At 46.4% G+C, this 65,732-nt stretch overlaps 10 protein-coding genes across 10 annotated transcripts; 4 read left to right on the top strand and 6 right to left on the bottom strand.

Moving 5' to 3' along the window:
- Window positions 1-113: 113 nt before the first annotated feature.
- Window positions 114-1,393, bottom strand: PtA15_7A394 (uncharacterized protein; the record flags this gene model as incomplete). Its single annotated transcript, XM_053170995.1, has 5 exons — window positions 114-204; window positions 295-400; window positions 468-630; window positions 708-927; window positions 1,026-1,393. 5 exons carry the CDS (start codon window positions 1,391-1,393, stop codon window positions 114-116), a joined length of 948 nt encoding a protein of 315 aa, XP_053022221.1.
- A 114-nt stretch (window positions 1,394-1,507) lies between these two features.
- PtA15_7A395 (uncharacterized protein) lies at window positions 1,508-2,761 on the top strand (the record flags this gene model as incomplete). Its single annotated transcript, XM_053170996.1, has 7 exons — window positions 1,508-1,522; window positions 1,594-1,659; window positions 1,738-1,748; window positions 1,871-1,975; window positions 2,075-2,148; window positions 2,299-2,398; window positions 2,482-2,761. The coding sequence occupies 7 exons, from the start codon at window positions 1,508-1,510 to the stop codon at window positions 2,759-2,761; spliced, it is 651 nt and encodes a 216-aa protein (XP_053022222.1).
- Window positions 2,762-3,476: 715 nt separating this feature from the next.
- Window positions 3,477-4,113, bottom strand: PtA15_7A396 (uncharacterized protein; the record flags this gene model as incomplete). The annotated part of the gene is made up of 3 exons (XM_053170997.1): window positions 3,477-3,781; window positions 3,860-3,949; window positions 4,020-4,113. 3 exons carry the CDS (start codon window positions 4,111-4,113, stop codon window positions 3,477-3,479), a joined length of 489 nt encoding a protein of 162 aa, XP_053022223.1.
- Window positions 4,114-6,320: 2,207 nt separating this feature from the next.
- On the bottom strand, window positions 6,321-8,768 carry PtA15_7A397 (uncharacterized protein; the record flags this gene model as incomplete). Its single annotated transcript, XM_053170998.1, has 9 exons — window positions 6,321-6,551; window positions 6,619-7,152; window positions 7,219-7,531; window positions 7,600-7,700; window positions 7,769-8,049; window positions 8,126-8,276; window positions 8,359-8,468; window positions 8,549-8,612; window positions 8,691-8,768. The coding sequence occupies 9 exons, from the start codon at window positions 8,766-8,768 to the stop codon at window positions 6,321-6,323; spliced, it is 1,863 nt and encodes a 620-aa protein (XP_053022224.1).
- Window positions 8,769-15,694: 6,926 nt separating this feature from the next.
- Window positions 15,695-17,162, bottom strand: PtA15_7A398 (uncharacterized protein; the record flags this gene model as incomplete). The annotated part of the gene is made up of 3 exons (XM_053170999.1): window positions 15,695-16,285; window positions 16,365-16,774; window positions 16,874-17,162. 3 exons carry the CDS (start codon window positions 17,160-17,162, stop codon window positions 15,695-15,697), a joined length of 1,290 nt encoding a protein of 429 aa, XP_053022225.1.
- Window positions 17,163-20,064: 2,902 nt separating this feature from the next.
- On the top strand, window positions 20,065-22,276 carry PtA15_7A399 (uncharacterized protein; the record flags this gene model as incomplete). The annotated part of the gene is made up of 2 exons (XM_053171000.1): window positions 20,065-21,289; window positions 21,378-22,276. The coding sequence occupies 2 exons, from the start codon at window positions 20,065-20,067 to the stop codon at window positions 22,274-22,276; spliced, it is 2,124 nt and encodes a 707-aa protein (XP_053022226.1).
- A 9,044-nt stretch (window positions 22,277-31,320) lies between these two features.
- PtA15_7A400 (uncharacterized protein) lies at window positions 31,321-32,769 on the top strand (the record flags this gene model as incomplete). The annotated part of the gene is made up of 3 exons (XM_053171003.1): window positions 31,321-31,609; window positions 31,698-32,095; window positions 32,179-32,769. The coding sequence occupies 3 exons, from the start codon at window positions 31,321-31,323 to the stop codon at window positions 32,767-32,769; spliced, it is 1,278 nt and encodes a 425-aa protein (XP_053022227.1).
- A 3,663-nt stretch (window positions 32,770-36,432) lies between these two features.
- Window positions 36,433-36,897, top strand: PtA15_7A401 (uncharacterized protein; the record flags this gene model as incomplete). The annotated part of the gene is made up of 2 exons (XM_053171004.1): window positions 36,433-36,465; window positions 36,580-36,897. 2 exons carry the CDS (start codon window positions 36,433-36,435, stop codon window positions 36,895-36,897), a joined length of 351 nt encoding a protein of 116 aa, XP_053022228.1.
- Window positions 36,898-37,820: 923 nt separating this feature from the next.
- On the bottom strand, window positions 37,821-39,344 carry PtA15_7A402 (uncharacterized protein; the record flags this gene model as incomplete). Its single annotated transcript, XM_053171005.1, has 6 exons — window positions 37,821-37,938; window positions 38,052-38,285; window positions 38,360-38,853; window positions 38,920-38,939; window positions 39,104-39,139; window positions 39,221-39,344. The coding sequence occupies 6 exons, from the start codon at window positions 39,342-39,344 to the stop codon at window positions 37,821-37,823; spliced, it is 1,026 nt and encodes a 341-aa protein (XP_053022229.1).
- Window positions 39,345-40,025: 681 nt separating this feature from the next.
- PtA15_7A403 (uncharacterized protein) lies at window positions 40,026-41,387 on the bottom strand (the record flags this gene model as incomplete). Its single annotated transcript, XM_053171006.1, has 6 exons — window positions 40,026-40,107; window positions 40,183-40,375; window positions 40,437-40,609; window positions 40,684-40,742; window positions 40,852-40,964; window positions 41,042-41,387. 6 exons carry the CDS (start codon window positions 41,385-41,387, stop codon window positions 40,026-40,028), a joined length of 966 nt encoding a protein of 321 aa, XP_053022230.1.
- Window positions 41,388-65,732: the final 24,345 nt, after the last annotated feature.

The raw sequence follows: 65,732 nt of genomic DNA on the forward strand, positions 1-65,732 counted from the left end.
AATTTACCATACTGCTTGGTATGTGTCAAAAAATGAAGACAGTATTACAAAAGACTGAGAATGACAAATATTTTATTTATTTATTTATTTCCGTTAGGATACATGCAAGATGATCAATTGATACCAGTGTATCTTGATTTGCCCGACATGGGTTTGCGCAACAGGATGATAGCCATGACGCTAGTGATCGCAGATAGCCCATACCTACAACCCAACCAGAATCAAAACACGATCAATACACCCCCTCCCCCCGATTGCAATAATAACAGACAGAAAAGGATGACCGAGTCTTACCAGGTGGCAATGTATGTGGCATGCATGTTGCGGAGAGAGATCTGAGGGGATCTTCCGATCGGAAGACCTTTAGAAGCCATCTCCTTCAACTTGCCACTATTGGCATCTATTCATAAAACCAAAAACCAAAGTGAGTGAGAAATGTTCTGGAAAGAAGAAGACAATATGCGTACAAGTAATGGCGTCGACGAGGATTGGCGAGGTACCCAGATGGTCTGCAATCTCTTGGATATCGACAAAGTACCATTGGTTGGAGCCTTTCGAATTGCTCGGTTGAAAGAAGGACTTGTTCTCCTGTTTGCGGAGCATGCCGACAACCTCGATATCTGCTGACTCCTAAGAAGTCAAGACATATTTACTAAGTAAAGGTCGACTCGGGGGGTTTGCATGAAGTTTTTAGGAAAAAAGCCCACACGACTGAGGGGACGAGATTGGGGATTTTTGAATTCGCGCTTGATGAATCCACGGTTGATGAGGATCGGCTCGCCGCCGTTGTCAGGATAGAAAGGAGTGATGAGGTGATATCCCAGCTCTGCTTCGCGGGTTCTAGACTCGATGAAGATCTCCTTGGCGTGATCGAACCTGCCTCTCAGTTTGACTTTTCGATACTCAAACTCAGGGATGACTTTCGGACTAGAGAGGGTCGGAAGGCCGGAGATGGAGAATCAGCAACAAGGACGAGAGGGAGTTGGGGATTATTTCTTCAGGGATAAATATACTAAATACTCAACTTGATATGTTTGGGCAAGCCAATCGGCTCGAGAGCCATCTTGTTCTCCAAGTCTTTGATCAAGTCTTTCTTCCAGCTCAAGCGTTGGACCTGCCAAGTACCGAGGGCAAAGGTGAGGATGGGGACGGAGACGAGGACGAGGGTCATGGGTGTCCATCGCCGGTTGACGCGAGGCTTCCAGGAGGATGTGTCCAGAGGCTCTCGGAATCCGCTCGACTGGCTCCCGGCCCGACTGGTCCGGTTCGGCGAACAAGAGAAGCGGCCAAGTCGACAGCTTGCGAGTCTTGAGGTCCTCGTCGGATGTGTGGTTATCTGTAGCTTGTGAAGCAAGGATCCAGGCAGGAGGAAACTCCTGGAAGCGTTCGCCATCGGGGTGAGTGAGAGGTGGTTTTCGGTCTGGGCGAGGTGGTGTTCCCTGGAAATGGCCACTTCAACCCTCCGCATACACCCACCAGCAACCACCCAACACAGCCGCACCCGGCCATGGCATCGGTCAAAGTGAGTAAGCAACCATCAACTTTATTCTCAGCAAGCATCGATACTGACCACCATCCTTCCACATCCTCCAGGTTGTCTCGCTGTTGATCAAGACCTTGAGCAAACCAATTGCCAACCGGCTCAAGATCAGTGCACAGGTTGAGTTGCTTCTTTCCACTCTTTATTCCTCAAGAAAATATCAATTGACACTAGCATGTGGTTCGTCTGCCGTCCAGGAACATCCTAAGTTCAGCCAAGCGTCTCTCTCTCTCGCTGGCATACATTAGTCACCTCCGATCCGACCGACCAAAACATTTTACCCATCTAGAAAGTACTGATCCCGAATCTGCTGTCACTGTAAAAACAAAGATTTCGTACAGTGTGTGTAGGCCTTGCTCAATCCCTTCATCGATACGAAACTCGCCTGGCCGCCGGAATTTTCGCCAAAGTACATCCTGTTATTCGGCCCCTCAGGTCCGTCTTGACCCAACCCACCCTTTCCCATCTGTTGAAACTCTTGTTCGCTTGAGAGATAATAATCATTAACCATTTTTTTTTTTTTTCGGAAAACAGTGATACCAAGGCTATTCAAAATGGTGCCAACTTCTTATCCGAAGCTTTCTTATTCTCAGTGGCAGTAGCCCTAAGTCCGTCCCCAAATCCAATGGTTTTTTCTTTTTTTTGATTCACTGAAAAAAGTCTACAAAAAATTAACAAAAAGCAGAGAAGCAGGAATGAGTAACATTAACCGACTGCGCCCCAATTATCTCCCCTCTATCTCAACACACAACACTCAGTCGTAGCCGAGAACTTACGAGGAAGGATGCAGACAGCTCATCGACGAGACGTTGTCAACGAACGACTCACCGAGCTGGAAACTCTATGCGCGAATATCCGGTCAGTCTGAACCCCCCCTCTAATCGGTCAGGAGAGAGTCAATTTTTTACTGACCAAGTACCGGTTGGAAAAAATGTATATAGAACAAATCAAGAAACACTACAGCGACAGATCCAGCCGCTCTTGCTTCTGCATACCGACCAACAAGAAGGAGAAGACTTTTTGCAGACTTCGAGCCGGCCGGCGACGGGCGGACAGTCGGAGTCTTCGGGACCGGGCTCCAGCGGCTCGGCCGACGACCGGCCTGTTTGTTTACCCACCGATAATGATGAGCGGCCGTCAGAACTTACTCGGCCTCAACCTCTTGCTGATGACCAGACCGTGCGCCGGGCCGAACTCGCCCTGGGATGGATAAAAGCTTGATTGGCTGTCTCCTCGTTCCTTTCCTTCACTCCTGACCTCATCACCACATCCCCGTTCCCTACCTAATCCAATCCTCGTTCTATTTTTCAAACTGTCCCGGGAAACCCCTGTTGACCTTCCAAGCTATCATTCATCCTTATTTTCTTGTACAACTATGACTGCTTTGTTTCCACTCTCTTGGGGATACACCGCGGGGCAATCGGGGCGCCATCGTGGCGGCGTCCCCGGCCCCCACGGACCCTCCATGGGTAAAAGTCTATCGAAGCATAAAGCTGAGGCAAAGATGTGCATCGGAGTGGATTCTCTGAGTGGTGAGGGAAATGTGCGGAGAAGACCTGCCAGTTACAGTGGCGGGCTAATCCAGGAGGAAACAGGTGTTTTCACGATGCGGACGGAGGCCCAACTGGGAAGAAGGTCCCTTTTGGGATGAGGCACCTGAGGGGGTTGTGCGGCTAACATTTGCAGGCTTTACGGAACTTGCAATTTCCCGTTGCACATCAGTAATCAACAAGGGGACAGACTCTGGGTGGCAATGGCAGCTTGTTGGAGATACCGCCGGCCCAATCCCACCTCCTGTTGTGCCTCATGATGGTACTCCATGAACTTTCAACTGGGGTAAGTGCGTGGCTAGAACTTGGCAGGCATCAAATTTCAAGAAACAGATATATATGACGGTAAAGACAGTGAGGGTTGAGGATTAGAAGTGAGTAAAATATCAAGCTCTGCGGCCTCGGCGACGACCACCAGGTCCCCGCAATCGTCGTTGGGTCCGAGTGTTGATCTCAATGGTCTCTTGAAGGTGGCTGTTTGCAGCATCCTTCAGAGATGCAACTTCTGCACTCAGGGTAGCAAGCAGGAGTTCAGAATTGACCACTCGGCGGTTGATATCGGCCACTTGGCCATCAAGATCATCCAGCCGGGTGTTGATGAGGCGGCGGGTTTCTTCATGTTGAGCCTGCAAATTTTGTTGAAAGGCCTGGATGACAACCTGGATGGCAGGTGGCAGGGCTGCAAGAGCATCTGATTAAAGAAAAGAAAATGTAAGTAAATATCAGACCCAATGCAACTGTGATCAATTCACATTTCAAGTTCACTCACCTTCAAACCCAATCATCTGAATGACAGTTCTAGCCAAGGTTGTTGCCGCAACTCCCAGTCGAGTGGTGTCGATCCTGACTTGTGAGCTTACTAGAGAAAAGGAAACATGAATATTAGTTTTTTTTTGTAATGTTAGTGGCAGTGCAAGAGCAAAAACCACCCACAATCCCAGCAGCAAATGTTGCGCAGGTGGCTGAGCTGACTGGCGATATCGAGATTTGTTGGCCGCGGGAGGAGGGAGTGCTGGCAAACATTGTTGTCTCGGTAAAAAGCCTTGATGTGAGACTAGGGGTATTTCGAGCCTTGATGTAAAACTAGGGGTATGAAGTTTGTATTGATGTAACACCAACAGTGGGTCAGCTACGCTAACATAGCTGTTAGCGTAGGGTAGCGCAGCGCAAATGCGCTATTTTTTAGCGTAGCGTTGTGGTGGCTGTTTGGTGCGGGGCGCCAAAGTGTTGGGTAAGGTTTGGGTGCGCAGCTGCGGCGGGGCATGAGGGCTCCGCAGGCGGTTTGGGCGGCGCAGGATCTTCAAGCGGCGGAGGCGAAGCGCATAGGCTGGGCGCGGAGCGTGCGGTCAGAGGCGGCGGAGCTGCGGCGTGCGGAGCGGAGCGGACTTGCTGAGTCCAGGCATTCCAGCGCGGACTATCTAGAACGACGCGGCGATTGGGGGAAGCCGTGGCAGCTGAAGCGAGTTACGTCAGCGGACGTAGCTGGGGCGGAGGCGGCGTGTGGGATCCCAACACCGGAGGCTAGACAGGGGCGTGGATGATGGATGATCGGAGGTTGGGCGGCTGTCTACGGCGAGCAGTGGAGGCGCAAATGACGACGTGGGAGCGGAGGCATGCGGCGTGCGTGAGATGGGAGGAGGATTTCTATTTGTTATTTCCTTTTCTATTGGTTTATGACATGTGGCGGAGTTTTCTCATGGTTTATTTTTCTATGGTGGAGCGATGGAGAGTTGTTGATATGGGAGGGGGAGGGGGAATCTTTCCCTCACGGACCTGAGAGAGAGGATTATTTTATTATTATTATTATTGCGGACTTTACTTTACTTTGGCGGATTTTTGATTGCGGAGGAGTTTTTTTTATTACAGTTATCTTATTCTTTACGGAACGTTGAGCGGAGTTGTTTAGGAGCGTTACTTTACTGTTTTAGATGGACCTTTATTATTATGATTACTTTATGGTTACTTTAAGCCTGCGGAGCTATCTTGATGCTTTTATTACGCGGAGTTTGGAGTTTCCCTTGACTACTCGGGATTATCTTGCGTAGAAGAAGGCTCCACCGGACATTTCGTCACGGTAGGACCAGTTCTGACTACCACAGTGTTAGCGCAATTGCGCGCATCTGCGCTAACGCTACGCGCAAAGGATGCAAAGCTGTTTTAGCTTTTAGCGTAGCGTTAGCGCAGATGCGCGCAATTGCGCTAACGCTAAGCACGCAAGGCGCAAAAGAGCGCGCGCTATGCTGCGCTAAAGCGTTTTTTGCGGCAAAAAAGTGCCTTTTTTCCGCTAAAAGCGCCTTAGCGCAACGTAGCATAGCGTAGCGGCTGTAGCGCAGCGCTAACGCTGAACAAAAATTGGTATGCTGTTATGTAGCGCCACTGAAAATTAGCGAAGCGTAGCGGCGCTAACAGCGCCCTAACGCTATTCAAAAAAGGTTGGCGCTTTTTACCGCTACGCTAAACTTTAGGGCTAAAATAGCGTAGTTTAGCGTAGCGGCCCACTGTTGGTAACACGAAGTAATTTATTTTTTCGGCCAAATGGGACAAGGACTCTTCCAGGAATCCTTGGACCCAATCATAGCACAGGAGGTTGGCTGCTGGACCGGCAAGCCAGGACTCCAAGGCTCATTTGTTTGCTGTCTTCCAGTTCCTCTAGCAGCCATCCGAGCCCGCGGGTCGAGCAACGCTTGGGCTGCCCTCATCCCCTGACTCCTCCGACGGCTCATGCCCTCCTGAGCCTGATCAGCCTGAGCCTCAAATTGCTCCGGCACCGTCGTGGTGAAAACACAAGTCTCCTCCCGCGAGTGGCCTCCGAAGGAGAGCCTTAGTTAAGCTCGCCTCATGACCTGCTCAGCATCCCGCATTATACATAGCCTGCTTGGCATCCCCTGTCAAGGCCTTCTTGCAGTCTAAGAACCAGCGCACATTTGTAGGGCTTGTAAATTTCATACTCCACATGACCGAAGATTTGTCCCCGACAATTTTTCAAGAACAATCTTTCCACTAAAAAAAGGTGATGATGCTGATACAGGATAGCACATCTGTGTTTGTGAAAGAGAGACATTGAAAGCGGTAAGCAGGGAAGACAGATGACTGCCGATACTTGGACGCGAGAGACAGTGAGATTCAAGTTTGTAGATTTCTATAGGAATGTTACTAAGAGTTTGATAGCTAAACCAACGTTGAGCAGTGGGAGAAGAAGAAAAATAAAAATGGATAGATGCCTAAGCATGCTAGGCTTTTGTTGCTGCGGCTTTGATGTTGGGAACCCAGGCAGGAGGTTTGTCTTGAGCTCCACTTCCGGGGGCAGCAGCAGCCGCTGCTTGAGCAGAGGCGGGTTTGGGTGGGATCGGGAGTGGCTGGGCCATCAATTGGTCGTACATCGTTCGGGCTTTCTCCGTGTGTCTGATGAAGTACTCGTTAAAGCGTCGACCCGGCTTGGTTTCTGTCACTTTGACGATATCCTAATGTGTGAAGCACAATAGATTAGTTTGTCGACATTTCCTATTCAATTTGGACAGACGTTCTTACCCCATCAATCGCAAAGTCCATATCACCAAGGGCGACTTCTTTGCCTTCGATCAAGCCGTAATCCCCGTCGGAGCGTCTGACACTACGCATCGAAGCTTTCAGGAGCATTAAACTTTCGAGTACTTCTTCTTCGTCTACGCCCAAGAATCCGGCTAGTTTGTTGATACTGAGCGTAGTGTAGAGCTTCAAGAAACTTCGGAGACTCGGGGTCGGGAGCTGAGTTTGGATGTCCGAAAGAAAAAGCTTCAAATGGTGTGCACTCGGGTTCTCACTAGGACTACTGCTGGCAACGTATTGAGGTAATAGCTCGGGGCGGTCGTACGGCGGTGAAGACAATGAAAGAAATTTGGGAGACGCGAAGCTGAAGAGCTCTTGGAAGCTGGCAAGTGAGGCTTCGCCACCAGAGAGCATTTTGCTAAACTGCTCGCCGTATTTCTCCTTCATGGTGCTCGATATACTCTCATCAATCTTGCTAGGGGAAAGAGCCTGGCAAATCGCTAGAAGGGCATACATCCGATCACCTTGTTTGTTGATCTGGTTGGCGGGAAAAGAGATGATTAGTGGAGCGCCGGATAACATGGGGAAGGTTGGAAAACTTACCGCATCATATTGATAACCTCGGGTGTGGTAACCTTTCAGGCGTTGGAGGAAGTAAAGGATGTGAGTGAGGGATCGTGTGGCATCGGGATAACGGCGAAGCATGATGTAGCTAAAAGCGACGTAGTAATGGACTGTCACATGGGCTGCGTTTACCCGGGTAAACAAGGCTTTCTTGGTCAATTCGACGTCGTCCATCATCTGAAGGGCGAGAGTGTAGTCTCCGAGGAGAACGTGGACTCGGAGCAGGCCAATGATCGAGAAATAACCGAGCATGCGGTATAGAGGTCGAGCACCCCATTCGCCACCCACCTCGCTACGTCACCACAAAAAAAAATGTTAAGACATCTAAGGTAAACAAATGGATCTGGGTAACCAACTCACTCAGGATCTTCACCTTTTCGTGTAGCAGCTAATTGCTCTTGAATTTTTGATTTAGTAATGAGTGAGTAGAGAACGTTCAAAACACTGTAGCAGGACCAAACCTGTCAAAACAGCCAACAACTTCAGTATGCAAAGAGATATCGGATGTTAAATGAGCGTGCTGCCTTACTTGTGGGTTCTCGGCGATCAGTTGGATTTCTTCCGCAGTTTTCCGGCCCATCCGGCCTTTCCAAGTGGTGAACGAGGAAAACTGATAGATGAATTCATCGATAATATCCCAAAGCCATTGGACCGGTAAATCTAATGGCACAGGTCCTTCGGAGTTAAGGATGTAGTTGAATATCGAGCAGTAGTTCTCGTATGAATGAAACCGATCATCAATGTCTGGCTGCAAGCGAGAGTAGACGTGTCGGTAGTACAACTCCCTGTAAAACAACAAGAACACTTCGTCTGGAAACAGAAAGAAACCGATTGAGGTGAATTCAGTTGCGGATAAATGAACAGATAAGAATGATTATTTATTCACCATTGTTCACCAAGGGGGCAATAATGTCGGCTTCGGGCCACTCGGTCTTTTGGTAAAATTTCTCTGTCAATCGGTTCCATCCTCCCTCATAAGCTGCAAAGATTTCTTGAGGGTTCGCGGAGAGCAAGGTGGTGTGTAGATAAATAATGTACTGATTATCCAGATTAGATATTGAAGCAGATCAATCGGTAAGTTTGTCGATCATGCAAGGCAAATCACGAGCAGCAACTGACCTTCCGGACGGGTTCGGGCACGGCGGACAGGGCTACTGCAGCTTCTTGTGCTTGCTGTTGGGCAACGGCAGCCTGAGCGAGCAACAATTGCTGCTGCTGGATATATTGATCTGCAAAGCAAGAGGTGGGCAAAGGTTAACTACAGATTTGGAAGAATAATTTTTTGACTAATGATGGGAGCACAGCTTACCATTGAAGTTCCCTTCACCATAGCCCTCCTGTCTCATACCCAGGGGGATTTGCGCATCGGTGACCTGGGGAGATAAAAACGGAGGGTTAGTTAAGTTGATCGATCGCCGATCTTGGCCTTCCAGAAAGCGATGGTGCTCAACTCCTTGCTCATAAAAGTCATCTTCTTCATCGGAGTAATATTGACGTTGCAGGGCCGCGGGCGTCTGGTGATGGGACATGGTAGGCTGTGGTTGCTGTGTGGAAAGACAAGTCGAGTGTTTCCTGGCGGGAGCGGTCGCCGGGCGGTGCCAGGTGGAGCTCGAACCCGAAGAGGTTGCGGGGCGCAGCTCGCATCTTGCGCGGGGTTGTGCCGGCGCGCGCTCAACTCATCATCCAGCAGGATCACTTGTTCACAGGAGATTCAACATCAGTTTCCTGATGCTGAGAATAAAATTTTCCCACTTCTTTATGAGTTTTTTCCACACCACTGCGCTTAGCTTTGCTTCTGTAAAAACCCCGGGGAAGGAAGAAAAGGTACCACCCGACTACACGATTGTAGCGGGCATCAACTCTCCCCCGGAGAGGTATACACCAGGCCATAACACTCCCCCGCAAGCCAATATCACTGATAACAGAGGTGATATTGGATTGGACACCAAATGGACTGGTGTGTGTTAGAGGGCCGGGACAGCCAAGATGGTAAACTTAACTCATCCCGAGTTTATCCATCAGTATATGCATGTATCAAACCTTTGTACATACTTGCATACTGCGGCTGCGCCTTGTACCTAGTCTAACTCAGCCCGCCGGTACCGGTTCCAACCTTTCCTCACCGAGGTTGGACACGATACCGAGCGAGGCTGACCAATCTGCGACGCATTTCTTGTCGTCAGGTATGTGCAATTATCTCACTGAGGTTGGACACGATACCGAGCGAGGCTGACCGATCTGCGACGCATTTCTTGTCGTCAGATTTGCATTCGCTCCGTCGAGCGTCTTATAGGTTAAAAGCCGGTTCTGCTATTCGGTATCTGAGTCCACAGTTCGGGAGACCAACATTGAATGGTCGGTTGAGGAGGTAAACTAAAAGAGATTCGAGAGAAAGCGATACAAGATACGCTAGAGAAACAACGAAGAGAAAGAGAGATCGAAGAAAAAGAGAGACTCGAAGCGATCAAAGAATTTGAAGAAAAAACTCGAACGTACTACGAAAATAACCATCAACCAGTACCCTCATCCTCGACTTCAGTAGCAATGGCGGCAACCCCATCCGCCGAAGACTACTTTCATCTAAAAGGCAAACTGCAGCGCCTCGAAGGACTGCTCAACAACGCCACTCTCCTCCGCCCAACTCCGCCAGCCGAAGGAGTCAACAGCGTGCTCCAAAGCTTCCATAAAAAGCCGCTGGACCTACACTACATGCATAATCCCAAGAAAACCCGACTCGCGAAAGGAAAAGCGAACTTCAAAGTCTGGGACCGCAAAATCAACCGGACTTTGAAATATGTCTTCGAAAACCAAGGGACTTTTACCAAGCTCGAGGTGAACTTCGTGTCCAGGTCAGCCAAAGATCAAGCAGCCATCGCTTGTCTATTGCGGTCAACAATTGAAACGACTCTGTTGGACATCGTGGACGGGGTTAACTCTGATAACCCATGGACCATCTTCACTCAACTCAAGAATCAATGCGACAGGTCGGACAGGCAGCATAAACTAGACGTGATCAACCAGTTTGCCGAGCTCATCGGCGACAGATCGCCTGGGACAGATGTAAACCTAGCAAATTGGAGCAAGGTGTGGACCGAGATGACTCAGCTGAAGATATCGTGGGAAGAAGCTGGAGGCCTCCTCCTCCAAAGCAGCTTTGCGGCTCCGGTCGGCATAGATGCGAAGACTTTCGAGTTTATGGTTAGCCAGAAGCTGGAAGCCACTAAGGATGCGACATTCAACAACGTCATGACAGTGATTCAGGCTGCGTCTGGCAAGTCCCAAAGCAAGGCATCCCAAAATCTAGACGACTCATACGCCCCGATGGACTTAGACGCGGTGAATGCAGTCAGGTCAATGCCGGGAAGGTACGCGCCACCTCACAAGCGCAATCCCCCGCAATTTGGACAACAGCAGAAGGCCGTACAAAACCAACAGAGCCCACCGAATGTCAGCCAACCCAAACCGAACCTGTCGGTTGAGAAAGCACTAGCCTACCGTGGATATCCTCTCACCAACCACCTCGCTGGGAAGTGGGGCATCCACTGCCACTACTGCAAGCAGGACGGCCACTGGCACAACAATTGCCGGCTATTCTGGGAGGACGTCGGGTCAGGAGCTATAGGACCGCCCCCAGACGGACACGATACACCTGGTTCGAACTACCTTCCACCTGAACAACTGCTCAGAAAGAGCAATTGACTTTGTCAACTAGATCTACCGGAGGTCGGCAACGGGAAAATCTTGCTTGATTTGGGGGTGTCTACTCATGTGAGTGGTTCCCTGTCACTCTACACCTCGACTGAAGAACTCGAACGACCTAGAAAAATATTGCTAGCAGTAGCTGACTGCTCCGTTGATGTCAGACTCAAGGGGACGATCATGATCCCAACGAAGCAAGGCAAGGTGAAGATTGAAGACGTATATTATTGCCCTGGCGTAGACGGAATAATTCTCTCGGTTGGAAGACTAACAAGTGTAGGATGGCAGCTGAAATTTCGCAGGCAAGAAGCAACTTTGACTAGCCCCACAAATTTAGTCTTTAATACGTTGTACCGAAATTTTTGTTGGTTTTTGAGTAATTTAAACCAGTCTCTCCATCTGAATAAAGTCACCCAACGGCCATCATTTGACACATTCCTATGGCATAGACGCCTCGGCCACGTATCGGAAGAAGTAGTGAGGAAATATCTACGACAGCATTATCCGGATGAAATTGATGGAAAAACATGGGACTCGTTTTTCTGCACTCAATGCGCAAAATCCAAGAGCGTTGATAAGAAGTCTCCTGGCGGGAATTCTCTGATCCCACGTGATGAGCCACTAGACTTGCTCGTATCGGACGTCGCAGGACCTTTCTCGTACGACCTATCCGGAAAGCGCTACATTCTGACAATGAGGGACCACGCTACAACATACATATTTTGCGACGCACTAGTAGAGCGTAGCGAAGTCCCGGCGAAGATCATGGAATGGCTGCATCATCTGAACGTCGTCATTGGTCGGTACCCCAAGAACATCCGGTGCGACAACGCTCCGGAGTACACATCATCTCTGAAGAAACTCCTCAAGCCCATCGGTGTTTCCCTAGCTCCGGTACCTCCTTACAGCCCAGAGCAGAACGGCGAGGCGGAAAGGGTAAACCGGACACTTGGTGACATGGCCAGGACAATGTTGCACGAATCTGGTATGCCCCGCCCGTACTGGAGCTACGCTTACAGGATGGCAGCTCACATTCACAACCGGATCCCAAACAAGAAGATCGACAGCTGCCCCCTGCAGGTGTTGTACAACATCGAAGTGGATCCAAATGTACTATATCTGTTTGGGGCAGATGCGATTGTACACGTCCCAAAAGAGAAGCGCGACAAACTGTCGGAGCGGGCCATAGCGGGAAAACTCATTGGTTATCCGGCAGCTGGAGCAGGATGGTTAGTGCACTCGAATCAAAACGGCCGCATCTTACACTTGACTTCTGTAATATTTCCGGAGTTTCAAAACTTACCAGTTAAGAAGAAAGAAGCCAAGCGAGGAGATCTGGACTTCATCATCAACCAGATAGTTTTGAAATTAGGGGAAGAGACCACTGACAAGCATGCTAAAGCGGAAGAGAAAGCCATAACAAATTTGCCCATCAATGAAGATCGAAGAATTCCCCTCAACATCAGATCAGCACTTCAAGCAAGAGATTCGACTGCGTGGCGAGCTGCGGTGAACTACGAAATCGACAAATTCTTCGAGTTAGACGTCTGGGTGCCTGTAGATCCATTTCCTGGAGCAAAAAGCTTTAGGATGCAGGTGGGTATTTGCTATCAAGGAGGGCATGGGATGTGACGACCCGGAAATTTTTCGCGCCAGATACGTCGCGAAAGGGTTCAATCAAGTTATGGGCCGTGACTGCAACAAAACATACGCTCCTACGGCATTGTTGGTCACACTCCGACTGTTGATTTCTCTGGCTATCAAATATTATTACCCGATTGCAACTTTTGACGTTAGTTCGGCGTACCTATACAGCCCCATTGAAGAAGAAGTATATGTACAACCGCCAATAGAAATTTGACCGGAATTGAAAGGAAAGATCATGAAGCTCAAGAAAGCAATGTACGGCACGAAACAGGCCGCACGATGCTGGTGGAAATTTTCCAAATCAAAAATGGAAAGCCTGGGATTCATTGCTTCAGAGTTAGAACAATCTTTATACATATATCGGCGCAGAAATGGTTTCATTATCATTTGGTTACATGTGGACGACGGATTTGCGGTGGCATCGAATGAGGGACTGATGGGCGAACTTCGGAAGGCAATGGAGAAGGAGATGAAAATAAAATGGTCGGATGAAGTTACAAAGCTAGTGGGTATAAACATCAAGTTGAAAGCTGATGTAGTGGAGCTTGACCAGGAAAAGCTTGCCAGCCAAATCGTGGCGGATTAATCAAGGCCGGTCTTCACACAGCGGAGCACACTGCCGGATGAAGCGCTAGAAATACACTCAGGCGAGCCTCTAGATCAGACGGAATATCAATCAACACTCGGATCGCTGATGTACCTCGCAGCTGGGACGCGGCCAGACCTGTCTTATGCCGTGAATCTACTAGCAAGGTACAGTGAAAATCCATCGCCAAAGCACTGGAAAGCGCTGGACTTTCTGATTGGTTATCTGAAGCGGTTGAAATCGGTAAAGCTAAATCTGAAGGGAGGTGGAAATTCTCTGGATCTGTGGTTGGATGCGAACTGGGGCGGCGAGCATGAGCGGTCGACGTCTGGATTTGTTATCAAGCATTTGGGGGATTTGATTGCGTGGGGAGCGAAGCGGCAAACGGTTGTGGCATTATCAACTTGCGCGGCGGAGTATGTGGCTTTATCGGATGGGGCGCAACACTTGGCAGGACTCTCAATCCTTTTGGAAGATATTCATCATTCGATCAAGATGAACATTTTTTGCGACAATGAAGCGGCGATATTAATAGCAGGCAACAATGCATCAAAGAAAAGGACAAAATATTTGATGCGGGCTTTCTATTTCATCAACGATTTTGTCAGGGAAAACAACATCAAGATCTTCTGGACGAATACACATCTTCAGCAAGCGGACATTTTCACCAAGAAACTAGGACCAAACAAGATGGAAGGAGCGATGGCGAATCTTGGACTGAGGGCGTGAAGTTTACCAGCTTGGGGGGGGATGTTAGAGGGCCGGGACAGCCAAGATGGTAAACTTAACTCATCCCGAGTTTATCCATCAGTATATGCATGTATCAAACCTTTGTACATACTTGCATACTGCGGCTGCGCCTTGTACCTAGTCTAACTCAGCCCGCCGGTACCGGTTCCAACCTTTCCTCACCGAGGTTGGACACGATACCAAGCGAGGCTGACCAATCTGCGACGCATTTCTTGTCGTCAGGTATGTGCAATTATCTCACCGAGGTTGGACACGATACCGAGCAAGGCTGACCGATCTGCGACGCATTTCTTGTCGTCAGATTTGCATTCGCTCCGTCGAGCATCTTATAGTGTGAAACTACATACAAATCTAAGTGTTACTCCCCGACAGACTTGTTAACTGTCAACTTTCACGCATACTGGCTACTATACTAATGCTATTTTTTAAAGACTATACTATGATTTATCTTAAAATGGGACTTTTGGCACCCATGAACCGTGGAACTATTTTAAGGCAACCACACTCCTAAATCAATAATCAATAATATGCTTATATATAAGACTAGGAGTAGCTAACACAGTTATGGTTACAAGCTGGGGAGATGTGACATGTGCGAGATGCAGGCAATGGGAATTGAACACGCGACAGAGGTAACGCTGGGCTCATAACCTGTAAAAACCCCGGGGAAGGAAGAAAAGGTACCACCCGACTACACGATCGTAGCGGGCATCAACTCTCCCCCGGAGAGGTATACACCAGGCCATAACAGCTTCCTCTGGCAGTTAACTGCATTTTGCGCTTCACAAGCTGTCCATCTCGACCGGTGGCTTCCACCAATAACCTATTATAAATGATCCTGTGACCAAGATGCGAAACAATTTGTGTTTTGATTCCAGGCTATCCTGTATTGTTGCTTGATCCATTTCTTTCTAGTGCGTTTTTTAAAGTCCAATGGCGTCATCTATGGAATTGTTCGTCGAGGTTCTCTCGTTATAACCAACCTTTCATTTGTGTTATCTTGTTGTGACTAACTCCTCTTTATTTTTCCACTTTCTCTTACGCTTCATTGACCCAAGTGAGCTATTCTTCAAAATTATGTATCTGGCGGCGTGAATTAAGTGCTTGGATCACTCCTTCCCCTGGCATGTTCAATCAAGAAAGTAACCTAATGTAACATCATGCATAATCATGTGTACAAATAGTAAGCATTAAAAAAGCATCTCGGCAGGATAATCACGCAGTCTAGCGCAGGCTCCTCGCACGGAAAGTGGCCTCCCTGGCAGTTGCGCCACTGCTTCGCGGCAAGCGGGGGACTGGGTGTGAACTCGTCGTGGTATTGGTGACTGCTTCTTCTTCTATCATAAGCTCCGCATTGCTCACCACGTGTACACAAGGAACTCTTGTCCGCGTTCGCTCAAGTACATAGGTAATTTAGGCCCACAATAGCGAGAATGGATGGATTGATTCAAAAGTGCATAGAACTTGGAAGAACAATTAATAAGACGAATGACCCAAAATAAGTAGAATGTCGGAAAATATCTGCCTGCGTGAACGAGCAATAGTTAAGACGGAAAGGTTAAGGGTAGAAGTGGAACGCTGTAAAGGATAGATAGAGCAGGCAGTTAAATACAATCCAAATACAACGCTGGAATGGTCGCGTACAGGAAGACAATAAGCTAAAGAATATGTCCAGAAATTACTGATTTTTAATCTAACGAATGTGGTGAACAAAAAGTCGCAGCACTCTGTGTAGTATATACAGGTTAACTACTGAGGACTAGGCACAGGGTCCTAGAGATCTACATTCAAATGCCGTATCATGGATCGATCGACGCTCAAACTTGAACGAGATGTTGAGGTCTTGATGGTTGTCCATAAGGACTTCATCTCGGGGCGAGAAGGGTATTTGCGGGGTAGGCTCATTGGGTTAAATGCTTCCTCCTGGGGCAAAGTACTCGATCTCGAGGGAACACGTAGCTTGGAAGGGAAGTGTTTCACGGGGGTAATGTCCTCGTTTGCTTCCAATGGTGGAGATAGTGATCCCGCAGACAGCAATCGTGCTCCTGGTGGACGGGGAGGGCGTGCGGGGACGGAAAAAGTACCAGAGGATGAGGCTGAATGCGAAGTGTCGATTGGCATCGGGCCGGAGATGCGAAGTCCATGGTTGGTTGGTGTAACTTTGCGCTGTTTGGCAAACGAAATCATTGAAAAGGTTTGTTTGCGACCGGTGCTCTTCGGTTCTGGGACGCTCGGCTCAACTGCCGCACTGTATAAGCTGCGGCGTGCAAGTGATTGGGCGATACTTCCCTGGGCGCGCACGTCAGCCGCCGACTCTCTAGCTATCTCAAAGGACTTTCCCACTGAGCTGATTGAACTCTGTGCCTAAAAGGAGGAAGAAGTCGCTCGCGCAAAATCAGTACTTCATCGAGTCAATCAGACAGATCGACTGAAGGTTACTTACGGAGGTTTGTATTTGCTCTTGAGATAAGTATGAATGAGTGTCCTTTTCTAGAAACTGTTCGCTAGATTGCCTGCGGAATGGAGTTGGATTTACTTCATGGGCAGTGTAGCTTGAGTGTGGAGTAAGCCTGAGAGAGTGAAACAAAGGATAGCAGGCAAACGGGTCATCCATGTCGTCGGCGTCACTATTTTCATGTTCAGAAACAGTGGGAGGTGTAGACCAGCTGCACTGAGTCAGATGTGTTGGATGGGGCAAGTAATTATGCTGAGTCAAATAATTTTGGCCAGAAGCAAAGCCAAACGGTCTGTTCAGGTCCGCTGCGTCGTATAGGTCACACGCTTGTGGTTCATCAAAGACTATCGATAACGGGCGGTACTCGTCTTCGCAATTTAAAACTCCTGAAGGTGTAACTGATGGGGGTGAAAGCGGTAGAACATGAGCTTCGGAGACCTAAATGTGTATGCAAAAAAGGGCTTGGACTTTGAACAGCAGTGTGGCAAAACGCTCACATGGTAGGCGATCCTGCTCTGATTGATAGCCTGACTTGAAAGTTTGGGTAGGTGTAGTGGCTGGCGACAGCAGACTACAATAAAGTTCCAGCGCTTGGCGCATAACAACATCCTCTGGTCGTTGGTCGTCAGATTGGCTGAGCTGGTTATAACACGCTTCCACATCGAGCTTGATAGGTGGACAAGAGGGCACGGTTACGTGAGCAGAAATTCCGGTGGCTTTCAGTAAGACATCCATGCGCTCTAGGTTAGCTGACGAGCGCATGGCTGCAGGCGATTGGCGGTGCATTGGAAAGAAGTTCGTTAATGATGTTGCTAATCCAATCTTAGAAGTGGGTAAGGATAGACCCAGTCAAAATTTGAGCTGAGATTAGGGCGCCTCGGAGTATTTGGTGTGACGCGTATTGGTCCTCGAATCGGAAATTGACAAATGAGGAGCAGCCAGGGTTGGGGACCTTAGTATATGAATGTGTATAATTTGTAGGAAGAAATTAGGTGATGTTGCTTGAAAACGTAGGCTGTTGAACGACTGGCAGGCGCCAAAAACAAATTGATAAGCCACGGCCGATGGCTGGAAATGCTGGAATAAGAGCCCGAATGGCCGGGGGAAAGAGAGGCAAGCACAACTGGAGAATGGATACGTTGTCTGGTTGATGTTGGATATTATTATGTCGGCAGAAGTAACTTTGGCCTGAATCAACCACCCAGGGGCAAGCACATGCAGTCCGAATGATGCGGGCGACATGAAGGATAGAAATATAAAAGTCTTGTTGGCTGAGGTTAGGCCTGAGTTGAGCTGGTTCAAGATGAGAACGGACAACGATTGGCGTGTTTTCCACGCTGAGTCGAAAAGTGATCGCTCTTGATTATCACCTCGGCCATGCCCTCCCCGTGGTTTCATCTGGGATTGGCTGAGAATGGTCACGAATCGCCCAAGAGATTCCTCCATCCATGTATTCGGGGAAATAGTGGATACTGTGGGCAGATTGCCCTGAAACCCACTGTGGCACAATTCCCCGAGCTCAACTCAAGGCCTCTCTGAGGTCGCGAAGCGTCCCGTTGAGTCCGGCAGTTCACTTGACTCCCACCCATAGGAGAGCCCTGGTAGAGCCTGGGCTGGCGGATCGGAGGGCCCAGCTGGGCTGGGCGCGACCGCCGAAGGAATGACTCGAAGGATATTGTTCCCCTTAGGCTTGAACATTTCGATATTTTCAGTATGAGCTAGATTTAAACCATATGGCTTGGAAGCGTACAGCACCCGTAAAGTTTGGGTTTTTGGCCACACTGCTCCAAGCTTAATGCCAATGCCTTCCCCCTGGCACTGGGCTCTAACCTATATCCAATGCTTGGCGGGTCGGACTGCTTTGTGGCCTGGCTTGGCAAAGAGCTTAACAAAGCCCCCCTGGAGTGTCAAGGGTAGAGCAAAGCCAGGATTTCCAATTTAAACTTTCTTGCAGCTGTTATTCAGCTTGACTTGGCCTGATTCTTAGGACAGTACATAGAGCTTGAATGAGGTTGGTTACCAATGATCGACTGGGGCCAACTGAAATTGCGATTAAACTTGAATGGTTTACTTGAGCATGTTGTGAGCGATCCCCTTCAAGCCTTGTCATTTCTCTTTATGGATGTCGAAGAAGCCAATATCCACACTGAGCCAAGAAATTTCCCTTGCCAATTGTTGTGAGAAAACTTTCTTTCATGGGTTTTCTATCCCTTTTTTATGGGTTGGCTTATTTACAAGTATTCTTGCTTGGTGTGTTTGAAAAAGACTGGGAATTGAGCGCGCCATCGAAGCCGGATATCCCGGGCGCAGATCATCCGAGCCGGCAGTCTCGGATCGCAACCTCCTGCTTCTTCCGGCCGATTGTGAGCTGCTGCCAGCCAAATCAAACGGGGCTCTCCCCCAATGTGCCTCAAGAGCTGTCCGGAGTCAGGCAAAGGAAAAAAAGCCATCGAAAACTCAGAACGACCAAGCGTGATGGGCACGTGACGCGCGGGTCAAACTCAAAGTCCTGCCCATTTTTCTTCGCGAACTCGACTCACCAGTCCCCTGCAGTGCTGGGCGCGACGCGCAAGGCCTTTCCAAGACGACCTTTGACAAATCCACCTGAGCCTCAACATACCCGCGCCGTTGTCCAGGACGACGTTCGAGTTTGTTTATGCGACATAGACGAATCGTGCCGCGGAACCACCACTGTTAGCCCCATTCACATGCCCTCATCCGATTCTTGATCGCCTTACATATTTACATTTTCAGTCGATGATAAGGGTTTTACAACATATTTGTCACCAATAGACATCATGCGTTCATCGGCTGTGATCAGTATTTTCAAGCATGGCCTGGCATGACCAACCCTGTAAATGTAACTGTTTGAGACGCTATGTTCAGGCATTTTGAGCCTTTAATCGGTTTAGGAGTTCTAAATATCTGAATTTTCTTCATTTATTTACATAAACAGTACCTTTATTATGCAACATATTCATAAACACTGCTAGCCAGCTAAAATAGCCCTGTGCATGGAGGCATAGAAGAGGGTGCGAGGTTCCCTTCATGCTAGCAAGGTCTCGGTGACTTCGTGCTTCTATGCGCTCGAAGCCAACAACTCTCCTTATAAAGACCCGCGTTCTTTCCCCAGCTAATACAACCAAACATTAGATGCATACATAAATAAATATAAATAGATTTTTTCAGCCTTGTGAATTCGCGAACGCACCCGAAGGACCAGAGAGGACCAGAGCCATCAACAAACGTCACATTCCTTGCCTGGGAATCGCCCCCACCTCACTAGAATCTACCAATATAGCTCGAGAAGCTTGCGGCTCGCCAGTTGCGTGCTCTCTCCTCCCGGCTAACCATCAGCATTTATACATATCCAGCCGGATTTTTCTTGGCGATTTACCCTTCGACGAACCAAGTCCACCTTCTCAAGCGGACTCTTCTGCCGTGTGTGTACCCAGGCGATACTCACAGTACCCCTTTTGATCTTGACCCAAGCTCTCGACCAGCCAAAAATCACTCGGAATCTCACGGCCACCGAGCAACTCTTGAAAACTCGGTACCAGCCAGCCACTTTCGCGTCCGCACCTTGATCATACATAGATCCCTTCTACCACCGACAGATACTTCTGCTATCTTGTCTCCGCCGTCCAAGCCCTGACACTCTCGTCTCTGACAGCCGAAAATTCTTCAAATGTCAAACAACGCCCGAGTGCGGCCAGCAATCCCATCAAACCAGCTGTTGTCTGGTGCGTTGCCCACCAATGGCGCTGGCAACGCAATCCCAATACCATTGGACTGTCAATACCTCAATTTCAGTCAGTCCGATCACTCAAACCAAACAGAGTCTCTCGGCTCACGCTTCCTGGAAGAATCAGCCGCCGTGTACGCCCAAACGAATCTCGTTAGTGCACATGCTCCGCGCGACGGATCCTCGCCACTCGATGCCGAATTTCGAGTTCACCAAGTGCATCAAGAACTCTTCAAGGCCTTACCGATCACCTCATCACCGACATCCTCACCCGCGCGCTCAACCACATCATCCACTGATACCTTAAGCCGGTTTTCCCCGGGTGATGAGATTGATGAGTCGCCAGACTCCGACCGGTTGTTTGATCACGAGAAAGCGTCCATCAAGGATAGCTTGTTCGATAAATCCTCGCTCATCGAATTCGAACTTGGTGATCTTTTTGACGATGGTGCTTGTGATGATGATGTTTTAGGCCGATTGTTTCAGGATGAAGAAGATGGCGTTTATGATGATTCTTCGGTCTTCGAATTCGCACTCGGTGAACTTGATGATATTCCTGTTCCGCCGCCAGGGATAGATCGATCCCGACCCATTGAATTTTTCAATCTTACCTACGACGACATGGTTTTCATTCAGAACAAACTCGCGTCTGTTGCTTTTCCGCCATCCTCCCGAGGCAGCGCGACTCAAGCTCAATATTCAGCTCAGCCCACGGACACCTGGCCACCTCAACGCCCACAAAGTCATGGACCTATGCACTCATCCCACCAACCATTCCAGCCCAATCTTTCGATATCACCTTCCTTCAGTAGTACCTTGAACTCGCACAGCTCACTGAGCAGCCAAGATCCTTCGCCTTCCATCTTGTCGCCTCGTTCGAGTGCGTTACAGCAGCGTCTCAATCAGGCTAAGGCCGCCGCCAGAATCCGATCCTCTCACACTAGTGGGACTGCGTCCCCTCAGCCCTCAAATGAAATTCTGTCACCTACACGAATTTCACTTCGTGAAAATCTGATTGCCCACAACCAACTGCTTTCACCCTCTTCATCCGATGGTCCCGATGTCTTGTGTTTTCCGTTGACACCCCCCATCCACCACCTTGTCCGATCACCTGAAGCAGAGCAGTCTTGCATTCCCTCCAGTGCTGGTATGTCTGCAATTTACTCGTGTCAGTCAAATTTAACTAAGACTTCCCTAACAAATTGTGGACTTTCCGTTCTGACGACGACCGTTGATACATTTATTCTTTTTCACAGACAACGATACCTTTGGGGCAGACTCCGTCATCGGCCATTCTAATCAAGCTCCCAATCTACGCGGACGTCGGCCTGTCCTCACATCGATACTTTTTCAAGATGTGGAAGCCCAAGCATTTGCAGCCAACGCAGCCTTACGTAAGACATACACGGTCGACCCTGAAGCGCTATCCAACGGTAAAAAGGCACCTCCGAGAAAGAGGACGATTTGTACGACTCACATTGGCGCGCCTAAACTAGTGTCAGCATCTGCGTTTCTGCCCGGACTTCGATTGGAAGGACAAGAGCCGGAGAGTAGGCCCGCCGTACCCCAGCAGTCCAAAGGTATATTGAAAGGCGGGTTCAGGCTGAGAATCAACAAAAAAAAGCCATCCGACTTGGCGCTCAATCGGCAGAATATCGACACCTCGATCGAAGAACCATCCGGCCAAGTCAAGTCGTTTATCAGCGATCCCAACTTACGTCAAAACGTTTGCCGTCCGCACTTCAACTCTACATCACTGTACGCCGGGCACGCGCCCACGGTACCTTCAAGTCAGCCCGACCGACGGGGCTCCCTCGACCAACCCGAATCGCCCGTTTCTCCAAAACACGCGCCGGCCTTCACTTCGTTTCGCAAATTGGTGAACACCGTAGCAGCCTTCAAACTCCATCACGCTGGAGGCCACCCGACAAATCCAGCTGTTGCTGTCAGCGAAGCAGCTCCTCCAGATGATCGAGTGCCCCAATCCATCCTGGGTGAAAACGCGGTGGAAACGATGGATACGGCCTATGAACCAGACTCATCCCCACTAGACGCAACTGAGCAGGATCCATTCGGCAGATCGGCCGGATTAGTAAGCCGTCTTGACAGCCATTATTCCGCCGCTCCCGGGCCAGAAACGAAGCTGGCCGTCTGAGGAAGTGAAGACTGTGACAGGCAAAGCGATTGTACCTCAATCCTCGATCTCTATGGCCGTAACTCGCACTTACCACCGCCTAGGCAGGTTTCACTCCAGTAGATGCAGCCGCTCTTCCATCCGACCCATGTCCCGTTGCAGACAGTCAAATAAAATAATCTGCACAATTTGGCAACCCTATGTTGAATTGTACATATTCTTAGTTTTCTTTATTTTTATCGCTGGGATTGTATTTCTTTCCTTCCTTTTTAGTGAAAATAGCTTCATGTCGTCATTGTGATCCTCACTCTTGTTGTACTTGCTATTTCTTTCCATTCTTTCATTTGCATATCTTTTTGACGCAAAAATAATTGTACTCATTTTAGCTTCCTTGATCATGGCAGTATTTGTAAACTAGAAATTACATCCCTAATTGTTTTCATGTGGTTTCATAAATTCTCATCGGCAAATAATAAGGTCATACTTATTACTAGTCTTTTTGTACTTATCTGAAATTGCTTGTTCAGATATAATAGCTGTTTGGTCTCTATTTGTATCTTATTTTGAACATCTTCAATTGATACAACATTGTTCCAAATCCCATGTGGTATAAATAACAATTAATGTGCCTTCTTGTGTGTATATGTATTGTTAATTAGAGTTAAACTCTTATTATGATAACCAGATAGTTGACCGAGCTTGACAAAGCCTCTCCGAGGAGGCGCGGAGCGTCTCCAAAGGAGAGGCTTACCTCTAAAGTCACACCATTGGCCCTACAGACTCAAGAATTTCTGGCAAAAAACCACATATTTTATTTTCAAAATGTTTTTAAAAATGTAGTTTTTATTTAAAAAAAAATCTGAGTAGACAGACTTGTAGCCTGCAATCTCAGCTTCCATTTTACGGTTTTTTACCTAGCTGACACACATAATTACTAGCCCACTCCACCTACTGTGAAGTGGTTCTGGAGAGGTGATCCAGCAGTTTTTGAGCTCAAAATTCGAAATTCCCTGAGCCCGCGCGGGCTCAAAGGGGGGGATTGGGTACAGAAATCCACCATGTAACAACATTTACAGGACGTTTCTTTCAAGGGGGGATGGATACGGGGGAGTTTGAAGTGGGGGAAAATAAGCTAAGAAGCTTGCCATTCCAATGGTGCAAAGGGCGCGGGATGAATCAAGAGGAAACAGGGAGATATTGGGGAAAATGGGGGAGCGTAGGGTCCTCCCTGCCATTTGTCTTGATCCTGTAGGGCAAGACATGCGACTTTAGAGGCAAGTCCCTCCTTTGGAGGTTGCTACGCTCCCCCGAGGAGGGTACACTTGTGTTAAGTTTGATATTTGACATGCTGCCAGAGTAATTGATCCTCCTTCATGTATTCTGAATTTCTGTTTGACTTTTGATTCACTGAAAATCAGTTAGCTAAGGAAGTATATCAGAGGCTTCTCACTCTTTTCCAAGTGGCATAAACAACCAGAAGTGATAAGCAGTACTTTATTGGAGGTTCCTGTTGATCTGCAGTCCCCTGCAGAATCAGATCTGAAATCTGCAACCAGAAAACCTTAATTTTTGCGGGTAAATGCTGTCTGGTTCTGCAGGGTCTGCAGATCTTCATGGGAAAACCTCCATTTCCTGGTAACACCATTGTGGTATAATCTGGCACGGGTGTCAATGTGTAATCAGGTGTGGGGTATACTACAGAGAAATCAGATGCACAATACTACAGAGCAATCAGGTGCAGGGTGTCAGAATTCTGACTTTATCTTCCACTCACATTATCTGTCTGGCCAAGTGGCCCCTGTTTCCTGTCCAACCAAGTGGTCAAATCCTGTCCTGTCCTGTAGTCACCTGTTCAGTTAACTGTTCAGTACCCTGTTCATGTTCCCTGTTTCCTGTCCCCTGTTCCTGTCCCCTGTTCCTGTCACCTGTCACCTGTCCTGATTTGTATGGCCGAGTGGCCATGACTTACTCCTGTTCTCTGTCACCTGTCCTGTCCCCTGTTATTGCTTATAGGCCCCCCTTTGGATCTTGCTGGGGGGCTCTCTAGTTGTTTGGTTAAATTCAGCTCCTCGGACATGAAATGAAAAGCATCAAGTCAGAGCTTCTTCCATTCTTGCAACCCTTGGAAGCTCCTTGGTCCTATCCTTAGTCTCTCCAGGATAGCCCCCCCTTTTTGCCTTCTTTTCTCCGAGCTAAATCTTAACAAAGGGTACTACTACAGAGCAATCAGGTGTACAGTACTACGGAGCACACAGCTTGCAGATGTAATCTGGAGGCACAGAGACTCACAATGATGCAGACTCCAGAGCTCAAACAGCGCAAAGCGCGGACTGTTTCACTGCCAGCATGATTGGCTGGGCTGAGGTTATCCTGATTTAAACCTGGTTGATCTCAACTGATGCAATTTAAATCCAAGGGACCCCCTTTAATTTCATGTCAAGAAAAATATTGAGGGAAAGGACAAGCATGCTTTGGCCCGCACTGGGGCCCCCAAAATTTGAGACCAGCCAGCAAGCCTTTTCCGTTGGGTCAACCATCCCCTCCACTTTGTGTGGTCTGCCATGGAACCACAATCAAATCTGCCAATAGGATACTGTTGGCTTGCAATGGTAGTCTTGTTGGCCTTGCCCAGGCCAACCTGGTGCCCTGAGGACTGTCTGCCCTGTAATTCATAGTGCTAACAGCACAATGCAACCAATGGGCCAGACCTGCCCAACTGGGCTGGCTGAAATGAGTTGGACCTGGCAATGCCATGGTGAGAAAAGCGCAACAGATAACACCACATCTGCCTACAAGTGTCAAGTGCTGGCTTTTTGTTGAAGGAAATTCTTGGCTAGGAAGCAGGTGGAGGCAGAAAAGCAAGGAGTGGTTGGCATGTCAACAGGCCATGGCTGTGGCAATGATTAGCAAGGTGTGGAGAAAAATCTATCAATGAACAGTATTTAAAGTGGGGTTGGACTTTTTGAGCCCCCAGGGGATTTGGTTTTTTACGCACCCACCCTGGAAACCCCCTAATTGCTTGATTAGGCCCCTCCTTTCCATCTCTATTGCAGAGACTTTCACAGCCGGCCCTTTTTTGCTTGTTGCTTTTGCACAGCTGGAGGGTCATCCATGGAGCCTTTGGGTCTTTGGGGATATTTTCAACAGCTGTGTGTATTGTCCAAAATGTGTGCTCTCTTTTTGTGGTCTTTTTTAATTAAAAATATGCAAAAACTTAGACCTAGGTTTCCATGTTTGTGTGGATTTAATTAAATTGGATTTGTGCCCTGAAGTTTTATGCAATGAGGTGGCATCACAAAATCAGATATAAGGGGTGTACACAAGTATTTATTAATAAGAACAATCACCAGGGGGGAATGTGTTGCACTCTCTAGAGAGTGCCAGACCATAATTTTGTCTGTCAAATTGTCAGCCTTAGAGTCAACACAGCTGACCTAAAAGCTGCCTTTTCTATCTTTTTACAGATGAATTAATTCATATCTTTTACATCTTAAGAGATACACTTTTTTAGACTTCATATTCTGTCTTCTCATGCAATTTTCACCCTAGATACCACTTATCATTTCTTTGTAACTCTACTCTTTCCCTAAGTTCTTGTGTCAGCCTTAGAGTCAGTTCCTCCAATTGGGTCCCACGACTCAATAAATTACAATTGAGTCCCGCGACTCAATGAGAGTTATGGCGCACATGCGCAGTTGTGATGTGGCTGCACTACCAGGCAATTTAGTCCCGCAACTCAATGAATTTTGATTGAGTCCTGCGACTCAATGAGAGTTATGGCGCGCATGCGCAGTTGGGACGTGGCAGCGCTACCAGGCGCACCAACCACTTGTACATGTGTAATTATGTAAGCAAACTGTGAAAATTTTCGAAGTCAGGATCTCCCTTGCCTGAGCAGGATCTACAGAAATCAGACACCCAGAACCACACCCGTAGATAGCCCAGGATCACCACCAAAGAGGATACCACGCTCCCAGTATACCTACCGTCACAGGCACCTAGGATATTGACAGAAAGTATCACTCTTTTACTGAACCTTGACTATCTCAGAGGTAGAACTCTGTGTCTCTTGATTGCTCTCTCTTTCTGCTTGCTTTTGCCCAATCTATGATCACAGGTCTGCACCTATCTTGACATCATCAACCAAAGGATTCTGCTGCATCATATCCCTCTTTTTCTGTGGTTTTTCTAAGAAACAAACCACATAGGTTTCCCCTTAAAGAACCTTGACTATCCAGAAGGAAGCTAAACAATTGTGGCTGCATTAAACTTGTCTAATCCAGAAGCCCTCCACGTTTCTTTGGTGAGAGGAGGCTGTTGCACTCTCTAGCACAGTTTGGTAGCACTCTTCTGAAGAGGTAGCATTGCCAGTGGACGTGCATTCCCACCAGAAAAACCTTGAATATCTGCTTATCTTGATCCTGCTCAGTCTCTTTCTCTCCTTTTCTCTCTCTCTCTTATATTTGTATTTTCTTTATCCCAAGAAATCCAAATATTGCCCCCCATATCCTTGGGTCCTGCTGTCACTATAGAGACTCAGGCTCACACAAATGGTATGATGTGATTGCAATGTCAGAAGTAAATTTGTTCAAATTTCTCCCCAAATACAGGGGTAAATGCAGGTGAATTTGTTGTGAAATGATCTGTCACTCAATGTCAACACATCAACATCTCTCTGTTGAAGTTTTGTGTTTGGTTCATCATGATCACAATTTTGGACACAAGTGTCAATGCACGAAATTGTTTCCAAGAATGTACCTATCCTTATTCTGGAATATATCTTTAACCAAGTGACAAGAAATATTTTGCATTGTTGAATTGTTTTAATTCAAAAAACAAACAACACCACATTATGCAAAATACTAAGTATAACAACTTCAGAGGATTGGCCAACTGCTGGATGAATCCTAGTGAGTGAAATATTTCCGTCATGATATTAATTGGGGGGGGGGGGGGGGGACTGTTTTGGCATCAAATTTCTATTCTTCAAGTATCAAGCAGTGTCAAAGCTAGGAAAACCTGTTTAACATGCAATTTGACTCCCAGAAATATGAAATGTGAATATACTGGATTCAGTTTTCCCTACCTCTTTTACTAAGTTATGGAAAATTGAAGAATTTTAAATTCTGAAGTGGGAATAGCTTATCATTCGGGAATATACACCTTGTGTATTACAGGACTACTCATTGTACAATTTTCATACTTTTACCTACAACTCACTGAAGAATGCAGGTTCTAGAGGCACAAAGACAAATTGCCAAGGCAAAGGATTAGATCCGTGGATAGTTACTGGTGCATCAATATCATCTTGTTTCTGAAACCAGATGGAGAAAGAATCCAATAGCTTGTCTAAGAACTACAAGGTGAACAGTCAATTCTTACATTCTCAGGCAAATCTCAGCTTGGGTTATGTACACCTTTTTCTTTTAGATTGATTGTATTTGCGTGTTTTTCAATACTTATTTCCCATGAACTTTCTCCTCTACGTAGTATGACTTCACCACAGGTACCTTTGTTTCCATGTGCATGGTAAAACAATGTGGTGTTGATTACTCTTATCACATGTCACTGAAGTAGCACATGCTGTTATATAAGCCTTTGGTACTGCAGACCTGCTGTATCCATACTACTCAAAATTTTTGGCCTTGGAACAGCAGGAGTGGCACACACATGTCAAACTTAGCACAAGTTCCTTGCCTGCCGGGGGCACCCACCCCGGCCCAACTAATGGGGCAGGTCTGTTGGGCTGGGCCAACATTAGAAAATTCCCCAAAATGCCAGCCCAAGCCCAGGCCAAACCCAGCCGGGCTTGGGCGGCCCATTGGTGGAGCAGCCCAATTATCATCCCTAGCTTTTCTAAGTTCTTCCTGCGGTTGCCACCATGGGAGTTTCCTCAGCACTTGCGTGCAAGTGCCATCTCTTAACTCAGTAGTAGATTTGGTTGGATATCACTTAGATGCTGGTTTGAAGGCAAGGTTCATGTCTGCCAAAAAATATCCTGAAATGACCTGGAACAATACTTGATGTATTGTGCAATGTATGTGTAAAATGTATGCTACACCTGTGCCAAAAACAAGGCCATTTTAATGATAAGTTTTACTTGATCCTCAAGCTTGACCAAAGTTCCTCATATTTCAATTATCATGATTTTTGACCTCTTTGGAAACACATACCCAGTAGGTTTCTCTGAAACGGTTTTTGTATTTATTTTCAGGGCAAACACCAAAAAGCTGCCAGTTCTTTTTACGTTGTTTCTATCACACATGGTGAAAACTTTGGATGGAGTGTAGTGATACTGTGGGAGGTAGAGCTAGTCCCTAGTACCTGCTGGTGGGTACCCGTGGAAGTGCGCAGGTATCTGCCAGGTGCAGGTGCGGGTGCGGGTGCAGGTGTCCAGTCTGGGTCCAAATTCAGGCAGGTACTTGGTGCTTTCTGGGTGTCCTAGAAGCTTCAGAGGCTGACAAAAGTGCTATTTGGGAGCCCATGAGTGTTCCCACTCACACTGGGAGCTTGGATTGTTCATTTCTGCAAAACTCCGGTAAAATCCGGCCGGATACCGGATTCTACCAGGGTCAGGGTGCGGGATAGGTCAAATCCGGCTCCGGAGCATTGGATTGGAACCTTACCCCCAGCTGTCAACCCTTACTTGGCAAAATCCCACACGACTGACTACCAAGTGCAAGCAACTGCCCATTCTGGGCCAAATCACTCCAAGGAGACATGAAAAGTTGCCTGAGAAGGAAGGCTACAATTTCTCCTCCTCGGAATTTGGTGCAAGGCAGTTTGTTTTGTTCAAACAGCTGCCAATTGAAAAAAGTTGACAAATCTCAACAATTTCTCCAAGTGCTCAAGCCACTCGGGCGACTCACATACAACATCTAACTTAACTAAGTCACCCCCCTACAGATGGAGCGGTAAAACACTGGTTGCATTGCGCCGACCAGAGGGAGGGACTTATGCGCTAAACAGACTTACAGGCTGACAGCATTTGGTTTTTTGGTGGGGACTTTTCTAAAACTGCTCTCACCCATCCATTTCCTGTCCAATTTCATCATTGTTTGGATTTCCATGATGCCCAAAGTCTTCTTTATCCATGTACTATACCCACCTATCCCCAACCTGTCTTCTTGATGCGCAATGTCCTTTGTAACATCATGAGTTTTGGATTCTGTACAGTGTGAACTTTGTAATATAGGATGAAGCAGACCACAGATAGTCACAAGAAATAGATCTGAGGGATTCTGAAGGCCTCAAAAAATTCAGAAAAATTTGGAGAGATTCTCCTTGATCTTGGGAATCTTTTGTTCCCCCAAACCTTTGCTGCCCAATGGGAAAGGGTGAAGTGTGAAGTCCAGCCTATTACTTAATTCGCTATGTGGCTATGAAACTTATCCAAGAGGATAGTTCGCCGTATGCTTAAGTAATAGATAAGATTTCAGAGTCAATAGTTATGATTTGATTTGATAAAGTTATGATTGATATGCTTTCCAAGAACAAACTCGGAAGATTGGGATAAGTAAAGTTATAAAAGTGGTGACAAATAATATCGCGATGGGAAAGAAGAGAAAGGAAAGAATGGTAAACGGAAAAGAAGAAAAGTAACAACGAAGATCGAGAAACACCAATGACGTCACAAAAGATGAAATACGTCATTTAATGATGAACAACAATAACAATGAAAACCGGAGAGTTGGAATCCCGATGTTCAATTGTCCTGCAGAACAACTTTAATGAAATAGACCATAATCAGCAATAGTTTAAGCCATAGAAGCCATAGAAACTAATCGGGGTTGTTACATGAAGCCAGAAATGTTTGAAAAACAACATAATTCTGATTCTGTCAGCCCAAACTTGGACATTGGGTGTAAGTCCCTCCTTCGGAGGGTCCCTGCGGGACAGCGTCCCCCCTCAAATAGGGGGGTTCACGATTGAAATTTACAAAACTTTGGGACCCATTTTAAGGTGTTTATGAACATTTTTTAAGAAAATTGATAAATTGCACTGATTGATCAGTATCACCTGCTGCTGTGTAATTTCCCAAAATTTTCAAAATTTGTTCACAAAGGCCTTAAATTTGGCTCCAAAGTTTAGTAAAATTCAATTGTGAACCCCCCTAGTAGAGGGACTTTGTTAATTTAGATACAACGTAAGCCTCTCCTACGGAGAGTCTTTGGGCTTAACACAATCCCCTCGTTTCAGGGGCCGGGGGACTGGCGCGCGGGGCGCCTCGCGGCCTCTGAAGAGGCCGCGAGAGGCGCCCAGCGGTGTTTCACCCGCCGCCCTCTGAAACGAGGGGCTTGTGTTAAGCTTCGGGAGAGAGGCTTTGAAGCTCGGTGCCTTCACATGCAGCTTTGCCAGATCGTTCGGACGCTCTCGCGCCAATAATCGCTATGTTCGGCCTTGGATCGAAGCAGGCTAGCAGCGTGAGCACCAACACCAAACCAGAAGTGGCCTGAGATGTATGTAGGTAACTTGAGTTGACAGGCATGTTCTTCTGGACCGCTCTCGCCCGTTCTCATCTTGAACCAGCGCAAGTTAGGCCAACCTCAGCCAGCCAGGCTTTCAATTTTTACCCTTCACATGCCCGCATGGCTTGGACTTATGTACTTGCCCATAGATGATTGATTCAGTCCAAATCGAGTATTAACATCATATCTAACATCAACCAGACAACGTATCCTTTCTGCAGCTGTACTTTCCTATATTCTCTTGCTTCTTTATCATCCTTGCATTTCCAACCATCCGAGCAGCTCATTTGTTTGTTTTTGACGCCTGTCAGTCGCTTCTAACCAACCTGCACCCTCCAGCAACATCCCCTAATTTCTTCGTATAACAAATAAAGGCCCCCAATCTCAGCTGCTGCTCTGTCAGCCCACGACTCGAATATTACTCGTACCAAAAACTCCGGAGCGCCCTCTCAGATACTGGGCTTGTTACTAGCCACATTTATCATATCATTATAACATATTTGATTCAGCATCAAATCCACAAAAATACACTACAGGATCAGTCATTCCGTCCTCAACTTTTCCACTTCTTGCACATCATCAAGAAACCTCTTCTCAATGCACGTACAATCGCCGGCAGCGATGCGCTCTTCAGCCGACCTGGAACGCATGGATGCCTTACTAAAAGCCACCGGAATTTCTACACCCATAACCGTGTCCTCTTTCCCACCCGTCCAGCTGGATGTGGAAGCATGTTATAACCAGCTGAGCCGTTCTCAAAACCAACGACCGGAGGATATAGTTATGCGCCAAGCGCTGGAACTTTACTGTAGTCTGATATCACCCCCCACCACACCTACGGAAGTCTCCAAGTCGGGCTATCAATCAGAGCAGGATCATCTACCAAGTGAGTATTTTTACATTTCACCGCCGAGCCCAAGCTTTTTTACATGAATAATTCCACGAAGCTCATGTCATCGCTTTCACCTTATCAGTTACACCGTCAGGAATTTTTCATTGCGATGACGAGTACCGCCCATCATCATTAGTTTTTGATGCAGCCAAAGCGTGCGACTACGACCCCGCCACGGACCCAAATCGGCCCTTCGGATTTGCCTCTGGCCAAAATTATTTGCCTCAGCATAATTACAAGCCCCATCAAACGCATCTGACTCAGTACAGCTGGTCTACGCCCTCCACCGTTTCTGACCACAGCGACACCGACGACATGGATGATCCATTTGCCTGCTACCCTTCGTCTCACCCTCTGAGACTTACTCAGCACTCTGGATACACTCCCCAAGTGAATCCTGCTCCACGGAGGCAATCTTGCGAACCGACTCTGCAAAAAGGGTCTCATTCCTACGCATCCCGAGATAGAATTCAAATTTCCGTAAGTAGACTTTACGTCAGTTCGCCTGGTTGAGTTGATCAAAGATTAACCTGTTGCGAGCGGCTTCTCTTTCCCCCTTTCAGGCACAACATCCCATGAACTCGCTGGGAGGGTCTCTTGGAATGGCCAAAGCATCATCTGCTGATGTGCGCTCTCCGGGTACTATCGCCCAATCACTTGCCCGTCGCAGCTTTTTCAGCTCGACAGTTGAGCCAAGCGCTCCTGAGCCCAAACGACCCGCGGGTCGCAAACGATCCTTTTCGGTGGTTTCATTGGTCAAACAGCGCAAAGGAACGTCAACCAATGCGGGGTCTCTACGCATCTCCGGCCCGATGCCAATCAACACGTCGCATTCCGCCTCCTCATCTGGTACATTCTCTATTCCCGTACGCCCATCCCGTTCATCGGGTGCACGATTGTCAACCGCCGGATCATTATCTCCAGCACTCGAAGTCAACGAGGACATAACTCCCGTGAAACCAAACCCCCACAAGCCGCGTACTCGCACGAGATCTGGTACTCTGCCTCAAGAGGAAGAATTAAACCCAATGAACATATCCCGCAAATACTCTACTCGCCCTGAAACCAAGTCCTTATGGAAAACTCTCAAGACCTCAACATCCCGTGCAAGTTTAAGCGTCGACCGACCTGTGATTCACCACGTGAACCACTAGATCTCCCCTGAGATCCTGTTCATAGTCCTTAGTAGTCAACCTGTTAATATTCAATAAAGTGCTGCGCCCTATTTATTTATGTTTCGTGTATTCATTCAACTAAAAATCGACAATCCGGTGGACAGAGATATTTTTCGTAATTTTGTTTTCTTGTACACAACCATTCCAGCACTCGGCTTGGCATGTATATAACCGCGTGCTCTATCAAGTTGCTAAGGCCTTTCACTCCTATCCTTCGACTTCTCATCTGGCGAATTGCTGATGTACCAATGCAGGACTTGACGATATTCTATTTATTTTGGGTTATTTGCCTTATTAATTGTTCTTTCTAACTGTATGAACTTATACATCAATACATTCCCACTTTCATTATCGTGGACCTCAATTAGCTTCCATTGCGAACACGAACGGGTCACGTTCCCCATATGTTTATGGCTAGCAATCCGTAGTCTATGATGGCAGTAGATAGCACGTCAATACTCTGACCGCTTGCTCGTGACGCGCCGGGGAGCTGTGTTTGGCGTGAGGACCCTGTGACGCAGAGGGGCTCTCTTGCCGAGATGGTTTGTTAAACCTCCTGCGACATCAAACTTCACACAACTCTGCTGCTGCAGGGGGCGTCAGCCAGCGAGCTCCGAAAGGCTTCGAAGTGTGGCCGGTCGAACTTAGAGCATCTCCACCGCGGGTGCTAAACCGGGTTGCTAAACCCGATATAGCACCCCAAACCCGCTTTAGCAAAGCCACCGCGGGTGGTCAAATCTGCCAACTCGCCTCTCGGGAGCTATCCTGTTCGCAAATTTGGAAACAGGATAGCACCCCAACCTCGCGCCACCCTTGCGAGTATCACACATCTCTCATGTGATACTCTCACCTTCTCCCCCAACAGCAACACAAAACCACACATTTCACAACCGCAAGCTGCCAATCATGGCAACTCGCGGTGCAAAGCTGCCTCGCTGCAGGTTGCTAAAACTGCGCCCCAGTTGCCGAACTCAAACATTTGGCAACGCAGTTTAGCACCCGCGGTGGAGATGCTCTTAGTCAGTCCTTCTTCTGAGGGGCGGGCAGGGGCCCCTTGCGCAAAGTGCGAGCCTCCAAATGCGGGGCCCTCCTCCAGAGAGGCTTTGTTAAGCTCGGTGGCTGGTTGGTTCAGAAAGCGAACTCCCCCCGAACTTAACACGAGTCCCTCCCTGTGCTTGCGGGGCGCAAGCACCCTCCCGCTTGCAGGAGGGACTTGTGCATAATGTCCAACATTTGGCCTGAGGCTGCCCAGCCAAATGGCCAAAAAATCCTTCTAATCCACATATCACCGCATACCCCTCAGATTTCTTCACAGCCTCCAGTACCATTAGAATCAGCTCCTTGTTGTACATGTTACCATGTATCCCATCAAAGTTGTATCCTCATCCCTTGGAAGTAATTGTGATGTAAAAAAACTGCCTTGGGAGGTCTGGTGAGCCAAAATCGTGAGAACCTGTCCAATCTTGACCAGTGAGTGGCCCAATGGGTCCATCACATTTCTCAGAAACAGCCCTGGCAAGAATGGCTGCTGAGCAGCCAATTTTTGTTGAGAATACTTGAAAAAATATGTACAAGATAGCTGAGATCAAGGAATACAACATGGTCAGCTGGGATTTGGAGTAAAACTGTAGAGCTAATCATAAAATGAATGTAAATACAAAATTGCTCATTTTCTTCAAAAAACCTTGTCAGCCTCAGGCCAAGAATCCGACTTTAGTCCTAAGCCTCTCCTTTGGAGATGCTTTGCGCCTCCTTGGAGAGGCTTAGTTAGGCTTGACTACTCCCAAACTCAACACAAGTCCCTCCCTCAGGCCTACGCTCAGGGGGGCCCAAAGGGCCCGCCTCCCGAAGGGAGGGACTTGCACCTAAGGTTGGCTTATAAGGGGGAGAGCTACCAGCCAAATGGCTGTGAGGTGATCTCATCCCCATATATTCTGCAAAAGCTCTTGGTTGAACATCTGGCCCTTGGCACCATTAGAAGCGCAAGGCTTTGTGCATACTACACACCACTTGAAAACTCTGAATAGCTCCATCCCCTCACAAGAATCATCCTGTAAAGAAAATAGCATTGTGAACAATCCAACCTTTTCAGGACCAGATATCCCCTGGTGCAAGTACATACATACCTTGCACCTGAGTAACAATTCAGACATACATACCTTGCAGCTGAGTAACAATTCAGAAACCAGATACTATCATTTTAACAATGACCTATCTGGCTCCATGATTCACTGAACCGTGAGAGGGTGTGTGAACCAATGATCCAAACGGTTTGCCAGCTGTCAATCTCTACCGGGCAAAATGCTGGGACATGGCTGACTAGCAATCACAAGCAACTGTTTATTTCAAGCCAAACCACCCCCAAAAAAATATGAAACAATGCCTGAGAAGCAAGGCTACAAGTCATTCTCCTCAGAACTTGATGAGAGGCAGTTGTTTTTGTTCAACAAGCTATTTATTCCAAAAAAGAAGTAATTCATGTAAATTTCTCAAAGTGCTCAGGCCACGCGGCTAACTTGGGGCGTAAGCCTCTCCTATGGAGAGTCCCTTTAGGACCTCCATTTGAGAGGCTTTGTTAAGCTTGACTCCCCCTAGCTTAACTAGGCCTCTCAAACGGAGGGTCCGGGGGACCCTGCCCGGAGGGCTCTTTGCAGGAGAGGCTTACACCTAATGTCTCAATTCTGGCTGGGAAAGGAAGGATATTCAACCCCAAAATCTCTAATAATTATTTTAAAATCAGCAAAATATGTACAAAAAAAACTGAATAGACAGTTTCATTGGCAGTGCTGATGCGCACCCTCACCCAAAATTTTGAGCAAAAAAGCTCCAAAACTGATTGAAGGAATCCGTTTTGAAGGTCAAAGGAATCCTGAAGGATATTACATTGCTCTGAAGATCCATTTTTGGATTTTCTGACAATAAATATGCACAATTGGGTATCCTATCTGAAACAAAATGCAACACTACATGTGTAGGATCTGCGGGTTTGCAGATCCAGGATTCACCAGGCATGATGGTTGCGCATCCTTAGTTTACATTTCTTCATGTTTTTTTTATAAAAAACATTAGTACAGTGCAAATGGTTTTGATTGAGGAGATGAGACCGGTGCCAAATGAAAGCTGAGGTCCAGAAGTATATTTTGGCTCTGGGGCAGGTCCACAGGACCTGAGGGGGAGGCTGGCTGAGACTTAATATTTTCCCTCCAGCCATTTGTGATTTCTTTCCCAGCCAAAATTTCGACATTACGCGCAAGTCCCTCCCTGCGGGAGGGCCCGCTTTGCGGCCAGCCACAGCAAGCCTCTCACCAGGGGGGACTTGTGTTAAGTTAGGAACTCCCCGCAGTGGAGACTTGTGCCTTAGCACGTCAAACTGGGGTGATGTTATTCGTAGATCTGCTTGCCTCTGGGCTGGGCAGCATTTTGCGTGATAGTGGCCCGGCCCGGCCTGTCCGCTAAGCTCACGGGTTTCTACGGGGGGGCAAGACTGCCATCCTAGGCTGAATGAGCCAGTGCACCCTCAACCGGTAAAATACCTCCCGAAAAGAAAACGACACGATCGCCGATTGCACTTGAATCCCGGACTACATAGACAACGAAAATCGAGGGACGCAGTACGGAAAACAGATCTCCCGAGATCCGAATATGAGTGCAATCACCCAAACTGCCAAAGGAGCGGTAAGTCGGGCTTCACAGTTCGCTAAACAACATAAAAGCTCATAAAAGCAGAAGGATTAAACTGAACTGGAATATACTTCTCCTCTCTGCGGAATTCGATTGATGTGTATTTAGTTGATTGCGGGAGGTTCGTACTACATAATCCATGCACACATCGCCAATCGGACGGATTTGATCGCGAGATCCTTGCAAGACTTGAGCCAACAATTCCGCACGATATCAGACTGCTCGGCCGGCCCAAACCATCATCTGCTTCTGCCCTCCAGTCCATTTGAGCCAAAACCGCTGTCTGAACGGATTAAACTGAATTGGAACCGCTCGATCCTGGCTTTCAGTCAGAAAGCTCATCAGTTCAATCTCTCAGAGTCTACCGACCGATTCATCGTATTCTTGAAATCTAAACTTGAGACTGATTCGAATCATAGCACATGAACTACCGTTGTCTTGCAATCGCCATCATCACCACCAATTTAATTATTGCCGATATGATGAACAGTGTCCTCTCGACTCAGTGAACACAACTAAGGGACATTGCCGTGATTGTCAGCTCAAATTGTGGTTTTGAGCTATATTTGAAGATGTCGTTCTACTGTTTAGAGTGTATTAGAAGATGTTATTCTACTGTTTAGAGTGTATTAGAAGATGTTATTCTACTGTTTAGAGTCAATAAACATCTGCACAACCTATCAGAGCCAATCGATTTTTCCTCCGACTGTTTGGTTGCCCAAACCTTCATGAGCTTTTCTAAAGTACATGTCTCTTGGCGTGCCATCACATTATTGATATCATGGTCTGAAACAACGATTGGGAAGACCGAATGAGTCCTGTCCCCGAATTTGACATATTACATGTTAAAAGGGAGAGGGATTGTAGAATGTTGAGGGTTTTTTTTTGAAGTAAGCAAAGAGGTAACAACATGGTCATAGTTAAGGATTCATAAAATGGTATTGATGTCTATGACCTCTTAGGCCCCGGGGCTAATTGCGCTACTATTGGTCTCCTTGCAGCTCAAGTTTAAAACAAACCTATCCTCTTGATAAGTATTGGGCAGTCCATTGCGTACCTATTTTATGATGGCAACCGACAGACTTTGAACCAAGGGTCCAGTCAGGCAAGATTTACCATTATGAGAAGGTTTCTCAAACTGATTTAGTATGCTTTCTTGACATTCCACGTGGTTCCTCCCAAGTTATATGATATATCCTTCAACACTCTACGTTGACTTCCTCATGGTTTCTTTATTGTGGCAAGCCTCCTTGCAAACTGGCACAATTACAATCCTCCCAAAACAGAAACAATTCAATGGTGGTGATAAGTTTGCAACATTCATTCATTTATTTTTTAAAAAGTATGTATTATTGAAGGGCATAAAAATTGACTCTATAAAGATCAGGATCAAATCCTCTTTGAATTTCTTGTTTGATCAATCGTAAGCCAGCCAGCTTGAAGATCCTCAAAAAACTTTGATGAGATCTGGGGCGTGGACATTTAATTGACCAAATTAACGAAAAAGGAGGGGAATAAAAAAAGAGAAGTCAGTGGAGAGAGAATTGGAAGATAGACACGGGGTTTGAAAGGCAACTGACCTAGTTAATGAAGAGTCCTGTTTATCGAATAAGAAGTTGTCTCCATCTGGATCCGTTTTGCTGATGTAAATATTCTCTTTAATGATGATCAATCCGCCATCTTTTTCGAAAGTCGGGGGTTCAAGAGCTCGGTCGGATTGGTCAGTCGAGTGAGGAGACGCTGCCGGTCGTAATGAATCCTTGCATTTCTTCAAAAACTCGACCAGTTCTTCATCTGATAAATGCCCCAAAGTCCTTCACAACAACAGCCATAAACAGAGGTGAGAAGAAACCCTCGGAAGCGTAAGAGAACAAGCGGCCAGACTAACCATTGGGCCCAGATAACATCGTAGCCACAGCCGTCATTCCATCCATCTTTAGAGCCGACGATGGCGCAAGAATCGGCGATCATGATAGGAGCCGAGGGAGAAGATAGATGTGCGACAGCTTCGGAGGGGACGAAGTCCTGAATAGATTTTTTCCAGAACCTGACAGCTTTTTCGGATGACTCGCTGTCCGAGATCTTCAATTGGGACCATTTTCCGCTCAGGGCGTTCCGTTTGCCCGTCTCGATGAATCCGGCTATGGGCTCGACTAGGTCAATTCGGTCGAATAGATACAGAAGTACGTCTCCCGTCACTCGCCCAATACCTGCTCCTACATCCAACGCTCGATACAATCGTCTTCCTCCGCCATTTTTTTTCTGCTCCGCTCCTCCTGATGGATTGTGGCTGGTTTGGTACGGCGGCTTTATTTTCGATAGCTCCGGTCGGATCGTCAGTAAAAACATCCGACTACCCATCGCATCAACTCTCGGTAAACTCTGTTCCCAACCATATCATACCATAGCGATCGTCATTTTTTCATGAGTCTTGTTATTCCCTCACACATGAAGAATCGGTTCAGTCACTGTAAGAACGTATAAATAGTGTTGAATAATTGGTCAATTGAATCCTATCTCTTTGGAGGCAGACTTCTATATTTTAGCAGAAGGAAACCAACTTCAATAACCAAAAAAAAAAAAAATGGAACAAAGGAGCGATGGATGAGAGAGATGAATGATAGAAACTTACGATTAGACAAACGGGCGCTTACACCAAGACCGAAACCTGAGAAAGAGAGAGGAAGAAGAGGGGGACGAGACGATGAGAAACGGTCACAGAAGGCGAAGGATGGGATTGTAAGCTGACCACCAAGAACGGCATTGTTTGTGAGATCCTGTTGGGCGACCGAGTTCCAGTAGGCTAGTCCGGCATGGATGTCTGGTCGAGGAGGCTCTTCGACCGGCGCCGGCGTCCCGTTCGCGCTGGTCATCTTTTGCTTTCGTCCGGTGTTGTCGAGCCGTCCCGACTCCCGCGCAAGTCTTGAACAGCCAGAGTTCGACACTTGCCAACCAGAAAAATAAATAATAATCCTACCATCCACTGAATGGAATTTACTCTTTAATTAGTTGAAAAGCCACTTCACAATCCTTTCTAGTTCATCATGATCACAAATTTTGGATCAGACATAGGCAGGACTACATATAGATTACAAACAAAGAGATCGGGGCTCTCAAGCACAAAAAAAAACATTGGATTTTGTGTGGCAAGACATGCTGTTGATCAAGGATGCTGAAAAAGCGGATCACTCCTTCCACTGTGACGCAAAGCTGAAGCCGGATAGCGAGATCGCCGCAGACGAGGTACAAGACAAATTGCCACAATGAAATGAATACAGTTGAGCCAGCACTTGAGAAGCTGTGTGCCTTTGGGTGTGGTTTACTGATCTTTACTGATAAATTGGGGTTTGATTGTTTAAACGCTTTTTGCCCTTGACCATCCAACTCTTATAGCCTGCTATGAGTTTATTGCTCATCAACAAAAGTTTGTATTTATAGAACCATGTATATAATATCCCGTCTCTTTGGATTATATCCTTGGGGGAGTTTTCTTCATCTCAGCAAAGCATTAGGAGTTGTAGTTTAACACCCATGGGCTTTTGTAATCAATCGGCTCAAGCCTTGATGAACTTGCTCATTTTATCGAGCCAGTTGACATATTCCTTTTGCTCCTTATGGTCAGCCAAGTCGAGAACACTGAAAGTCACAACAAGCCACGATTGTGATGAGCACCGCAGTCAGTTGATCAAATGCGAAGGAAAATGGGCTTACACCGCTGCTAGTTCACTTCCAATGGCACGTTCCTCGAGGAACTCGGCAAAGGATCGCTGGAGCTCTTCGTCAAGGTCAACGAACGTTGGGCCAAAGTAGAGACCCCTTCGTTTCCAGTCGCTTTCATGAGTTTCATCAAGGGCCAACTTCTCATCGTCGTAAAATGACACGTTATCTATGTCAAAGCTAGCACCTGTCCAACTTGCGAGAAATCAGCCAGTGCTCACAGAATAATCCCGATCGACAAGGCTCACCGTCTGTTGAGGAGTCGATAACCATACCGCCCTTTCCAGGCTTCATGATGCTGATGGCTGTGCGGATTCGACAGTTTCCAATCGCTTCTTTATCATCGTCCTCTGACTCCTCCTCAAGTTCATCGTTAATCTCATCTGTCTCAGAGTCCGAACAAGAGAAGACAATTCGAATGCTATCCAATGACAAATGAAAACCTCAGCATTCGGTTGCCATCCATTTAAGGGACCTCAGAAATTTTTAACTCACTGCTCGTTTCCAAATTTGCGGGTTAAGGTGACTTCGTCAGACCCGGGTTTATCGGTAATCTGCGAGCGATTTGCAGCAGATCAGCTTCACTGAACAACCATTTACCCCTTGAACTTGTTGTAATTACAATTATACACGTAGTGATTGCGTCATGACTACCGAGCTTACTTGGAATGTACCATCTGCCTTGAATTCCTTAAGCCACTGTGGGTCCTCTGTCGATTCTGCATCCTTCTCGTAGCTGATTTCTGCCTCAAGTTTATCGACTAGTTGGGAATCGGCTGGTCAAATAAAGCCATCCGGTCAAGGATCAGTATGTGATATGATATAGTCTGGAAGTTGAACAATCTTGACTTACTTTCTCCAGCCGAGCGGCTGACTGGTCCAACGGAAAAGTGTCTCTGGGCTGAGAGTATCTGAGAGCAAGCTTGAGGGCTTGATCGAAGGAAAGGTGACGCCCGGGCTGGAAGAGTCGCCGAAAGCGGGATTCGAGAGCGAACGGCAAGTCGTGAGAGTGACCAGATAGGTTTAGAAATCATCTTGGATAGTCGTTCTTGAGTTTGTTGTTTGAATGGGGAGAGGCTGCTCTGTATATCGTCGAGATGGGAAGATGTCGGTCTTCGCGAGCTCTTGCATTCCGGCGGCTGACTTGGGTTGTGGGCAGCCGGCGGTGCTTTCCACTTTGCATAAATATGTATATGCATTTAAGCCCTGCTCCTTCCCGGCTGGCCTGTCACCTCTGCTTCCCGCGTCTCAAGATTTCCACCCACGAGTCCTTCACGTTCCTCGCCAGAAATCGCTCATCGGCACAATCCCCGGCAACCCTCAAGTTCATCGAAAGAGTATACATCGATGGTGAACAACCAATATCAAACCCAAGAATCGATATTCGAATAATGCTGATCGGCTATCCTGTCTGTTGCGGACGCCAACAATGTCGGTTTCTCTAGATCATTCCAATCAGATGCTTCTCGTGCGGTAAGGTTGTCGGACACGTCTGGGAGCTGTTTTTACTCATCGTTCAAAGCGGAATTAGTGAAGGGTTCGGCTATTCTCATTTACGATCAAATAATTTATACAGCACAGATTGCTTATGGAGCTTACCCTGTTCCCTTGATTAGAGACGCGATGGATGCTCTTGGATTGAAGCGATATTGCTGCAGGCGGATGGTCCTGACACATGTTGATTTGATTGAGAAATTGCTTCAATACAACCGTACGTCCAAGTTTCCTTTACACCTTGCATTAGGTCATTTCGTGGTTGTGTACGCATGCGCTGATCTAAAACGGTCACACTTTTCAGCTTACGAGAGGCGGGCAGAGCGGCCATGAAGGTACACTCCTCTAATTTGGAAATCGAATTTCTTGTCGAACGTTCAGCAACAAACTAGCGCCAACCACCAACAGAACCCCTGGCAGGGACTTACCGCAAGACCACCGCGTGAGAGACCATTAGAGTGCCCTAGCCTCTTCTCTATAACCCCGCGCCCGCAAAATGTCTTGTGAACTTTGACCGCTGACATGGTGGGCTCAATGTGACTCAATGCATGTGTACTGTACATTTTTAGTCTCAACAGAATTGGTCAAACCAAAAGATATAATCCGCAAGTTGGTAGGCCCAATAACCAAAAAATTAAGGGGCTGGCTTTATGCACTCCAAAGAATTGCTGCATGCACTCCAAAAAAGGAGTGAACTTCTGTTCACCCCAATATTTGTTGGAGTGGACATCAGTTCACTCCAAAAAGTAGGGGGTTTCAAAGTTGCCAGAACCCGCGTCCAGAACTGGATCCAGGAAAACTAAATCAGAAAAAAAAAACTCCTGAGTGGCCTTGTTCTGGTGATCCTGAGTTGTCTGGAGGTGTGGTTCTGGTTGAGCTTAACAAGCCTCACTGTGAGAGCCCCAAAGGGGCAGCCCCGCCAAACTTAACTAAGTCCCTCTCTCACCTGAGGCTTTGCCGGAGGGACTTATGACTTATCAGGAATTCTCGCGTGAGAGAACCGGATATTTCAGCCCTCATTTTGTTACATCCGCTGTATCTCATGTAATTCTCAACCATTATTCACAAGACCAACTTTTTATACATTGCATGCTTTTTCTTATATTTTACACATTTTTTAGACTGTCTATTTCTTAACTCAAAGTTTTTAAACACTTGATTGAGAAAATAATAATTTAATAAAAGCACAGTGCTTTGGCTGAGCGCGCTCGGACCTTTTCTGTGTGATCTGGTCAATTTCTTCAAAAATGAGACTTTTCAAAAAATAAAAGAGGGATGAAGATTGAGGCAAGGGAGTCTGAAATTATATGAGAAGGAAGGGCAGATGCAGGTGTACCATCCACCAAAATTTTAGAAGGTTTACAATGGTCAGAATTGAGTTCTGGTGGTTCAAAGGAAATTACCACCAAAATGAAAATTTCTCTCATGTGAGAATCCCTGATTAGTCATAAGTCCCTCCGGCAAAGCCTCAGGCAAGAGAGGGACTTAGTTAAGTTTGCAGCCCCGCAGGGTCTCTGTCTCACAGAGAGGCTTACTTGCAAAAACCTGTATCTGGCCTGAGAGCCCCAGGAATATCAGCCTGTATCAGGCTTTTTTCACTCTTTTCATTTTTAAACATCAACCATTGGCCCGTTGAGGTCGCCCTTCTGGACTTAAGAAGTGCATGGGAGTGCGCTTCTTCTGATGCAATTTGGGCCTTGTAGCTGCTGATATAATGCCTGATCCTCCCGGTTGAAATTTCCAATCATGGAGGAAAAGTGGCCGTGTAGGGAGTGAGATTTACTGTACAGAACTGTACAGCTCTATTAGTCATCTCAAAGGATTCTCAGAAAGTGAGCTCCTTTGAGCCAATCTCCAGCTCATGGGAGGAGGGAAATGGTGGCATGCCTACCACCAATTTGAAGAGGAGATGCAGGTCTTTCACCGGTTCAAGAGGCGGGCAACATGCCCTCTGGGAAGTGGGGGATTTGGGGGCACAAAGTTGGCCACCTGCAAAAAACACCAACTGCACGCGGGGCTCTCACGCCAGGAATTGTGGATTGCACACAAGTCCCTCCCTGACAGGAGGTTGCACTTTGTGCGAGGCGCTTCACGCCCCTGCCCCCCGGCAGGCGAGGGACTTGTGCTAAGTTTGGGTTCTGGTCTGCTGAAGTCTGTTGATCCTCCAGCTGCATGGGGGATCCCAACTTTGAAAATTTTCAAAGTTGGATGACATAATCACACATGTACATGTGGTTTGGAGCGCTCAGGCGCGACTACACGGTGCCGCTGTACATGCATGTCACAAACCACAAACTCTATGAAAGAGTATAGATATTGGAAAGTGATCAGTGAACAGGGTCAAAATTGCATGAGAAATCAGAATCTGAAGTCAAAATAACCTTAAGTCTTAGGGTTATAAAGATATAAACACATTTAGGTATAAAATGGAGATAAAAGGCAGTTTTAGGTCAACTGTGCTGACTCTAAGGCTGACAAATTTGGACACTTTATAGAGGAATTTTATGCAATCCTGGTAAAATGCCACTTTGATGTTGAGCTTTTTTGTATTATGCTATTTTTATCTTAATGCACAGATCATTGGAGGAGGAGTAAATACAGGTGGTGGAGCAACTGAACATTGGATTTGCAGCAGCAAAGCCGCCTTGGCCTCTAGTTGATATTCAAATGTTTTAATCTCAATATGCTGAAGCATCCATATTTATGGAGTGATTCTTTTGTAATACTCAACCCATGTGTGGTTGTTCTAAACATTTGGGTTCAAGTAAGAATATATTAAACCTTTCAATCTAATCCTGTTAGGTTTGGTACTGATATTGTTCAAATTCAGAAGTGATGCTTTCAAAACCATACACTTTTTTCCGCTCAAACTGTGCACAATTATCTGAAACAAGCTTATATCCAGAAATAGTATCACAAAACACACAACATGGAATATCAAGTCAAAAAATAACACTTCAATTGAGTTAAGAGAAAAAAAGGTCATAATCCCTTATAAGAAAAAATGAGAAAAGAAGAATATAGCCGCTAATAAAGTCCCTCCACCAAAACTACAAAACATGTAATAAAATTGATCACCAAAATAATATGAAGGATTAGTGTAATGAACTTCCCCTTCTTTTTTACAAGTTTGAGAAAGAGAATAATTAATCTGAAGAGAAATTCCAAGCCAATCAAAAATAAAAATAATACTAGGGGGGAGCTTACAATGCTTGTATTTATTGGCTTGCCAAACCATCTTAACTATTTGGTGTGTTTTATCAAAGTTAATACCAATCTTGTAGTCAGCAAAAACAAAAGGACCTCAAGAAACATCATAACCGGAATAGGAGGGGCTAAGGCACCAGTACAAGAGTAAATAGGAAGAAATAATACTAATGCAAATTTGGAAACGTCTTCCTTATCTTTGTGGGGTGGATTGAAAAAACGTTTGGTGGTAAAAGTGAGATGAGCAAGAGCAACAGTGGGTAACTACGTTACGTTGTGTTATCCACGCTTTTTGTGTAACGTAACTACCTGCGTTATCCACTACACCCTGTTTTGTTACAATCAACGGGCCGTTTAAGTGGCAAATGGTTAGCGTAACGGGTCTTTTTCCGACACCGCTACACTACGTTATTGCTTGGATAACACAATAACGAGCCCTCAGAGGCTGTTTTGGCGCTGAAATTGGCTCGGCATCTGGCGCGCCGCAGGCCCCAATAACGTAACAAGCAGAAAAAACTGATTCAAGCAGTGGTGCAATAACGTAGCGCACCACCGTTACGGGTAACTGTAATGATAATGGCTTAAAAACCGTTATGTTACCGTTATTGGTAACGTAACTACCCACTGTTGGAAGGAGAGAGGACCAGGCTTATCGCCATAAAAAAGAGATTCAAAAGATGGGATATTGTACTTCTTCATGGTATCTTGATTGTGGCCAAAGGGAACTGACACCATTTCTTGTAATATTTTTCCAATGATTTTGCCAGCGTGGGATGACTTTGAGAAATGAGTATTGTACTTTTCCATATCTTCCGGGAGAAATGCTATAATATATCATCCAAAAATTTGCATGAAGTCCTGTGACTTTTGCCACACAATTGCCCAGAGTTTTCCACCCCAGGACCGGGTTGAAGAAGCAATAGGACAAATGAAGGCTTGAGAATTGTGAAGAAAAGTTGAAAATAAGTTTAACTCTTCCTTATCCTCATCAGTTAATTTGTCCCAGGAATTAAACTCAATAATAAAAATGATCTCATTTGGATTATCAGGATCCTCAATCACACATTGGCCGCTGTTAAAGAGGAAGAAGTTCTTGTCAACAGTCTTGCAAGCAGCAGAAACTTCCTCTGGAGTTGGTTTTAAAGTAGGGTCTTCCTCATCATCAAGTGGAATGTTGGGATAAAGATTGGGTTCTTCATATTTTATGTGCTGCCATCAAATGGAGGTTTCAGTGGTATTTGTTGTGTTATTCAGACCAATCACATTTTTCTGTAGACTGGCATGTGCTTCTGCTTTCTTCCTTTGTTTATACTCCTCCTTTGCTAACCTTCTTCTTGTATTACAATGACTGATACGGCAATGGGTCACCAATACAATATTCAAGGTCCCAGTGTCACAACAAATCCCGCAGTCACCATAATCCAAGAATTTTTTTTAAAAAAGAGGTGAATAAAAAAGATTGGAAAGAAAAAGCATGGTTAAATCAGTATGCTATCAATCAAGTGAAAGAACTTTGAAACTCCTACCGGTGGTTCTTTCCGATTATACCAAATCTTTAAGGTAACAACTCTTGCCCAATATGTGAAGGGAAGCTTGAATGGAGTTGTGGTATTTCTGGCAAAGGAAAGAAACAGTCCTCCAATCAATCAGTGGAGTGAACAATCAGTTGAGAAAAAAAATCAGAGATCCAATCACATTTGCAGAAAGGAGAACTGGCAGGGAGGTTGTGTGCGGAGTCTTGAATCAAGCGGCAGAGCAATCAGACAATCATTCAGGCTGGGTGACTGGCGGAGGGAAAAAAAAAGAGAAACAGTCCTCCAATCATGAACAACCAGTCAAGAAAAAAAAAAAACAGAGATATACTCACATTTGTAGAAAGTGGCATGGGCTTGGAGGTTGTGTGCAGAGTCTTGAATAGAGATGGCAATTGGTACCCGGGCACCACCTGCTATTTTGGCCAAAAACAGATACCCGTACCCGTACTTGGCACCTGTGGCGGCGATACCTGGGGGTCCAAGTTGTTTTTTGTAGATGTGTGCCTGCTTGCTGAGAGGGATCCCTCTTGGGCCTAGGAGAACTAATATCAGTATCCCTGCCGCCAAGAGAGGATTTCTCTTGGTGAGCAAGTATACATATACCAGCTTGCCAAGAGATATTCCTCTTGGCAAGAACTGGTATACACACACCAGCTCGCCAAGAGGGATTCCTCTTGGCGAGCTGGTGGGTGTATACCTGCTCGCCGAGAGGAATCCCTCTTGTGTGAGGACCCCCTTGACGCGGGGACTTCACACAAGGGGTCACGGCATCACATAGACCAGACCCCCCAAGAAAGGATCATTTAGTCCCGGGTCACGCGCTTCCCTGGTTGGCCAGAGATCTAATCTCTCCTGACCAGGTAAGCACCTTTTCCTTTTTCCTCTTTTCTCAATTCAATTGTTGTAGATACAGGAGAGATCTAATCTCTCCCAACCAGTCTTCCTTTGAAATCTAGCCTGTAGCCTTGTCCTAGTGTTGTCTTGATATCGCCAATAGCGAGGGTTCATATAACCCTTACATCTTGGCGAGCTGGTGTGTGTATACCAGTGCTCGCCAAGAGGAATCCCTCTTGGCGAGCTGGTGTGTGTACACCAGCTCTCCGACCTCTTGGCAAGCTGGTGTATGTACACCAGCTCTCCGACCTCTCAGCGAGCTGGTGTGTGTATACCTGCTTGCCAAGAGGAATGTAAAAATGATAGAAGATACTTTATTGAAACAGTTATTTACAAAGAACTCAATAAAATTAAAATACACTTGAGCAACATGATAAGATAAATAGATCAGACTTATGGATCACTAGCCACAATACTATATGGATAAATACCTAAAAGAGTTGAACCAAAGCAAGGAAATCTCAACACAACAGATAACAACGACAATGAACAAGTACCAGGAATAATCACAACGTAACAGCCTGAAAAGAGACCAAAAATAGCTCCTCCTGAGAGCTTGAGATAGACAAGAGTTGAATTTGAGCCTTCAATTTGATTGAATTGATACAAAGAAGAAGGGGGTGGAGAAATTGACTCCCAAAAATTAAAAAATCGACTCCCAAATCAAGTTTACGCCGCGCAGACCGCCACGCGACGTCTGTCCCGGGTCCCCATGACCCAATTTTGACCCGGGGGCATTTTGGGAGTCAATTTTGTAATTCCGCAATCCCAAACAGGAGTCGGAATTTTAATTTTGCAAAAAATGCCGGAAAATAAAGAAAAATTTATACCTCCACACTGGGGCACCCAAAGCCCTCCAAAATTTTACAGCACTCTAAATACACTCTCTAGAGCATATGTTAAGCTTCACAGCCTTAGCACACCTCAGGGAGACCCTGTGTAGCCGGGGGCGGATTTGGCGGATTTCCTACTAACGCAATGCGCCATGTCCTGAGATACGGTGATCCAAATTCCCCCAAAGTTTTTCTGCCACATAAATAAACTCTCTAGAGCATATTTTAAGCTTCACGGCATTTGAAAAACTCAGGGAGACCCTGTGTAGCCGGGGGGGTGGATTTGGCAGATTTCCTACTACTTATCCTCACTTGAACCCTCTATATCTTCTGATCAAGAAGAGATAAAAAAAAAACGGAGGGCGCTCAAAGGATTCCCCGCCCTCCTATCTACAATTAACGATACCAACCGCAAAAATATTATCCCAGGACATGGCGCATTGCGTTAGTAGGAAATCCGCCAAATCCGCCCCCGGCTACACAGGGTCTCCCTGAGGTGTTCTAATGCTGTGAAGCTTATAATATGCTCTAGAGAGTTTATTTAGAGTGCTGTAGAATTTTGGGGGCATTGGGATCACCGTATCTCAGGACATGGCACATTGCGTTAGTAGGAAATCCGCCAAATCCGCCCCCGGCTACACAGGGTCTCCCTGAGGTGTGCTAATGCCCTGAAGCATAAAATATGCTCTAGAGAGTGTATTTAGAGTGCTGTAAAATTTTGGGGGGCTTTGGGTGCCCCAGTGCGGAGGTATAAATTTTTCTTTATTTTCCGGCATTTTTTGCAAAATTAAAATTCCAACTCCTGTTTGGGATTGCGGAATTACAAAATCGACTCCCAAAATGCCCCCGGGTCAAAATTGGGTCATGGGGACCCGGGACAGACGTTGCGCGGCGGTCCGCGCGACGTAAACTTGATTTTTTAATTTTTGGGAGTCAATTTCTCAACCCCCAAGAAGAAAGTCTTTGAGTATTTTTGGATTCAAAGATGATCAGCAATGTTGATGAGTGGTGATGAAAGAAAAGAAAGGGAATGGGGAAAGTTTGAGTTGTTGGCAAGTGGAGTGTGGAGTACAGATGATCGAAGTTTTTTCTGCGGGGTTGAGATCAAGCGTTGTGGTAGACGGAAAAGTGGAATAATAAAAAGTTTTTTCTATACCACATAAGTACTTGTAACAGGCCTCAAGATACCACCAAATGGACCCCATAAAAGGATTCTACAGCCAATCTCACCCCTGGTCACCACTGGAAGCACCCCTGGGCCCCCTCTAGTGTGGAAGTTACACCTCATGAACACCTATCACGCGGCCAGCCCCAGTAACTCGGCTGTCACCTGCCTCAACACAAGTTTCACAGTAGTACACTTATACATATCACAGGATACAAACATATATCTCCCGGTCAGGCTACACTGATTACATATTAGCTAAATACACTCCTTTATATACATAATATGACATCATTTACACTTTTTCTACAGCCTCAGACTTTGTGTATACACTAATTACCCCTGTGTGAAAGCTCATGCAGTCTACTGTCACCTTTTGCATGTGTTAGAATTTTCTGTTGTATATTCTGACATCATGTATGCACCCCTGGCAGGTTTAGAATGTTTGGCTGTATATTCTGACACCATTCATGTGCCCCTGGGGGGTCATGACATCATTTGTATCTAATCCCACCAGCTAAAATCCCTCACCCTGTTGTCTAGATTAGCTGAAACCCTAACCCACAAGCCCCTCTGCTCCCCTTTTGTCTATAAAATGAGCTCTCTCCACCGGTGTCTACCGGCCGTCAAGTGGAGATACACTCCACTTAATTATAGGTCACTGGGCCGGGAAAAGCCCAACTTAGCCTTGATGACCAGTGTATGTGTTATTTGTTGAGCAGGACTTTTCCCAGCTTGAAGGATTGGTGTGAATTTTATGTAGCTTGGGCTGGCAAAGTTGCGGCTTGATGAACAGTACATACTGTCCAGCCAGCTGCACTTCGCCAAGCTGAGTGGACAGTATATAATGACCACCGAGCTCGGAAAGGTCGGCGCGATGACCAGTATGTCCTGGTCATTGTTCTAGGGATTGCCTGGTCTGGTACTGGTCATTAAATTTGAGTCAAGCTTGGAACAGATTGGTCAGAAGAGCAGGATTGTGCATAAGAATTACAAAAATTCTCAGGTTCATTTGTCAGTTGAAACAGGGGTTTGAAACATGCTTGTAAATAATATGTACAAGCAGGGGGTTTGATCCAAAGCCAATAAATGTGAAACCCACAAAGCAAAACAAGGGGTGAGGCAACTATCTGGAATTTGACTGATGCCTCTTTCAGAGAATCAGTACTAGCTGAGTGTTAAGTGTACCTGTTAGTCAAATGGTTGTGATGTGTGATGTGTTTGATTCTCATGTGTGTTGCGGCACAGGCCAAAATTTTTGCTGTCCGGAAGTTTTCTCATAGTGTAGCGTGGAAAATTTTAGCTACAAGTTAACTTCCAGCGTAGCATAAATCATGGAATGGCAAAACCCGCTACTGGCTTAGAAAAATTGAGATAGCTGAAAAACAACAACACTAACTGTCTAACTGTGAGTGTAGCTCTGATTATTTGTAAGTAATGCTAAGAAATTTTTGGGTTGAAAATGTTGCGCTACACTCATTGTTGATTCAGCTGAGTATAGCTTTAGCTAACACTACAGAATTTCCAAAAAAAGGCCGCTACCCTAACAGTTGATGCTCAAGTAGTTTAGTGTAGCGGCCCACTCCTAGAACCAAGTGTGCTTGGGCACACTCTGAGAACCAAGTGTGCTTGGGAACACTCCACTTTAGCAGTGTGATTTGGCACACTCCTAGGAACAGAGTGTGTTTGGCACACTCCTAGGAACAGAGTGTGTTTGGCACACTCCTAGGCACGGAGTGTGATTTGGCACACTCCTAAGCACCGAGTGTGCTTTGACACAAATTTTGGTCCCAACACAGTCAACTATTGATCCCAATCCCCTGGAGACCCATCTCATTTCCCAAAGAAAATAACATATAGAGGTCCATGAAGTTATAACCTTTTTGGATGATGTCCATTTAGCAAGAAGATTATCAACACCAAGTATGATTGGAGCTCCATCTCATAAACATCGTCCTTTACTTGTTTGTTTTTGCTGCACTTTGCATCAACTAGCAATCAGCGTTAAGTTTTGCCAATATTCCTGCTTGGATCTCTGATCTTCTTTTTGTTGCTGGATTCATAGATTAGGAGAACCACCAAGATCATTTCATACCCCTGCTTGATGATGAATGTAAACCCTTTTTTGTGGGAAGAGGACAGCCCCAATTGTGCACTGCCTGAGTCAAATGCTTGTAACTTGGAACGCAAACACTCTTGAACTGTCATTACAGTGTGCTCCTAGAACAGAGTGTGCTTTGGCACACTCCTAGAACAGTGTGCTTTGGCACACTCCTAGAACAGTGTGCTTTGGCACACTCCTAGAACAGTGTGCTTTGGCACACTTGCACACCACCGGGTCACTCAAGCGTTTTCATAACGTTTGTCGGCAACATTTTTGCGACAAATGCATTTGGCTGGGTGGCAAACGTTGAGTCCTTGTTTTCATGTTGTCCTCAAACAGGAACGATCATTGGTTTGGTTGGTCAAACGATTCCACAACAACCTTCCAACCACACTCACACTCGTATCACCGCTTGCTGCTGCTTTCACTGAGTGTGTAGAACAGATTATATCCGCTCCAAGGGTTGACTGAACAAGTTGGATTCGCCTTCATTTTTCCCCGGCTCCTGCTCTTGTTGGTTCACCGGAGCCTATCCGCCCAAAACCTACGACCTCACTTCTGCGGATCATAAATGAACAAAATCTATTTATTTATTTATTCTATTGTTGAGCGCAAGGGGCAGGTCTTCTAATAATGGGCTTAGAGAGTACATATGGATGAGAATACAGACAATAAATTTGAGGGAGAGGAAGATACAATCAATAATGCAAAAGAAAAGGGCAAGTGAAAGCAAAAAGTGAGGGAAATATGAAACCAAAAAGGAGCATGGGCGCGCAGAAGCTCAAAGCTTGTTAGGCTGTGTAGGAATGGCAAGTCTGCTGTTATCTACCTTGAATGGCTTGGTCCTGCATGTATGCTTGAGCCCAATGGTTGGCTGCGGTGCCTTTGTTTATGGACAATCTGGGCTTGAATCTCCTCCTCAGTTGGCAAAATAGGAATATTTGGCTCAAATGTATTGTGCATTGTCTTCCTGCCGCCAAAGAAGTGTGCATCCCAACTTATAATCAGGGAGGACCGCCTGTTAGTGTGCATAGCACACCACATTCAGCAATTGGTAAAAATTGATGTAGATAGAGTGCGGGCAAATACTGACGCTAGAAAATAATCAGGTGATTCTTTAGCCAGGGCCTGCAATCACTGGTCAATTGGAACCCACTGAGCTTGATGTGTGGATTTGCCTTGAATGTACTTGATTGTTTCCAATCGCATGTAGGCAAATCACACCAACACATGTGAGGAAAGTGCTGGAATAGTTTTCAATCGATTCACAAATTTCAATTGCTTTTGAATCTTGAAACAAACCAGCATTGGTATCATGAAACTGCTGCAAGATATACCTGTAAGTGATTGACTTACATGAGCATATACACCAGGAAAAAACAATAGTCCCTTGGAGACAAGTGACATTTGACAACTTTGGTTGCAGCTCCATAGTGGCTCTGATCCTGTGCCACCTGTGTCCTTGGTGCTCAGTGTGTTTAAGTGGTTTATGTACAAACATATCCTCATGGCTCAGTGCTCACTGGCCCAGCTCAATGATCCCCAGTGCCACCCAGCATTGTTCATTCTGGCACAGTTCTGCACTAACAGTGAGCCACTGAGCTATGAGCCTATGACTGTTGGGTGCAAGTTCAACAAGCCTGCCTAGGCCTGCCTTTTGCTATGTAGATTACATACAGAAAAGGCAGGGAAGTTTGTGCTGTTATGTACACACATATGAATACTTCCCCTGATCTGCAAAAAGGGAGTTGATAAACGCATGCCCATCCCCCGGGGGCAAGCCCACGCCCACGCCCTTCGAAAAGGGTGTGTGGGGCTGCATGCCCATGCCCTTCGAAAAGGGTGTGTGGGGCTGCATGCCCTGTATTTGCCAAGGGCGTGCACCATGCCTGCTTGTCGAGAGGTATCCCTCATGGCAAGCAGGCATACCATTCCCTGCTCGCCGAGAGCCCCTCGGCGGGCAGGAGCCAGTATACCTGCTCACCAAGAGCCTTTCGGCGGGCAGGAGCCAGTATACCTGCTCGCCGAGGGGCTTACCTCTTGGCGAGCAGCTCAGCAAGCAGGTATACATACACCTGCCCGCCGAGCCTGCTCCACGAGACCCTCTCGACGAGCAGGTATACACACACCTGCCTGCCAAGCCTGCTCCACGAGAGCACCTCGGCGAGCAGATGTACGTGGCAAGCAGTTATACTTGCACCTGCCCGCCGAGGGGCTCTCGTGGAGCAGGCTTGGCGGGCAGGTGTATGTATACCTGCTTGCCAAGAGGTAAGCCCCTCGGCGAGCAGGTATACTTGCTCGGCGAGTAAAAGTTTTCACAATACTAAGAGAGGTTTATTGCTCATAAGATATAGGTCTATCTGTCACTCACAGAGACAAGAGAAATAAAGGAAAACAATGGTTTACCTAAGAGCGAAATGCGGGCCGACTCTGGTAGAGCAATAAGAAAATAAGGAATGAAAATGTTTGACTGCTAAGCAGCTGGAGTTGCGCAGAGGCGACGAGGACAATAACGTCTAGGAGAGGCAACTGCGCATGTCGTCAGTGCTAGGGCTTCCGGAGACAAAGCTACCAGGAAAGAGAAAGTTCTCTTACTTGGATTCAGTAGGTGGGGCGCTTAACACTTGCCTATCCGAGCTGCGAGGCTTTGCGCGCTTCTGGTATCTGCGGAATAAAGATTCCTGCAGTTAGCATCTTTTTGCTTGTCACTAGGCACTGCAGCACAGGACTCACCTTCTCTCGATGGGTCGGTGATCCTTTGGCTGAGGCTGGAACCTTGTTGGTCTAGGTTGGCGTTGGATGTTAGCGTGCTGTATTCAGGAAAAGGATCCTGTCAGCATCGCTCTCCTAGCTAAGGCATTCCCAGCTTTCCTACTTACCTTGAAGGTTTTTGGGTTGGCTTGGGTTGCTTTGGCACTTTGTCTGATGTCGACGTGGCTAATAGAAGAGGAACAAGGTTTCAGCTCACGCTTACTCCTCCTGTCTGGGAGCCGCATGCATATGCATGGGCCTAGAGAATGCGCGGACTCACTGCTCCCCCTTGCAGGGTTAGGGTTTTCCTTGCGCTTCATTTGACCTGGGACAAGCCCTAAGTCTTGACAGCAAGCAGGTGTACTTGCTTGGTGGGCAGGCGCATGTGTGCCTGCTCTCAAAGGGGCTCTCGGCAAGGTAAGCCCCTCGGCGAGCAGGTATACTTTGTTGGCTGGCAGGTGCATGTGTGCCTGCTCGCCAAGAGGCTCTCGGCGGGCGGATGTATGTATGCCTGCTCACTGAGAGGGATACCGGCGAGCAGGCACACGTGCACCTGCCCGCCAAGGGGCTCTCGGCGAGCAGGTATATGTACACCTGCCCGCCAAGGGACTCTCGGCGAGCAGGTATTTGTACGCCTGCCCGCGGGGCTCTCGGCGAGCAGGGATGTGTATGCCTGCTTGCCAAGATGTATCTCCCTTGGCAAGCAGGCACGGGGCACGCCCCTGCCCATGTAGGGGCGTGCACACCCATACAGGGGGGGGGGGGGGGCATGCATGCCCTTGCACCCCCATACAGAGGTGTGCACGCCCTTTGACTTGCACGCCGGCTGCAAATACAGGGTGTGTGGCCCCACACGCCCTTTTTGAAGGGTGTGCAGCCCCACACGCCCTTTTTGAAGGGTGTGCAGCCCCACACACCCTTTTCAAAGGGTGTGCGGCCCCACACACCCTTTTCAAAGGGTGTGCGGCCCCACACACCCTTTTCAAAGGGTGTGCGGCCCCACACACCCTTTTCAAAGGGTGTGCGGCCCCACACACCCTTTTCAAAGGGTGTGCGGCCCCACACACCCTTTTCAAAGGGTGTGCGGCCCCACACACCCTTTTCAAAGGGTGTGCGGCCCCACACACCCTTTTCAAAGGGTGTGCGGCCCCACACACCCTTTTCAAAGGGTGTGCGGCCCCACACACCCTTTTCAAAGGGTGTGGGCGTGGGTGTGCACCAGGGGGATGTGCCCACGTGTATCAACACCCTTTTCCCAGTGCCAATGTAGAGAGAGGGGTGTCAAACAGCTTGAGCAGATGCACTTCACAAGCTGTGTGTGCACATGGCAGAATGAGCTACACTAGCCGCTGTTGGCTGTGCAAGGCAAACAAATGTATACTCAGTTATGGCATTTGTGCTATGATGTACCAGCTGTGGATAGATGCTGGATAGATGGCCAGAGCTGTTCAAATGTCACTTGCTGCCAAGGGAACATTGTTTTTTCCTGGTGATATAGGTTTTTATTGGAGGCACAGCATCTGTAACTTTTGATTTTGAGACCAAGTTGGGGATAACATTTTTGAGCAGCTGTGAACCATTGGATAGGAGGGTTAAGTTCACGACCAGTAAAGCCTTGTCACAACCAACTTGACTTACACAACCACATAGTATGCATTTTTCCGCTCTCACCACATCTCCAATTAATTCTTGGACCTTCTTCTCTGTGTCCCTATCATCGTTGAAACCCGGTGGTAAATGCTTGGTCTTGTACTGATCAGACATGCTGATGACATGTTTTTTTTGCCAAGCAACAGCAATGAGCATCAATGATTCAACACATTTGTAAAATGTCAAAAATAGCTTACTGTGGTCATGCAGACCGACAAGCGCCGATAAACCTCACAGGTTTTTGGATTGCTCTCAAGGCTGTATGCTTCAAGCTTGCATTCCAGAAGGGTGGATTGAACAAAGTCTTTCACATCTCCCTGAATCAGGTGGGTCAGTACAAGCAGGTTCAAACATGTCAAATTCACCGGCTTCAATCTTGGCAATTAAATAAATCAAGTCTCACTTGAATTCTCTTGTCAAAAACAAATTTTGGTACAATTCCTGTTTCATTTGCACTTTTCTTTGGTAGAAGAGATGCAAAGCCATAGACGAGGGCGGCCCGTTAGAGAATCTGCCGTTGGACCCGGGTGCGGGTGCCAGCGGCACCCGGGTGCCGCACCCGTTTTACCTGAAAAATAGGCACCCGCACCCGTACCCGGCACCTGCCGGCGGGTGCCGCGGGTGTACCGGCGGTGTACCGGCGGTGTACCGGCGGGTGCCGCCGGAAAGGATCCCTTCCGGGAGACGAGGCTGTTGTAGTCTTGTCGTCCGCAAGGGATCCGCGGACGACGAGGCTACAACAGCCTCGTCGCTCGCAAGGGATCCGCGGACGACGAGGCTACAACAGCCTCGTCGCTCGCAAGTGATCCCTTGCGGACGACGAGGCTGTATCTTGTCGTCCGCAAGGGTTCTCGTCCGCAAGGGTTCACTTGCGGACGACGAGGCTACAACTCGTTGTCCGCAAGTGATCCCTCGCGGACGACGAGAACAGCCTCCTCGTCCGCAAGGGATCCCTTCCGGGAGACGAGGCTGTTGTAGCCTCGTCCTCCGCGAGGGATCCGGACGACGAGGCTACAACAGCCTCGTCTCACTGAAGGGATCCCTCCCGGACGACGAGGCTACAACAGCCTCGTCTCCCGGAAGGAATTCCTCCCAGACGACGAGGCTACAACAGCCTTGTCTCCCGGAAGGGATTCCTCCCGGACGACGAGGCTATGCTGTAGCCTCTTCGTCTGGACGACCCAAACTCCGCCGCATCCGGGGGAGCTGGGGCGGTACCTGGGCAGGTACCCGGGTGCCGCACCCGTTTTACCCAAAAAACAGGCACCCGTACCCGCACCCGGCACCCGCGCGCGGGTGCGGGGCGGGTGCCGGAGGTACCTGCCAACGGGTGCCGGGTACCTGCCGCGGGTCCAACGGCAGATTCTCTACGGCCCGTTGATTTGCTTGATTCAACTGTAAACAAAACCAACAATTAGGAGATCTTAAATGCATGCTTGCAAATCAGCTTACACACTTTCAAGATGTCCATTGCAAATTCTTTTTGGCCATTGTCTAATTTGAACATGCCCTGAAGCATTTCATGATCAATGTCATCATCCACAGCAGGATCAAGGCTTAATGTCAAGGAATGGGATGAATCCAAGTCAAATGCCACAGAACCGGTTGGTTGCAGGTTATTGCTGCCGGATGTTGAGGAGCGGGTTGCACTTGGAGATTCCAAGTTTAATGTAATGGAATGGTTCTATTGCTTGCTGTTGTTTCCAGTTTTGTTGGAGGCGCTTTTGCCAACCTCAAATTGGAATCTATTCAAGTCCACATCCACAATGTTGTGGTCCAAAATTTGGGACTGATTCTCTTTGTCATCCTCCTTGTCTTCTTTGCCAGTAGGAGGGGAGAGCCAAGGAATAGATGATTTGTTGAGTTGCCTGCGCTTTCCGGCGGCATTGTCCTCAAGACATTCAGCTATAAAAAAATCGATTGATTCAGTTTGCATTTTTGTGTGGAAAGAAGTAATCATTGCAAATGCTTGCCTGATATTGACCCAGCTAAACGTTTATTTTAAGCTAATTCTGGCATGGGTACATCTGCCAGAAGTGCTGATGGCTCCTCAAGTAGTGATTGGAGGCCTCTTGCTCGAATTGGTGGATGGCAATTTTGAGATTCTAATGTTTGCAGGCCAGGAAGATGACGTGAAAGTGACTGATTTGGCAAAACCGGCTGCTGAGTTTGAAAACTGGACAGCTGATTTGGGAAACTTATTGGCTGGTTTGGGAACTGATGGTGGAGATCTTGCAAATATTCTTGATGTTGCTTGTGAAAAATTGGCAACAGATGTTGATATTGCTTTTGAAACCCTTGAAACCCTGGAAGCATATCTTGATATTCTGAGAGCTGAGGCTGCTGGTGAGGTGGTGGATTTTGAGTATCAAGTGAGAAGATATGGCTAAAATAGAATTTCATTTTTAGTATAATAAAACAAAACAAAAGATAAATGAAAAGGTTTACCTAAAATAGAACAGGAACAGGTGATGAGATGAGAACAATAACAATAAAGATAAATAACCACCACAAACAAACACTAGGACTAGGGCTGACAAGATAAGTAAAGGTTAGATGCTTTTTCCATAACGGTCAACAAGAGAAATAAAGTAAAGGAGAAAGATAAGAACCTAAAAACTAGCTGGCCTAGACTGGTGACCTCAACAAAGGAACCCGCGGAGTAAGATTCAGATTGATAGATTTTGAAGAACCGCAGGATTGATGATGTTGTTGAGATAAGGAAGGGAAGTCGGAAGGAGCGGTCAACAGCTTCCGATGAAGAATGACCAACAGCTTCAAATATAGAGTATTGACACCGGTGATAGTCTTGACGTCATTGTCTTTTGTCTTGATCACACTGGGCACGCAGCACAAAGAAAATAACATGCTGCACGCCACAGAGACCGCCAGATTCCAACATTAAGGGGCTGCAATGCTGGATTAGTCTGACTATTCAGTTGTTGGTTGTATTGATATGGAACACTCATTTTTAATGAGGTGGTTGAGAGAGAAGACAGATGGGAGAAAAAGAAGTGATGATGATGTCATTTTGAAACTCTGCTTTAAAACTTCATACAGGGTCTCCGTGGCCCCCAATATTGTGGCCCATTAGACTTGGATCAAAAAGTATCAATTCAAAGACTTCCTCATCTTCTGCACAAGCTCACACCAGCGCACAGTACTTGGGACACTCAGCGGACGAAGGCGCATTCAGGATGACTGTAGGTATGTTGTTTCAATTTCCCCTCTTTGCGTGCAGTGTTTGTCTTTATTTACTTTAGTGACATGGCCGATTTGCATGATACAGATGAGATATTTACCAAACACGCCACCAACCAGGGCCCTTGATTTGTATGTATACCTTGTGGGCGGAAGAATCAAATGATGGGAAAAAATAAGAAACGACATCTTTGTATGGAAGCACACAAGAAGAATATGGTTGCATGGTTAGCGCGCAGGAGAGATCTACTAGCAATTGATGGCCAGCCTGTTGGAACCGCTAGTCACACTGATCCAGGAGGACCCACAAATCACCCAGCGACAAATAATGATGAGGTAGACTATGACGCAGATAACAAGGCCAATAATGATACTAGTTTGCAATTGGGCAATCCTGAATTCAAGATTGCAGACATAATGAATAGGTTGAGAGAAGGCAAGGAAGATTGGCGGAATCAGCAACAGGAAGCTCAGAGTGAAGAACAAGCCCCCGACATGAGTTGGGAATCATGGATGGAACTTGAACTAGAAAGAATACTAAGGGTGTTCAAAGTTGAAATCATAAAATTTTCAATGCATAAAATCATAAAATTATAAAACTTTCAAGTGATGATTTCATATGTACCATTCTAGAAATGTTGCTCTAATTTGAGTGCTTGGGTGCAACATATTTTTTTAAGCTTAGAATTTTATGATTTTATGGTGTTATGATTTTATGCAAGTCAACTTTGAACACCCTAACTGGAGGACCAGGACTTGGACATTTTGGAGGAAAACGCAAATGAAAATGTTGGCATTGATGAATCTGAAAATGATGCGGATGAGCAATGGTTTCCGTTTAAAAACAAAATGGTGGATCCGCTGCTCATGATTAGGTAGATCAAAAAAGAAAAACTGACTTTCTGAAGTGATTGTTATTATAGAAGTTTGTGGGCTTGTTATTGGTGGGTTATACTCGCAACTGCGTCTCTAGGACTTTGTATGACCAGATCCGTTCAATAATCAATCATTGTGCAACCTCAATATCCCGGCCTGGTCAACCATACAACGAGCACAGAAACATATCCGCGAATATCTCCAGATGGAACCAAAAACCAAGGAAAGTGTCTGGGGCACGCCATGTGCAACTCTCAGCTCAATCAGTGCGCTTTGCAAGGTATTCCCATCCCACAGGCATGCTGTCAAAATGATACTTGCTGACTGGTAATATCTTTAAATTCCTGGGTGTGTGTAGGAGATCTCAAACCCCCTTGTTGCCCCCCACCTCAATTTCTATCCAGAAGATACGCAAGGAAAAAATCAATTCAAGCTCTCTCAATCAAGAAAATGGCTAGAATTATCTCGAGATTACCTGCCCCAGATGTGTGTTAACAACACCCGGTATTTCTATATTTTTGAGCCGGTGGAATTGTACTCCAAGCAAATTTTTGTCCCCATTTACCTATTCCAATTCAAATCTGAGCTGCATTCTAAATGTGTAGTTCCTACGCTGAGATCGCTCAAATCAGGGGAGCATGAGATGCGGATACCAGCTAACATTGGATTTGACAACCCCCGTCTGGTAACAATCAAGACCAAAGAATTTCATATTGAATACGCTCAAATCATGTACCATGACCATCTGTTATCGTCTGTCTGTGGTGGTAAAATGTACAAAACAATCGGAAAAAATCGCAGCCTGATGCCATTGCCCAACAAATGGAGAGAAAAAAGCGGAAATAGAATCATCCAATACATGCTGATTTCCCTGTACTCAGATGACACGTTGGGAAAAAAATCCAAACAATGGAACAAGCACATCTTGTTCTACTTTACATTAGCTGGACTCCCACCCAACCTGTCAAATCAAGAGTATAATACCCACTTCTTGGCAACATCAAACCAAGCGAGTGCGTTAGAATTATCAGAACTTATTGTTGATGAGCTGAAGTATGTATTTTTATGCAAATGATTTGAGTGCATCTGGATTTATCTTCATCCATCTCCAAGTCTAACCGCCTTATTTTTGCATGTAGTAAAGTAGCCACAGATGGGTTTGAAGCCTACAATGCCAGCATTTCTCAGCCAGTTTGGGTGATGAGTACTGTTTTGTTTGCCTTGGGGGATTCACCAATGCATGCAGAAATTACAAACACCCCTTTTCCAGGCAATGCCCTCAATCCATGTTGAATATGCACTCTATCAGCTCCAACCAAAATTGCAAAACATCTCAAGAGATATGTTTGGAAGTTTGTTCAAATTGATTGGAGAGGAAATTTGCGCCCCAACCCTTGGCGCAAGTGGGCGGATACAATCAAACACAGCCATGAGCTTTTTGACATAGCCACTGGAAAGACAATTACAGAATTTGATGAAAAAACTAAAGATTGGGGTCTCAAGGATTGAATAAACAAAGGTTTTATTGATTGACAAAACAATCCACTGATAAGAGAACAAATTAAAAAACTCAAAGAAGAAGACAAGTCCCAACTGTTCAATCCATTTCTGAAACTCAAAGGTACGTGATTCCTAAAATAATTTCTAAAACTAAAAGATACAATGATTCTAACAGAGTTACCCTTTTGTTGACAAAGGATTTGATGGTTGTCTGGACACCCCAGTGGAAATTTTGCACGTGTTCCTGCTTGGAGTGGAGAAGTATCTGGTGCATTCCTTTTTCAACAGGTTGACTGAGATTCAAAAGAGAGAACTGGAGGGCCGCCTAGAGTCATTCAATTTGAACTCCTTGAATCTTCCAAAGCTACAACCAAAATATTTAACAACACATTTGGGATAGTTAATAGGCAAAGAGTTCAAAATACTTCTTCAGAGCGCACCATTCCTTCTTTTCCCTTTCATGGACGCAGATGAAAAGGAAATATGGCATTCCTTATTGCTACTCTCCTCTTATGTTTTCCAGACTCACATTGATGACATGGACGAGTTCATTGCTCAACTTGAGATACACATTGCAAACTTTCTCCATAACATAATGCAATCCTTGGCCCAGTGGACCAACAAACCTAAGTTTTACATCATTGTACATCTCCCAGATTCAATGCATTGTTTTGGGCCTGCACCTCTCTTTTCTACGGAAAAATTCGAATCTTACAACGGGGTCCTCCAGGAAGCATCCATACATTCCAATAGACTTGCTCCTGGGAGAGACATAGCAATAAATTTAGCGGATTATCTATCGCTTCGTTTCCTTGCGTCAGGTGGCCAGCTGTACAATAAAAACACTAAAACAATTACCCAATTGTCTACTCCTGTATTAAACCTCTTTCACAACAATGTTTCGATTCAAAAGTTGATGGGATATGATGCCGCTGTTGCATTATCAATCACACGTTTCCCGCATGAACATGTTGTTCCATTATCAAAAGCAGAAGAGATCTTGGCTAAAGACCATGTGATACCAGTACCGCCAGCCTTGCAGCAGAAATTTCTGACAAAAGACTTCCAACATATCACATGCTTGCAATTGAATAAACACAAACGTATTAGCAAGGATTATTTTGTATTGGTATTGTCACTATCTGCACATTATTTTCTCATAATTCCTGATGGGCTGACTGTAATGGGGATTGGGTGAACTCTACAGGTCAAACCAACATCTTCAGAGGAGTATATCGGACGTGTTAATTCTATATGGAGTGCAGGTTCATACATGTTTGTAAATGTGACAAAGTTCAAGAGGGCCACCTGGAACGGATACTATATGATGAGGGAGTATTGCAAAACCAGTGATACATGTTTGTTCTTCTGCAAAGTAAGGATTATGTTGCTTGGTTCTCTCCGATGTCTGATCTTACTTGCTTACTTAACATTGTATTGTTGTATTTTTTTTCTCCCAGGACATTGTGTGCACCTTGAATCTCCAGGACAATTGTCACAGTGGGAATTGTCCCATTGAGGAGAATAAGGTACTGAAAATCAAGAGGCAAGAAACATCAATCCAAATTTGACAGGTTTGTCATACCGATCAAGAAAGACACATACTCAATTTGACATCTTTTCATGCCCCCAAAGCACATTGGAGATTGTCCTTTGTAACCTTTAGGCAAGTAGATCCTGCAACTACTGTGGAAGGATTGAATCAGGGTCATCAGACCTGGAAGAACAAATATAAACAGCCTGCCAGGGGCCCAAAATTAGTTTGGAGTTCAGATGGAAAATCCTGCACATAATTGTTAAAAACTGCTGTATATTCCTCTATCTCTGCATATTAATTTAGCATCAGTCATTAATTTCCCTATGTATTCTTATTTACTTTTTGTTTTATTCAATCTTCTATTTCTTTTCAATCAATAAAAACTTGACACATGATAATGCTCCTTTTTAAGCTTCATTAAATATATATCTAATGTTTTGGTGCTTCAGCCTTGGAGAATTCCAGCCTACATATACAACCATCACATACAAAATCAACTTGTATCACTTGCCGAATCTTTCCACAAACCCAAAGCACATTGGAGAATGTCAATGTACAACTTCAGGCAAGTGGATCCCTCAACTGCTGTCAATGGAATCAATTAGGGCCATCGGGTCTGGAGAACCTATTACAAAGAACCAGCAAGAGGTCCTAAAGCAGCCTGGAGTTCAGATGGAAAATCTAGCGCTTGAGAGTTCATGATTATCTAGGGAGCATGATAGTTAAGAAATAACAGTATTACTTGTCTGTTTCACTATTCATATGCAACTATCAAGAACAAAATCTGCAAACAATATATGCTACTTGGGAACTCTTTTGTGGGCTTTATTCTGTATTATTTTGGCGCTTTAGCCTTGGACGTGTGAAGCCCTGCACCCCTTGCAGGGTTCACTAGGTGTCACAAAACCTATCACATGACCCACACAGCCAGGGATTTAGTCTCAGGCTTTCCCCCTCCTTCCTAGCCCGGCAGAGACCTCCGGACCCTTCGACATCTCTCTGCCAAGCTAGGTGAGTTCTTCTTTCCTCTCTCTGGCTCCTTCCTTCCCATCCTCAAGACCTGTGTACATAGACTAATGAGAGAGACCTCCGGAACCTTTGACATCTCTCTGCTGAGCTAGCTTGCAATACAGACCCCCAAGGAAGTTGGAACTAGAACGTCTCCAGGCCTAGTGCCTTGTCCCTCCGTGCCACCAGCCTCCAAACAGTGAAGGGTCTCCCAACCCTTACAGGACGACATCAACCTATGTTAATAATCATCACATACAGAATCAACATGGAGTACTAGCAACAGGGTTAAAAATATGGCCGCTGAAACTTACCTGATGAGGTGGCATGTGAGCTGCGGCTCCCGCGAACTCACAGGAAGTATCACAGGAGGTGTCACAAACCACCATCAAGCATCTACTTAGTCCCTCCTTTCCTGCCTCGCCTAGCTCGGCAGGGAAGTACTGAGACTTCCCCCGAGCTAGGTGAGCAAAACTTCCTCATTTCCCCTTTTTTCCCCTTTTCTCCTTTCTCCTTTCCCGCCCCAAAGTTGTATGTAGAGGGAAGTACTGAGACTTCCCCCAAGCTAGCTCCCTTGCCCCCATCTGCAATACAAACAGAGGTTCTAGAACTGCTCTGCGCCCTTGTCCCCTTGCCCCTCGTCCCAGTGAAGCTCTCCGTGTTGAGAGCTTACATGGCATCATGTAGAGTCCAAGTAAATTTTTTTGCTTTTTTGGTCCCAACCAATGACTCCGCGACCGCCTGGAGGAAGGCAGATTCGGTAGACGCATCAAGTCTTTTGGTGACACCGCTCCCAGCAAGAATATATTTCCAAATTAATAAACCACAGTCCCGCTCGGCATCTTGCACACAAAGCCACAGTGGACAATCCAGGTATGTTTCTTGCAGGTACTGTATCACCAACGCTTTGAGCTTTTCAAAAGTCAAACCATACAGAGTGGTGCACAAGACTGGCATGTACGCCTTGGGCTCAACAACCAAAAATGCACCTGCCCCGGATTGTGAATCTGAATTTGGGAGATGTTGGTTGTTGACCCAGATACTGAAGTAAATTTGAATCCTAATGAGTGCATCAACGGGGGTTGAGTTAACCGCTGTGGAGAGTTCCATGACCACTAGGGGTTGACAGCCTTATCTGGGTCTGTTGTGATTTGGCGCGGGATTGTCCTACACCGGCGAGTGATCAAAATTTGAGTTGGGGCAGATGAGGTGGAGGTTAACACCAGATAGCTTGGCGGGTTCTTATGCTGATCTTTGATCTCTTGGTTTTTTGGAGACGAGGAGGCGGTGTAAGAAATGTTATCTGGACTTACACGTTTATTCACATCTGCTACACACTGGTGTGGAACTACTCAATGGGGAGAATAGAGCTTGGAAGAGAAATGTATAGCAACACTAGTACTAATGTAAGCTATGCAAGGGTGCTGATGAGGCTGCCTTCCTGACGAATGCTGAGGGGATGAGAGTAACACTAAGAAAAAGAAAGAAAAGGTGTGGCTGATTTCTACTTGATCTTAGGAGCTAGTACTATGAGCTGACTACTGACTACTGAGGGTGAGAGTGTTGGAGCAATGGTTGAAGGGGGAAAGCAATTGGCAATGATTCAATGGCAATGGGTTGATGAGAATGGGCACTATAATTTCTGTATCTAAAATTCTCTATAAATTCTGCATAGGCTGGCTAGGGTCTCCTCTGCTGGGGTACAAGTGAGGGGGGGAGGAAAGTTCTTATATGAAGGAGGGATGAGCACAGACAATGAGGAATTCTGGCTATGGGAATATAGACTGTA

This window comes from Puccinia triticina, chromosome 7A, assembly GCF_026914185.1.
Source record: "Puccinia triticina chromosome 7A, complete sequence".
Lineage (NCBI taxonomy): Eukaryota > Fungi > Basidiomycota > Pucciniomycetes > Pucciniales > Pucciniaceae > Puccinia > Puccinia triticina.